Source organism: Lissotriton helveticus, chromosome 6, assembly GCF_964261635.1.
Source record: "Lissotriton helveticus chromosome 6, aLisHel1.1, whole genome shotgun sequence".
In the NCBI taxonomy this organism is placed as follows: Eukaryota; Metazoa; Chordata; class Amphibia; order Caudata; family Salamandridae; genus Lissotriton; species Lissotriton helveticus.
Genome location: NC_136067.1, coordinates 122134661 through 122206749, shown reverse-complemented (window position 1 = coordinate 122206749; position 72089 = coordinate 122134661).

Below are 72089 nucleotides of genomic sequence, written 5' to 3'. Positions count from 1 at the left end.
TTCCTGATTATGCCCAGCGTATCAAGCCTTTGTATGCTTTGATACAACCTACTTTTTCCAAATCATGCTGGCTGCCTGAGCACTCAGCTATCCTGCAGTCTTTGCAGGCTGATCTGCTCGCTTCTAAATTCTTACTGACTCGTGACAACCACACCAACCTGGTGATAAGAATCATCCCTGGGACGGTGGGTTTCACTTACCTGACTTTTAACGAAGGAGACACAGTACGTATTGCTTACAAGTCACACTTGTACACATCGGCTGAAATGCGATTTTCCACTGTGGAGAAAGTTTTGACGGCTGTACAGATGGCGATTCTTAAGGAACGTGCTCTGTCACAGGGAAAACGCATGTTGGTTGTTATCCCGTGTCCTGCTTTGGAGGCAGTTACGAAAACCAGTGTACCTAATTCAAAAGCTTTGCACCCTCGGTGGATACAATGGGCTGCTTCATTGACGTCCTCGGATGTCACATTTATTTTTGATGCCTCCTTACGGTCGCATGAGTACTTACAGTATGAATTTGTTCCTCCAGCTCCTTTAGCTATGCGGCCTTTGGAGGATTTCCATTGCATCATTTACACTGATGGCCCGCTGCAGGTTGCGCATGGCTCTAAACACGCCTACGTTTCCGCTTGCGCCATTGTGGTCGGTGCCATGGTGAACGATGAGTTCAAGTCCAGAGTCGTGCACACGCAGACTCTAGGGGACTGCACCGCACAATTGGCAGAGCTTTGTGCTCTGATGCTTGCATTGGAGTACGCAGATCCTAGTGTGACGACACTTATTATGAGTGATTCCTATTACTTTGTCCAGTCTTACAATGAAAACTTGTTCTTTTGGATTCAAAATGACTTCCATGATTCCAAGGGTAGCACGATAAAACATATAATGATCTGGGTCCGGATGGCTGAGCTTAAAGAGCAGTTGCCCGCTCGTGTTTGTAATTCACACTCTAGGTCATCAGCGCATGGGAGTACACGCTGTTGGGGCAGCGAAATCTGCAGTATCGACATATTTAGTTGCAGCAGTTACACGGTCCAAAAGTAAGATTGATGATGATATCTGGGCGGCAGTTGCTGCCACTGAGAAGGGAGGTAAATATCCTGCGGGGTTCCCTTCGAAGTACGCATACCACTTAAGTCCCGATAAGTTTCCTTATGTGAAAATTCCTGAAGTTGGGGAGAGGTTGATTCCCAACTCGGACCGCAGGAATACATTGATCACAGCGGCACATGAAGGTGTTGCGTCTGCGCACGCGGGCGTTTCGGCCACTGTATCTCAGTTACAACAGCGTTTCTGGTGGTGGGGACTGTACAAACAGACGCGCGATTATGTCCTTCAATGTGACATTTGCCAGCAGATTAAGCCTTCAACTGCTGCGCGTCCGCCACAGACACAGTTGTACATATCTAATAAGCCACTAGGATGTGTTTATTTAGATCACTGCGGTCCTTTTTCTTCTGATACTGCATATAAGTATATCTTAGTCTCAGTTGATTCATGCACACGCTTTGTCTGGGTCTGGCCCCACCGCAGCGCTGATTCACGGACTGTCATAAGAGATTTGCGCGTCTTTGTAGGGATTTTTGCCTGTGGTACCTTCCATTCGGATCAGGGTCCGGCTTTCGCCTCTAAGGCGTATAAGGATGCCATGATGTCGATGGGGGTCCAACTCAAGTTTTCGTCTCCATACAGACCTGAGGGTAATAGTGTAGTGGAACGAATGAACCGTGACTTAAAGCAACCATTGACAGCTCGAGTTATAGGCGCTGGCAGGAACTGGCTGGCCCACCTCAATGGCGTGCAGCGTGCTCTTAATATTCTCCCTAGAAGGTCTCTGGGTGGGCGGACCCCATACGAAATGTTCTTTGGTATCAAGATGTATGTACCGGACCTTGACGGTCTAGACTGGGTGGCTAGCACTACCTCCTTTGACGTAGATAAACATTGCAATGTTTTACAGAGTCTACAAAAGACAAGAGATGATCTTGCAAAGGAACATTTGCCCTCCACATCGGATGATGCGTTGCAGATCTCAGTAGTTGGCTGGCTACCCCAAGTTGGAGAACTGGTTCGGGAGAAGATCGAGAACAAGAAAGAATTTGGTCCCTCCTATCGAGCTCCGGTTCCTGTGCTTGGTGTGAAGGGCACAAGAACAGTCATTTTACCACTACTTCCAGGTCGTAAGGAAAACAGATTTATCTCAATTGACAATGTTAAGATACCCAGAGTGGCCGATTCTTCTTAGTATGACTCCGGCAGTCTCCTGTCCTTCGATTGTGAGAAATTCTGTTATGGCCACTGCTTCTAATCCTGAGCCAGAGGTGGCCATTGAGATGCCTACAATTTCCAGTCCTTTATTAAGTACTTTGCCTGGTACTAACGGTGATTGATTACACTTACCCAACTGACTTATCGATGCCTGATTTACAAACATGTTTGTCCACAGAATCCAGATTTTCATTTGACACTGTCTCGCACACTTCAGGAAAGCCCTCTCGTATTGCAGTATATACAAGTTTATTTAAAAACCATTTTTTATTCCTCCTTGGACATATGTTTGGCTAGTGCTTTTTTCAATTCATCTTTTTATGTCAATTGGTTTTGTGTTTTATTTTTTCCGGCTAGTCAATGGACACTATGGTGTCGATTCCGATCCGGTAAAAAGCGCTCCGAATTGCAGTTCGGAGCGTTTTTCCCCGTACGAATCGCACCCGTAGGCGTCCCCGTACGATTCAGCAAGTACGATCACAAAATAATGCGTCACTCCGTACGACTCGTAAAAAACACCGTACAAATCGAAAATCCATACGAATTGCAGTCGGCTGACGCACCACGCAGCGTCCGTACGTAAATTGACCGCGTCTTCCGACCCAGGAAGTACGATCCGTGTCGAACACACACCGTACGGCTCTTTTGCTACGAGAGCTCTAAACTACCGTAAACCCACACTCCGGCAAACCCGGCACCCGGTACACGACAAGCAAGACATGAACGCCATCGTCCGTGTCATCCCTATCCTGTACGCCCACCACCTCGTATTTAGAAACCGACGACGGCGCAGAAGGTGAGTACAACGAACTCCAACATACCTGTACGTGTTGCCACACGGGCACATCTCCATTGCACGACTGTCATGTCTGGGTACGTTGCACCACACACTCCCGCACATCACTAGTGTAATACGGATAGAGGCCGCAGCAACGTCATTGACCACGGGGTACGTTACGTCACCGCACATCACTAGTGTAATACGGAGACGTACCGCACCTACGTCATCGACCACGGGGTACGGAACGTCACCGCACATCACTAGTGTAATACGGAGACGTACCGCACCTACGTCATCGACCACGGGGTACGGAACGTCACCGCACATCACTAGTGTAATACGGAGACGTACCGCACCTACGTCATCCACTTCGGGGTACGGTACGTCACCGCACTCCACCAGTGTTATACGTGCCGCATGTACGTCATCCAGCTCGGGGTACGGTACGTCACCGCACAACACCAGTGTAATACGGAGACGTCCCGCACCTACGTCATCGACCACGGGGTACGGAACGTCACCGCACATCACTAGTGTAATACGGAGACGTACCGCACCTACGTCATCGACCACGGGGTACGGAACGTCACCGCACATCACTAGTGTAATACGGAGACATACCGCACCTACGTCATCGACCACGGGGTACGGAACGTCACCGCACAACACCAGTGTAATACGGAGACGTCCCGCACCTACGTCATCGACCAGGGGGTACGGAACGTCACCGCACATCACTAGTGTAATACGGAGATGTACGGCACCTACGTCATCGACCACTGGGTACGGAACGTCACCGCACATCACTAGTGTAACACGGAGACATACCGCACCTACGTCATCGACCACGGGGTACGGAACGTCACCGCACATCACTAGTGTAATACGGAGTCGTCCCGCACCTACGTCATCGACCACGGGGTACGGAACGTCACCGCACATCACTAGTGTAATACGGAGACGTACCGCACCTACGTCATCGACCACGGGGTACGGAACGTCACCGCACATCACTAGTGTAATACGGAGACGTACCGCACCTACGTCATCCACTTCGGGGTACGGTACGTCACCGCACTCCACCAGTGTTATACGTGCCGCATGTACGTCATCCAGCTCGGGGTACGGTACGTCACCGCACAACACCAGTGTAATACGTGCCGCATGTACGTCATCCAGCTCGGGGTACGGTACGTCACCGCGCAACACCAGTGCAATAGACGTGTGGGACATACGCCTGCTAAGTAATTGTATGTGTAAGTATCAGAGTGTGTGTCTGAGACCCCCCCTGCCCACCACTGCCCAGCATCAGAGTGCCCACCACTGCCCTGCATCAGAGTGTCCAGCATCAGAGTGCCCAGCATCAGAGTGCCCACCACTGCCCAGCATCAGAGTGCCCAGCATCAGAGTGCCCACCACTGCCCTGCATCAGAGTGCCCAGCATCAGAGTGCCCACCACTGCCCAGCATCAGAGTGCCCAGCATCAGAGTGCCCACCACTGCCCAGCATCAGAGTGCCCAGCATCAGAGTGCCCACCACTGCCCTGCATCAGAGTGCCCAGCATCAGAGTGCCCACCACTGCCCTGCATCAGAGTGCCCAGCATCAGAGTGCCCAGCATCAGAGTGCCCACCACTGCCCTGCATCAGAGTGCCCTGCATCAGAGTGCCCAGCATCAGAGTGCCCACCACTGCCCAGCATCAGAGTGCCCAGCATCAGAGTGCCCACCACTGCCCTGCATCAGAGTGCCCAGCATCAGAGTGCCCACCACTGCCCTGCATCAGAGTGCCCAGCATCAGAGTGCCCAGCATCAGAGTGCCCACCACTGCCCAGCATCAGAGTGCCCAGCATCAGAGTGCCCACCACTGCCCTGCATCAGAGTGCCCAGCATCAGAGTGCCCACCACTGCCCTGCATCAGAGTGCCCACCACTGCCCAGCATCAGAGTGCCCAGCATCAGAGTGCCCACCACTGCCCAGCATCAGAGTGCCCAGCATCAGAGTGCCCAGCATCAGAGTGCCCACCACTGCCCTGCATCAGAGTGCCCAGCATCAGAGTGCCCACCACTGCCCTGCATCAGAGTGCCCAGCATCAGAGTGCCCAGCATCAGAGTGCCCACCACTGCCCTGCATCAGAGTGCCCAGCATCAGAGTGCCCAGCATCAGAGTGCCCACCACTGCCCTGCATCAGAGTGCCCAGCATCAGAGTGCCTACCACTGCCCAGCATCAGAGTGCCCAGCATCAGAGTGCCCACCACTGCCCTGCATCAGAGTGCCCAGCATCAGAGTGCCCAGCATCAGAGTGCCCACCACTGCCCAGCATCAGAGTGCCCGGCATCAGAGTGCCCACCACTGCCCAGCATCAGAGTGCCCAGCATCAGAGTGCCCAGCATCAGAGTGCCCACCACTGCCCTGCATCAGAGTGCCCAGCATCAGAGTGCCCAGCATCAGAGTGCCCACCACTGCCCTGCATCAGAGTGCCCAGCATCAGAGTGCCCACCACTGCCCAGCATCAGAGTGCCCAGCATCAGAGTGCCCACCACTGCCCAGCATCAGAGTGCCCAGCATCAGAGTGCCCACCACTGCCCAGCATCAGAGTGCCCAGCATCAGAGTGCCCACCACGGCCCTGCATCAGAGTGCCCTGCATCAGAGTGCCCAGCATCAGAGTGCCCAGCATCAGAGTGCCCACCACTGCCCTGCATCAGAGTGCCCAGCATCAGAGTGCCCACCACTGCCCAGCATCAGAGTGCCCAGCATCAGAGTGCCCAGCATCAGAGTGCCCACCACTGCCCTGCATCAGAGTGCCCAGCATCAGAGTGCCCACCACTGCCCAGCTCGTACATCATAAACATACCATTGTCAACCTCATTACCCTCAGGAGATAGACACATTTTAGTAGACCTAAATGTGAACATCACACCAGCTCCCAGGCACCCAGCAGTCACAGACATCATCACACAAACTACAAATCTGAAAACCAAAAATTAGCTTTATTCAGCGGAATCACAAAAGAAAAGCAAATGAGAGTCCTCGCTCATTAAAGGCCAATGGCCAGTCCAATAGAGTCTCTGCAATAGTTTGTGCCTTCATGGGTGTCATCTCACCCAAACCTGCCTGCACATGGCGTTTAATCAGCTGTGCTGACCACGGGGGCACCATCTGTGGAATCCTCCGGCACCACATGGACAGGAGAGGGAAGGACAGGTGGAGTGGGTGCAGGTGTAGTGGATTCATCCACACTGGTTGGGGCATCGCCGAAAGTAGATTCAAAAACCTGGCTGCACACCTCAGCCAGGGCGGAAAAACTACCACCTGAACCCGGGGACACATTGGGGGTGGAGGTACAGGGCTGTGAGTCAGTCCTACTGGGTGTGTGGATGCGTGTGTGAGGTGTCTCCCCTCTCCCTGTGGGTGTGCCTACTTGCCCTTGAGACTGTGTGCGTGGAGTTTTGAGCTTCTTATGCTGTGTGTGTGCGCTGGGTGTGTCTGACCTGTGGCGTGTGCGTGTATGCTGTGTAGGTATGTGAGAGGCAGATGTGGATGGCTCTGAAGGAGGGGGGGGGGGGGACAGATGGTGCTGGGTGTAGAGAGGTGCCGTCAGTGTTGATTCAATGGCAGCCACACTCCGACGCAGATCAGACATGGCTGATGACATGCCCTCCATGAACGACACCACCTGTGTCATCAGTTGTGTATGTCCATGGAGGACAGACAGCATGGATGCCTGACCTACTGCAATCTGCCGGAGTAGGTCCACTGTCTCAGCACTGAGGGCAGCAGGGGACACAGGGGCAGGGGCTGCGGTGCCGGGAACAAAGGAGACACGGGGGCTAGCACGGACCCTAGGCACACCAAGGAGTGGGAGGTTGGAGATGGGACTGGAGGAGGGGAGGGCAGCCAAAGATGTATGAGTGACCATTGCTGCATATTCCCCCCCCCTCCTGAGAGTCTGTCTCGGATTCGTCGGCATGGTACGATGTGTCAGTCACATGTCATCCGGCCTGCAGACTCTCCTCACACTCTGTGCCACTGCCTGCCTCCGACACCTCAAAGCAGGTGGCACTGTCGGTGTGTCCCTCCGCCTGGTCCGTGCCTGTGTCCCCTCCAGATTCAGATGATGATGCTGTGAGCAAGGAGAAGAATGAAAACATATCAGTCACCTGTACACATCAGACATATCAGCTGCAAATCATTTGGCCTCATTCCTCAACATGGCATGCATCATGAGTCACATGACACTGAACTCTGCATAATGACAAGTCTACTTGTGGACAAATGTCAGAGACACAAGGCTCAATGTATGGTAGGAGACAAGGTACAGGCAAGGCAAATACTTGTATGAGAGACACAATCATGATCCACTGCCTGACAACAGGATAGCTGATGATGCATAACAGTTCATTAGCCAACCCAGCCACCCAAATCAAGACCTGGTCATGTTTGATTCGCTTAGACTCTGTCCAACATGACAAAAGTCCTGGCCGAACTGCCATGTGATGCCATCCTGGGACCTGAAACAAGTGTTCCATCACCTCACACTGCCATCACCGCTTTGTACATCCAAAGTCACATTGTGTGGCAGGCCATCAATACTATGTACAAAGAACATGCAACAGATGTAGAGAATATGCACACACGCACTGCCCAGTGTGAGTATGCAGAAGCCCAAAATATAGCACATGTACATTGTGCACCTGTAGCTAACACAAGATAATTTGAAAGTGTACCATGGACAAAGGCCACTGAGACAGACTGCTGCATAAAACACTTGTTGAGACTCAAGAACAGTGCCACAATATGAAGAAGGGCAGACATAGTGCACATGTGGTGCTACATTTAAGGTACGAACAGGTGTCACATACCCCCCTACAACATGATGATGTGCAAAGGAAGATGCAATCTGAGACACTGCACCATAGGAGTACATGTCAAAAACAAGCATTAGCCAAAGCAAACCTCTAATGTGTAGTAGGGCAAGGCATGTAAAGAAGCAGCTGCTGACAGAGGGACAATCACATTCCAATGCATGAACTGCCTGTCTGACCACACCACTCAAACTATGGGAGAGTGACCATGCCTTAGAGCTCTTCAGGTACCATTGCACACACACATGACTACAAACAGACATGTACATACCCCCTTCGTGGTGCTGTCCCTCCTGCAACTGCCTATGGAGGTCTGGGAACACCACTTCCAGGACCCGGAGCATGTTGGGGGTGAGGTGGCGGCTGCCGCCATGCCGGCGTGGAGCTTCCAGCTTCAGCTGGACTCGGGCGATGCGGCGGCTCCAGCACCAGCTGTCCTGCCACCTCTTCTTTATGTTTCGAAGCCTCCTGCGAGGTCCCCCCTCTCTCCGGACAGCCCTGGCGATGTCCACCCAGATTTCACCCTTCTCATAGGCAGATACCTGTCACAAATGTAAAGTAACAGTACATCAGTATACCTGGTGCATGTTCCCAAGACACCCATATGTGCACAAAATACATGATGACAACAGGGCATCGTATGCCACACACATTTGCATCATTGTCCAGGAGTATGTGGCCTGTGTGCAAACACAACTGCTTTGCATGACATTGACAATCTACAGATGACATGAGTGCTGCAAAACACTCTTTGAGCATGGCACTCACTGAACAATATATGCTATATCTGGGTGCAATGCAGCACGTGACATGCTGTCACACACCACACTACGACAAATAACTCTCTTCTAACAACACTGTGAACCCTGGCACTCACTCACAACAACATTGCATCTATCCCCTATTACTACACAGTGGCAATGATGTCACACACACAACAGGTGCACACTCCAAGGTATTGCACAAATCACTCACCTGATCCTCTGGTCTCCCATACAGCTTGCTGAAGTTTGGCAGGAGGGCATCCAACAGGGCCTTGTTCTCACCATCAGTGAATGCAGGTGCCCTCTCCATGTTCAGCTAATCAGGGTCCAGAGGATTCAGAGACAGCAGCTGTGGTTAGCACACCAATGTTGTGCAGGCAAGTGCCCCCCCACAGCCACATGCTGCCTTATATCTGTGCTGCAGAGGGTCTGTGAGTCCAAGGAGTAGTGTGTGATAGGCCACCATAATTTGCATCCTATGTTCCATCCAATCACATCACACCTAAGCCCATGACACACATATGCATGGTTTGAAAATAGAGCCAGAGCTGAACAACAACTTTCGCAACATTGTATACTTTTGCCCAACTGAATCTTCAAGGACACCTGTAGGAGTTGAAAAACACTCCGTATCCATGACAACCTGGTTGCATTTTGAACAGTACACTGTTCCCCTAGTTGTTGCCTATGCATTTTTTAAAATTCACACCCAAGTACGGTGACATTGCCATTGGCAATGCTACACATTGAATGGTGTAACGATGCGTACACAGGCACGTACCATTGGGGTACGCTTAGCTCGCGTGGAGCCTAAAGGCGATAGGGAAACGATGCGTACACAGGCACGTACCATTGGGGTACGCTTAGCTCGCGTAGAGCCTAAAGGCGATAGGGAAACGATGCGTACACAGGCACGTACCATTGGGGTACGCTTAGCTCGCGTAGAGCCTAAAGGCGACAGGGAAACAATGCGTACACACGCACGTACCATTGGGGTACGCTTAGCTCGCGTGGAGCCTAAAGGCGATAGGGAAACAATGCGTACACACGCACGTACCATTGGGGTACGCTTAGCTCGCGTAGAGCCTAAAGGCGATAGGGAAACGATGCGTACACAGGCACGTACCATTGGGGTACGCTTAGCTCGCGTGGAGCCTAAAGGCGATAGGGAAACGATGCGTACACAGGCACGTACCATTGGGGTACGCTTAGCTCGCGTAGAGCTTACAGGCGATAGGGAAACGATGCGTACACAGGCACGTACCATTGGGGTACGCTTAGCTCACGTAGAGCCTAAAGGCGACAGGGAAACAATGCGTACACACGCACGTACCATTGGGGTACGCTTAGCTTGCGTGGAGCCTAAAGGCGATAGGGAAACAATGCGTACACACGCACGTACCATTGGGGTACGCTTAGCTCGCGTAGAGCCTAAAGGCGATAGGGAAACGATGCGTACACAGGCACGTACCATTGGGGTACATTGTGTCAGACATGGTCAAGTGAACGATTGTGTAGGCTGCGTCCCTGTCCACCTTCATGTCACCATTGGGAGAGTCACACCAGGAAATCACACAGCAGGGATGTAGTCTACACTCATGTCAACCATGTGGATGCATACATCAGCATGGCACATATACATCAGTATGTGCCAGGTTTGGCAGACATTGAAGAAGCACAGGGATTGTGACCCTGTGCCTCAGTTGATGTGTGAATAGCTTGCACAACATGTCATCATTCATGATGCACATGTGCATCACATGCATTCAACAATTTCAACACGATTAACGTCTGCAACATGTAGCGAGGCACATGAACACTCGAATGGGCCACAATTCAGTACAGGGAACTGGCACATGATGACAGGAACATGCCCACTGTCACAGAGGTGTCATAGCCGCACAGCATGACCCTGTGTGACCACGTCACGTGTGTGCCATGTGCTACATTGTGCATGCTGTTAGCATATGCCATGAACAGGTCAGTAAAGTATTACTCACCTCAGAATATCCCCACATGTCATCCTGGACATGGCAATTTCCGTAATACCGTACACTTGTGTGTTGGTGTGTAAATACTCTGGCTCTGCAAGTATCCTTGGCGTTGTGTCTGCCCTGATGACGTTATCTGAGTAGTCATATGTCACCTCTGCGTCCACACGTCAGGTCCTCTGTTTGTTTCTCAACACCAACGCAGGTCCGGTCTAAGTTAAAGCTTACACATTTTGTACCCTAAATCATTGTACTAACACTTCAGAACATTTACCTTTTATTGTCATACTCAAGACCGTGCCAATAGGGATGTCACTTACAAAGCCTGTGAGGAATGAAAACGCCTCATGTTGGTGAGTGACCCTCACCGTCTGTGTCTCCACGGTTTCCATGTCAGGCACAACAACAAGAGCTGCTCCAATTGCGGGGACCTGACATATGAATCCAGGTGTGATATGTCCCACAAGCCACTCAGACTCCAGCAGTTGGCACAGCACCACAATAGCTCATGGTTGGGATGTAGGACCAGTGCATGTGTGTGGGTGTGGAGACATGTGAGCCCCTTATTAGTACATCATTCCCCAGGGCAAACTCGTCAGGTAAAAAAAAATAAGTCAGAGATGTGTAATTGCATTAACAAATAACCACGATGCAAGTGCAATGCTGCATGGGATTAGGGTGACGGCGACCACACGGCTCCATCAGAATAGCAGCCATCGTAGCCAGCACCACGACCTACGGTCCCAGCCCTGCATGTGACACAGGAGGAGTAAGTGCACTTCCTCATGTCCATGATGTCCCTCACCCCGCCCACTGACTCCGCATCTGCTTCTGGCCCACCGTACCCGTCAGGGGGCAGTTGCACCTCTGTTGATATGCCCCTGACGCCATCACTCGCTGAGTGACGGACGCAGGCGGTGCATACGTCCCAGAACCGCTGTGACAGACATGATCGGAATGTTCATCCTGGTCCCCGCTGGTTCAACTCACAACCTCACTGCCAGATCTCCGCCAGGTGTCAGCCGTGGCGCCATTCTGGGGTGGTGCTGGCCCCGATACCACACACTGTACGGCTCCGCCGTGGTAACTGTGTGGCAGAACACCGCTCTTAATGCTGCATGGGAATGTAAACATCAATGAGCTGGCCACACCTCATTACAATTGGTGCTAATGAGTATTGGGAGGGTCAAAAAGACCCACTGGCACGTGAGTGTCAGTCCCAAGACCACAGGACAGGTGGACTGGGGGATGCGAGTGTTGTGGACACCTAGCCAGACACAGGTGATGTCTCAACTCTAAAGATGTATTTGGATGATTGGGCAACGTTCAGTGTAGTGTTTATGTGGGCGGTTGGAACCATGGCCCTTCATCTCCCTGTTGCTGCGGTGAGGACCAACTTGTCACTCAGGTCCTTCAACCACACTAACGCTACGCTGAGCCTCTGCAGGCCTATCATGATGAGAGTACTGTATGTATATTGGCAAGCATGTACAGCCACGCAGCATGTTTGTCTGTACATAGGCACGTTGTCAGACCCCCACTGCCCTACCCGGACTGACCATGTTCCCTGTCCTACCACCCCATCCCAGGAAGCATCTGCATGCAGCCCTCAAAACCACAGAACACATTCCCGTTAGCTACGCTGTAGAGGGTATCCAAGAGGTACAGGCACTACGCAAAGATGTCATCATCCTCCCTGACTCTGGGAGTGATGTTTAGCTACTTGACATGCATCTTTGGCTGCTACCCACACTCTCTGTGGGATATGTTTGTGTAACAGCTGCCAGTGTATGCGTTGTAGGTATGGCCAAAACGTGGCCACGCCCTTGTCGGATGCCAATCTACAACACTGGTTTTGTTCCGGTGTGGCCTGGATAGCCACCACTCACTGGTCAGATCGATGCCACCCAGGGAGGCTAATTAGTCCTAAGCTATGTATGTATTGAAATGTGACACTTTGCTACTGCCTACTGTTCCTTACAGATATTGGTTTACAAAAGGTAAGTAACTAGTCCTTGAAAGTACTGTGCATCTGCTGTAGGAGCTTCTATGTTGTGTCCTTGCTGTGATGGCAGGGTGACTAATGTACACACACCATGCCACGTGTGTTAATGACCCGTTCACATGTGTGATGGCATCACAGACCATCAGTGACAAATGTAATTATCATGCTGTATGATGATGGTCATGTCATTGTCACTGAAAGTACACACCGCGACATGACTAAGGCTGAACAGTGCAAATGATTGCACATGTGGTGTGTGTGTGTATTGCAGTCTGCCCTCTGGGTGTGCAGACAACCTCCTACTGACATTGACATGACGTGTCTCACTGACATGATACATTGTCATGGTCACTAAGACCTTTACATCTGATCGTTTGTATGCATGTCACATCCATTCCACACACTACAGGTATTTTCCTTCACCACGGAGGAGTGTGTGGGAGCTGGCATCTGTGTGTATCCCACGCCACACTCCAAATTGTCTACATTATTTGAAGCAGTGTTGCTTGTGCCATGTACATTGTTATAGTCTTAGTCAGACAGTTGTAGACATTTCCTTAAAATTGTGTCTTGCAGGGCACCCCCTCTGGAAAGGCCGTTGCCTGACTTGGAAGCCATGAGGGAGCGCAACTGCATCCGTCGATATCGCTTCGGCCGACAGTTGATCAAGGGCCTGACGGGCAGGCTTGAGGCTCACCTACAACCACGCCACAGGTATCCAAGTGCACTGACACCCAAGGTAAAGGTGATGGCAGCCCTCCATTTCTTTGCCACAGGTACCTTCCAATTTACCATAGCTGATGTGGGAGGGATGTCTCAGACCATGTTTAGCCGGGTATTGGGTGATGTTTTGGGAGCAATGTTGCTCCACCTTGATGAATTCATAACATTCCCTACTCCAGAAGAGTTGACAGATGTCAAGGGGGAATTCTATGGCCTGGGCCGTATGCCACATGTAATTGGTGCAATTGATGGTACACATGTTACTCTTGTCCCACCACAGGCTCAGGAGCAAGCGTATCACAACAGGAAACACTACCATCTCGATAAATGCCCTGGTGGTGTGTCTTGCCAACATGATTATCTCACATGTTTGTGCACGTTATCCAGGATCGTGCCACGATGCTTTCATCATGAGGCGTAGCAGGGTACCACAGATGATGCTGCAGCTGCACAACCACCGGGCATGTCTAGTTGGTGAGTATACACTGTGAGCTCTGTATGTCAGTATGTCACAACTTCATGATCTGCATCATATGATTCACTCTTGTACATGATGTCAAATTGCAGGAGACGCTGGATATCCAAACATGCCGTGGCTAATGACTCCGCTACGCAACCCCAGGACAGCTGCAGACCAGCGTTACAACAATGCTCATGTGAAGACCAGGCAGGTGATCGAACGGACCTTTGGACTCCTGAAGAGCCGCTTCAGGTGCCTGGACAAGACAGGCGGAGCCCTCCAATACAGCCCACGCAAGGTGTGTGACATCTTCACCGTGTGCTGCATGCTACACAACATGGCAGTGGAGAAGGCTGTGCCACTCTACCTGGATCCTGATGAGCTGGAACATCCGCCCGTTGAGGATGAAGGCCTTGGCCAGGATGCCAGTGACGAGGAGGGTGAAGATGATATCCGCGGTCACCTCATCCGCAACTTCTTTTCATGATGGTGAGTCCTTTCATCTTTTAAGTAAAAGATGGACTATAGAGTAGCATGGGTAGCATGCTGTGTATGCAACAGACTGTAAGCAAGATCACTTGGATGTGTGTTGTGCTGTGTCACATGTTAAGTTGTAATGCTACACATACGTGCTATGTGTGCACTTGGAATGTACAGGTGTCATACTACATCTGGCTATTCAACAGACATTGACAAAATGACATTATACCGAACTTGACCCCTTGTGTGCCACTCTCATCCACAGCTCGCCCTGCCTGTTGTCCGTTGGGGTACATCGTGGTCATCCTGCTACTGCTCATTATGGTTGCAACGTCAGCCACATCAACGGAGCATGCTTGAACATGTGGAGAAGTCAATTTGGGTAAGGACTCATATGAGGCTGTTTAGCGTTGGTATGTGTAGAAATGTGTGGTACATGTTCATGTGCATGTGGTGTCATCTTGCATACATGCTACTCCATTATGTACCTCATGACATGTATGGCCACTCCCATGACAGGATAGTCACCCCTTCTGTCATCTGTTGTACTTTGATACTCTGGTGAATGCATCAATGTGTGTAGACATTGCCACAGCAACATTGCACATACCATGGCATGACATTGTGTCAGAGGTCACAACCACGGACTCTGTGGGGGATTGCAGCCTCACTGTGTGCATTAGAATGTGACTGGATCCTCACCTCCAGCTTGTGGGCCAGTCCAGTGTGATTACCATGAAACCATGTGGTGTTGGTGTTGCTCAGTGTATGTTCCACATCTTAAGACAACTGTCCTGTGAATCAGTTAACATGGATGCATTGCCCCTTGCAGCAGTATATCATGTCACTGTCATGTCGTTACCTCAGTGCAGGTTGAGAATACTGCTACGCCAGCCTTCACAGTGAGTAGCCGTGATGTTTAGATGCACATGATGCCATGTATGTTTAGCATGACAAAGTAAAAAGTGTGAAAGATGCCTATGTGAATTTCTGTGTAGCACCAGTGGAGTGCGGTCATTCACATGAATCTCTGGTCGCCGGCACCATTACTGTGCTATGGTAGGGTCTGATTATGTAGCTTGGATGGACATCACTTGCACTTAATATTTATTGTACATGCATATCATATTTAGCATTGTGATGCATACTTGACACACCAAAAGACTGGCTACAGAGTGCCTTCATTGCATGTCGATCATTAGCTTCCTCATCATATGTGATACTAACAGCTGTAGTGGATTTGCTCAAGTTAGCCTACAGGGCCCTTATGGCTAACCAATATCACATACAGACTTTAGAGTTAGCGGTAGTTGGATTTCCATATGTTTCCATTTGTTACTGAGGTCCACCTCATCTGTGCCTGGGAATGTGTTTATACTACATAGATCTTTTTGCATGGGTGCTCACTTGTGAGCGTTACACATGACTCTAATGGATGACAGACTGTCCCAGTTTTTATGTGTCTGTGTTACAGCATCGTATCCGATGTGATGGCATGATTAATCATCATTATTTGTCACCAGACAGTACACTTCACAGGTGTGACTGGTACAGTGTAGCTAATGAGGTTTTTGAAGTGTCTGTGACATGAGAATGTTGTCCTAATGCTTAATTGCCTCTGTTTCAGGTCTCCCTCCCAGCAGTTCCCATCCTCTCCTTCCCTCGCCTGATCACCCTTTTGTGTCTGTTGTTTGTACTCAGACCAATGGGCTATTTGGAGGTGGAACCCTTAGAGCATCACACCAGTCTGATGAAGAAAGGTACGGCCAGTCGTTGACAGCCTTGTAGGTATTCGTAAAGCGGCATTACAGGTGACATCATGATTAGTGTAAATTGGACTTATTGACAATGCACATGTATGATTGTGAAAGCTCCATGGGCTCACAATGTAGATTATCATGTTGTGCATGACGTCTGACTCCTACAGAATATAGTGCCTGCTTGTGGCTCAACACACATGTCCGTCTAATGTGCACATATACTATTTTGAACGTAGTTACCTCATGCTTGTTAGGTGTGTAACTGTATATTGACCACACGCATGGGGTGGGTGAAGGCTAGAATACTATGTTGTGTGTGAGGTACATGTCTTTGTTGGTGCAGTTTTCCTTTGAACATACTAGCTCTTGTATACACCTGCAGACGCTGTGTGTCTTGTGCCCCACTTGACCGTAAGGGCCCTGATCCACTGACTGTGATGTGTGGTGATTACTGTGCCATTTAGTTGTCAGTGATCCTGAGTGAGGCAGACACTCCTGCCTTCACATCCACATGTCACTTTGTGCATTGCGGGTGCCCTTGTGTTATGTGTTTGTTTAGCAATTAGTCACACCCCTCCTGCCGTCATGTATTCACTCATTGCTGCAGCTGCATACACAGCCAACATGCAGCACACACTATCCAGGAACACAGACACCTACAGGATGACCCTCCTTCCATCCATTAATAGAGCATGCTCCGGCCACCCTACACACAGACAACACCAGACATTCACCCTCGTGCTATTAAAATGCTTTGTACTCAGCCATAGCTGCTGCTATGCGTGTGTGTGCAACACATACTGGCACGACTATGCAGATTCACATGACATTGGGTCTACGTACCACCAGGTCATGTGGCGTGTCCAACACACACACACACCTTACATAGGCACAATATTGTACAGTGTTAGCTTGTCAACACCACTAGATCAGAAAACTGTTAGCTTACAGTCACGTGCCAGAACACAACATGCTCACACCACTTCAACATTGCTGTCACAGTCAGTCAAGTTGGCACATGGGACACACACCATGACCCTGTCTCTTGGGTGTGGTGTGATTTGGCCGTTCCGGGGTTGGTATTTGTCTGATGTGTGTCGTTTTTCTGTATGCGTTGCTCCCATTACAGTAGTATAGTACTTGTAGCTCCATAGGGGTAGGTCACCTAATCAGGTGTGCTTGTCTAGAGTGCTCCAGCCCATTGCCCACAGTCTGTCCTGCCACCGTAATCCTGTGCGGCATTAATCACATACACAGTAATGCATCATGCTGATGGTAGCTCACATACCTGAGGACACAGTTGTAGGTACTCCCTACATGGACTACTACTTTTGTGACACTGACATGTACTCCTCAAAGTGACTCTCCTGGGCCTGCCTGTGCTAGCAGTATTGGGATTCAATCCCCCCTCCAGCATTGACTGTCCCACACAGGTGTGTCTTACCATACATGTATGTAGTTTGTGGAAATTTCTGACCAATGTGTGTCCTCACTCAGATTCTAATCCAAGTGTGTGGATGACTGCTGTTTGTTGTATACCTTGCATTTATGACATTTGCTGACACATATACATGTATGCTGTTTCAAAGATTACTCACCAAATGCGTATGATGTTTACATTATTTATTGGGAGCTCTAGTGCATGAAACGTGAATAGGTGCTGTACAGAAAGGGGGGGAATCCAAAATTCACTGCTGGAGATGAGATGCCTTACTGTTTCAGTCAACAGAGTCCAGCCCACAGTGCCTGACATCATTGGGCAGACTGGGACCAGCAAGTCCATGTGGGAGAGTCTCATAGGGGATGCTGTTGCACCCAGGGGCTATATGCCAGGTCCAGTGTCCTGGGAGAAGTCCATGGCCCACAGGCCATCAACGTCTTCGGCGTGGACGACCCACCTTCCTTGGGGGACCCTCATGTGCAGGCATGGACGGTGCATGGGACGGTACGTCAGAGGGTTCCTCCTCCTCCCTCTCCTCCCTCCCTGTGGCTGGTGTTGCACTTTGCCGTGATGTTGCTGGCCTTGTGACACAGGGAGGGGGCTGCATGTTGGCAGCCATCTGACGTAGCACATGGACAATGTCCCTATGCACCATCAAGAGCTGAGCCTGGTGTGCCTCCACCCGTCCATAATGCAGGTCTTGCCTGGCTATTTGCTCTGCCTGCTGTTCTTTGAGCTGGTTGAGGGTCTCCGCAAGCTGGCTTACCTCACTGGTGTCCAGCCGGTATGCCTCAAGCATGTTACCGAGTTCAGCCATACCGGTCCCTGCAGCTGACTGCCCAGATTCTCGCCTCCGCCTTGCGCCACTCCCACCACCCTGACCCACATGAGCACGGCCTGCGCTTGTGGGCACATCCGATCGACGGGCCCCCCGAGTGCTGGGAGGGTGGAGGTTGTCACCATTCTCAGGGGCACCCGAAAAAAGGGTGTCCCTCATTTTCAGACTGGCTCGATTGTGAATCATGGGCAGGGCTCTGACCTGTCTGCTGGGATGTGGTGGGAATAGGTCCGGTGGTTGGCAGAGATGTAGCTGGTACAGTTGCTGCAGGAGTTTGGGATCTGGAGGAGCCAGGTTGGTTGGGGTCATCCACAGTGCGTTGAGGGACGGCGCTGGCGGTGGGGTCTGGGTCCTGCTGAGCCTGGGACTGGGATCCTTGGCCCCCCTAGCTGGGGGGGAGATCCGCACGTTGCCCTGTATGTGGGAGAGAGAGACACTGTTAAGGCAATATCAAGTGACATGTGGTTTGGTTATCCATTATCAGCATCACTGTTCCACAAGCTATACATTGTTGACATTGTACAGTTGTGTATTTAGTGGTAGTAAAAACAATAGTACGATGGGGTATATACATTCTTCCAATCTCTTGACAATGACTGACACAGCCATTGCTGTGTCTTGTGTTGCCGGCACCACACGTGTAAAGCATTTGTAAGTTTAACGCAACATCCTGGATACGGTGAAAATTCTTATGTGTGCGTCAAGCATGCACAGAGTTTAGATGCAGCATGTTGATGTAAGAGACAGAGCATCATTATTTAGCATGTCAGCTACTACTTTGGATGTCTTTTGCTGTTCCATGCTGGCCAAACAATGCCAACACCGCTGGACCTGCACACCCACTTGTAGATCATGGCTTTAGAACTTGGCACTTCTCTGAGACGCATCACCTTGTCAATACCCATGTCCATGTTGGTACTTATGTACATCCACAAAGGTAATGAGATGGGGCACACGCTTTTTTAGAGGGGCACAATGGACTGGAGCTTCTGTTATGTGCATGTAAGAGTTGTATGCATATTCATATGAGTACATGTTTTGTTGTGGTACATGGCAATTGGGACAGTGTTGCAATACAACGCCTGTCCCCCGGGGATGAGTTTCTGTAAGGGGTGTGTACAACAGGCCATGCTATTACTTTGTTTGAGAATTGCAAGCGTCCATTGTTCATGATTTGGCTGTCCCCTCATGTGGCATGCTGCCATTATGTTGGATTTGTGTTGGTGCACAGGATGTGTGACCTTGTCCTGATGTTTGTGTTAGCAATGAGCACAGGAGGGACTTGTGCTGCCTACACCTGTGCCCATTGTGTACTATAGAGCTTTCTGAGATGTGTGTCCTGACACAGTACAGTGTTGACAGCAAATGGTGGGTGTCTTACAGGCACATAGCAGATGTTTGCTGGTACTTGTGAGACATCCCTTAACATTCAGCTCTATGGAGTTTGTGAGGCCTGTGCAGTGCTTGTGTGCAACTGTGTGTGTGCCCCAGGGATGTGCGTTGAGGTGACCGAGGGACAAACACTGACTGATGGAGACAGAGGGAGAGGGAGACAGAGGGAGACAGAGGGAGAGGGAGACTGAGGGAGAGGGAGACAGAGGGAGAGGGAGACAGAGGGCGACAGAGGGAGAGGGAGACAGAGGGAGAGGGAGACAGAGGGCAACAGAGGGAGAGGGAGACAGAGGGAGAGGGAGACAGAGGGAGAGGGAGACAGAGGGCGACAGAGGGAGAGGGCGACAGAGGGAGAGGGAGACAGAGGGCGACAGAGGGAGAGGGAGACAGAGGGAGAGGGAGACAGAGGGCGACAGAGGGAGAGGGCGACAGAGGGAGAGGGAGACAGAGGGCGACAGAGGGAGAGAGAGACAGAGGGAGAGGGAGAGGGAGACAGAGGGCGACAGAGGGAGAGGGAGACAGAGGGAGAGGGAGACAGAGGGCGACAGAGGGAGAGGGCGACAGAGGGAGAGGGAGACAGAGGGCGACAGAGGGAGAGGGAGACAGAGGGAGAGGGTGACAGAGGGAGAGGGAGACAGAGGGAGAGGGAGACAGAGGGAGAGGGAGACAGAGGGCGACAGAGGGAGAGGGAGACAGAGGGAGAGGGCGACAGAGGGAGAGGGAGACAGAGGGAGAGGGAGACAGAGGGCGACAGAGGGAGAGGGCGACAGAGGGAGAGGGAGACAGAGGGCGACAGAGGGAGAGGGAGACAGAGGGAGAGGGAGACAGAGGGAGACAGAGACAGAGGGCGAGACAGGGATGGAGACAGGTAGATTGTGCTTGCTCTCTTGCTACTCTGCCTTTTTTTGTCACAAAATGATGCATCTCTGTAAGGTGTGTCAGCAATTAGTAAATATTTCGAAGCTGTGGTCTAGTATCTTGTGTGATCTTTACCTATCCCTGTGCATTGGTCATTATGCTTGTGTGTGTCCCTGGGACATATGGCATGAGAGCAGCCTCTTACCCTACACATAGCACCCTATGTGCCTCCCCCTTGCAACTACCACCATTTTGTTGTGTACTGTTTGGAGTCATGGCCACCCACTCCATGCTGCTGGGCACTGTTGTTAGTCTACCCATGTAACTTGTGTTTTTTGTACACTCACCAGACTCAATGGCTCCTTCTATTCCATGTACTCCCACCGCTGGCAGTAGGACCATGACCTTCTCCTCCCAGGGCTGGTATACAGGAGGTCTGCGGGGACCACCGCCTCCAGTGTGGTGTGCATTGGCGTAATCCTGTGCCATCTTTTTCTTCACCATCCTTCGCAGATCGTACCACCTGGACTGGCAATCATCCCTGGTGCGTCTGATGGGTGCAACAGCATTGACCCGGTCTACAATCCTCTCCCACAGGCGTGTTCTTTCTGCCAGGCTGGTCTGTCTGACCAATGCGCCAAACAGCTGCGGCTCGACTCTGATGACTTCATCAGTAAGTATCTCCATCTCCGTGTTAGTGAATTTTGGATTCTTGGGTGTGGTCATGGTGTGAGGTGTATGTGATTGAGGGTGTGATGGTGTGTATGGATGAGGGTGTGTGTTTGTGATTGTGAAGGAGGTGGTGTTGGTGTAGATGTGATAGGGTGTATGTGTGAAGGTATGTGGCTGCAATTGTTGGTGTGCTCTCTGTTTCCTCGCAAGAATGGGTATGTTGCAAAGGATGATGGGTTGTATGTGTGGTCCCTTTTATTGGTCAAATGGTGGGTGTGGCTTAATTTGAATTGTTGGGGTGGGTGTTATTTGGGGTGGGTGTTGGTGTTGTCCTCTGTTTGGCTGCTTGGCTGTGACCAGGACATTGATTGTCAAAGGTGTGTACACAGGAGACATGTTCAGTGTGGTAGTGCGACTCGTTAGCAAGGTCCTTGTGGTCGTTTTGGTGTTGGCGTTATGTGTGCTTGGGGTACTTGTGCGTGCGTTTGAGTAGTACGGGCCGTTGGCGGGTGGGGGTGTTCGCGTAGGCTCGGCCGAGGGGTGTGCGTGTCGTACTTGTGCGTGCGAGTGAGTAGTACGGGCCGTTGGCGGGTGGGGGTGTTCGCGTAGGCTTGGCCGAGGGGTGTGCGTGTCGTACTTGTGCGTGCGAGTGAGCAGTACGGGCAGTTGGCGGGTGGGGGTGTTCGCGTAGGCTTGTTGGGTGGGGGGTGCGTGTCGTACTTGTGCGTGCGAGTGAGTAGTACGGGCCGTTGGCGGGTGGGGGTGTTCGCGTAGGCTTGGCCGAGGGGTGTGCGTGTCGTACTTGTGCGTGCGAGTGAGCGGTACGGGCCGTTGGCGGGTGGGGGTGTTCGCGTAGGCTTGTTGGGGGGGGGTGTGCGTGTCGTACTTGTGCGTGCGAGTGAGTAGTAAGGGCCGTTGGCGGGTGGGGGTGTTCGCGTAGGCTTGGCCGAGGGGTGTGCGTGTCGTACTTGTGTGTGCGAGTGAGCGGTACGGGGCGTTGGCGGGTGGGGGTGTTCGCGTAGGCTTGTTGGGGGGGGTGTGCGTGTCGTACTTGTGCGTGCGAGTGAGTAGTACGGGCCGTTGGCGGGTGGGGGTGTTCGCGTAGGCTTGGCCGAGGGGTGTGCGTGTCGTACTTGTGCGTGCGAGTGAGCGGTACGGGCCGTTGGCGGGTGGGGGTGTTCGCGTAGGCTTGTTGGGGGGGGTGTGCGTGTCGTACTTGTGCGTGCGAGTGAGTAGTACGGGCCGTTGGCGGGTGGGGGTGTTCGCGTAGGCTTGGCCGAGGGGTGTGCGTGTCGTACTTGTGCGTGCGAGTGAACGGTACGGGCCGTTGGCGGGTGGGGGTGTTCGCGTAGGCTTGTTGGGGGGGGGTGTGCGTGTCGTACTTGTGCGTGCGAGTGAGTAGTACGGGCCGTTGGCGGGTGGGGGTGTTCGCGTAGGCTTGGCCGAGGGGTGTGCGTGTCGTACTTGTGCGTGCGAGTGAGCGGTACGGGCCGTTGGCGGGTGGGGGTGTTCGCATAGGCTTGTTGGGGGGGGTGCGTGTCGTACTTGTGCGTGCGAGTGAGTAGTACGGGCCGTTGGCGGGTGGGGGTGTTTGCGTAGGCTTGGCCGAGGGGTGTGCGTGTCGTACTTGTGCGTGCAAGTGAGCGGTACAGGCCGTTGGCGGGTGGGGGTGTTCGCGTAGGCTTGTTGGGGGGGTGTGCGTGTCGTACTTGTGCGTGCGAGTGAGTAGTACGGGCCGTTGGCGGGTGGGGGTGTTCGCGTAGGCTTGGCCGAGGGGTGTGCGTGTCGTACTAGTGCGTGCGAGTGAGCGGTACGGGCCGTTGGCGGGTGGGGGTGTTCGCGTAGGCTTGTTGGGGGGGGGTGCGTGTCGTACTTGTGCGTGCGAGTGAGTAGTACGGGCCGTTGGCGGGTGGGGGTGTTCGCGTAGGCTTGGCCGAGGGGTGTGTGTGTCGTACTTGTGCGTGCGAGTGAGCGGTACGGGCCGTTGGCGGGTGGGGATGTTCGCGTAGGCTTGTTGGGGGGGGGTGCGTGTCGTACTTGTGCGTGCGAGTGAGCGGTACGGGCCGTTGGCGGGTGGGGGTGTTCGCGTAGGCTTGGCCGAGGGTTGTGCGTGTCGTACTTGTGCGTGCGAGTGAGCGGTACGGGCCGTTGGCGGGTGGGGGTGTTCGTGTAGGCTTGTTGGGGGGGGTGTGCGTGTCGTACTTGTGCGTGCGAGTGAGCGGTACGGGCCGTTGGCGGGTGGGGGTGTTCGCGTAGGCTTGGCCGAGGGGTGTGCGTGTAGTATGTTTTGGTGGAGCTTGCAGTGAGGCGAATGTCCCCTACGAATCAATGTTGAAGCGTGAATACTTTGGCCCGTACGAATCTCGCTCAGGCATTTCGTTCCGAATCGGAATAGTGAGTTTGTACGGACTGATTACGAATCGTACGGTGGTCTGCCCGAGGCTTATTCGTACGGGTAAACGAATGTCATTCGTACGGATCGTAGCAAATCGTACGGAAATCAACGGTAACGGATCGGAATTCGCTGGTCGGACGGTAGTTTCCCATTCGTATGGAATCGGCTACGAATACGAATCGTACGCCGGATTATTTTACCGGATCGGAATCGACCCCTATGTCGAAGAGAAAACATGCATTCGACATCTCAATGGAACTTTGGCACCCCTTTCCTCCTCACATTCTGCACACAGACTGAAGAGAGACTTGGTTTTTGTTAATATCACTGCTTGGCCTGTCTTAGATGGGATTGTATGGGATGGTGTTAAATTTCAAATCCATGGCCTAACTGAGGTTATTAATGTCCCTAATGTGCTTAGAGTAAATATGGGGGATGTGGTGAAACAAAACATTCGTTCTGATGATTGGGATGTTCAGGCCGTGGAGGCATTGTTTTCTGATTTGAAATATTATGCTGCCTTTGATGCTGAAGATTTATATTTAGATTCTGCTAATTATGGGGATTTATTTTGCTTCCAACATTTTGGCAACCACTTCTTACACAAAACTAGTTCCAGAAGAAATACTGTAAATTATACACAGTGGGAGCATTGCCCGGCTCCTTTACAAGGCAGTTCAAGTTCAAGTACATTTTTGAAAAAGTACACTCATTTACCGACTTTAATCAGTCCAATCCTGCTTCATTTTATTTTAAAATGACAAAAAAATCCATGTCCAAGGTTAGACTTACTGATACTAAGTTATTGCATTCAAAGTCATTCCTCGACCAGTTAGCTGTTGGAGGCTACGAGTTGTGGAAGGAAACAATGGACCTTAAATCAATTTGGGGTTCTAAAAGTTGGCAGGTGCAAGGCACTGAGGCTTTGTACCGGGCATGCCTCATCCCAAATCATATGTTATTTTTGAACTCTACCATTTCTCAAACAACATGCTTTGGATTGACTTCTTCTAAAAAATTGAATACTCCCACCATCCCTGATTTAGAAGAATATTCAGGTTGGGGTAATTTTACGAAATTTTCCATTAGGGACATATCCAGTTTGGATCCTAATGGTTGGCTGTTGTGGCACAGAGGTACTGATTCGTGCCAACATTGTTTTCTGGGTTTAGCTGATGGCTTCAAACAAATCAGGACCGATCTCCGTTTTGAGAATGACCATTCTGCCACCACTTATTCCATAGGCAAAATATGTCAGAGTTGGCTCCATCATTCTTCCTTGGCATCAGTTAAACTGCATCTATCTAAACTAACGGGTGATGTGCATTTAAATGATTTTATAAAAGGCCCGGCTAGTGGTAGATCAAAACGATGGATATATGCGGTTTATAATGAAACCTGGAAAACATCACAGATTGAGGCGGCGACCCGCCTTAGGGCTAGTGATCAAGCTAACCTGGAGAAAGTGCTTGCAATTGTAGATAATAGCATTAACACGCTTTCTTCCCGCATTTACACATTGGATAATATTGTATCGTCTGTTGTTGATATTGTGCAAAATGAAGTGTCTGTGTTATACCATGGTCAAAATCAATTGCGTTCAATTATGCAGTTTGCATGGACCCTGCAGACACTTAAGGCCGGGAAAGTGCCTTGGAATTACATGAATGTCTCCTCCCTCTTTGCCCCTTTTAATTTGACTGACAAGCAGTGTTTGCTTTCAATGAGAGATGCATCTTTTTCCATGTTACACATTGAAAAGTTGGAGTCTTTGCCATTCTCTGTGGCAGAGGACACAGCTGCGACGTGGCTTATCCACGGTTTAATTACGTTACCGTTTGCTTTATTTAAATTTACAAATTGTAAAAAATATGTTGCCATTGGTAGATACTAACCAATGGGTAGTTCATACCTCCATGAAGCCTGGTCGCTCCCTTTCACATACAGATGTCTTAGAGAAGGGAGGGAGTTTTTTCTAAAAGGTAAAGAGTGCACAGAAACGCCTGATCACTCATTAATGTGTAGACATATTCAGTTGCACGGTTCTTGCAACCAAGAACAGCCTAATTTAGCCTGTGTTTTGAAGGGTACTCCAGTTCCCGCAATCGTCCCCACTTTCAAATTACTGGCAAACGGCAGCTATTTACTTTTAAATAATGAAGATTGTTGTGGGTTAATAAAAGGCATCGCTTATGTGGTAACAGTCACTGAACGTGTGATTTGCTGTAAAAATGTTTTGTATCCTCCTCCGCATGGGAACTTGGATGTTTTCATCTGGCCTCGAATTCCAACCTTGAAGTCAGAGTTCAATGGAATGAGTAGAATAAGAGCCCTATTGTCACAAAAAGAAGTTGCCCTGACTTCAGCTCGTGAAACATTTGTCCTTTACATAGCTAACACCCGCACGGAGGTGCAGGCTTTATTACCAAACATTGCATTTCAGTGAACTGACTCATACAATCTTTAACGCGTCCTCCACTTCGGTCCTCACACATTTTTTTAAAATAGTTAGCAGTGGTCTTGTGACTTCCTTTGAAAATATATTTGGAGTCATTCCTGCTTTCTTTCATTCAATCTTTTCAAGCTTGTTTGGTGGTTTTCCTGTTTTACTAGCGTTGGTCGCAGGCGTTCTGGTGATATTTTGTTTTATTAAAAATGGATGCCCGTCCTGTGTTTCAAGACGCTCAATCCCGCTTGGCACTATTTCGTTACAGGATGCTTGAATACCATGGCGCGCTGCCACTAGCCACCTTAAGTGCAGCGTATGGATTATCGTTTCGATTTTCCTATTTTACATGTGTCCAGCCTGTCTTTCACTGCCTGAGCTGCGATTTCGATTGGGCCCTGGATTTGTGTCTCTGCAAGATGGTTTCTCCTGACGTGGATTTTAATCATCTCATGAGTCCCTTAGTTGCTCACGAGTTGTTTTGTTCCGACGAAGGATTATGGCCTTGGCAGCGATGCATGGAGTACTGGGTCGATGGAATGTATTTGCAGCGGTGCAAGATTTCTTGGCACACAGCTTCATTGAGAACCCACCGAGTTGTCCTCTGATGGTGCTAGAGGCTCCGGTAATTGAAGAGCATGAATGTTCTTTCCCGCTATTAGATTGGATGGCTGAATTGTTTTCGGATGATAACAGTGACTTCCTTTTGGAGGCTGTTGCTGCTTATTTTGCATATTCAGTCCTGGGCTGAGACCAATCGAGGCCCTTGTTGACATTGTACTTTTTTCGAATTTATTTGGGAATTATGACTAAATGTTCATGTCCCAGACCTATTGACTTTGTCGACATTTAACTTTTTTTTAAAAAAAAATAAAAAATTTGGGGGGGAATTATGACTAAATTTTCATGTCCCAGACATATTGACTTTGCTCAAATTGTCAAGATGGTGAGATTTTGTTTTTTTGAGTGACGAAAATATTTTTTCTCACTTCCTCAAATTTGAACTGACTTTCGTTCTTGAACTCTGCACTTCAAAGATGAGCCCCTTATCTTATTTTGTCTTATCCGTGCTCGGATCATGGGGGGATGTCATATAGATACGCTTTGCCTATATGCTGTGTTAAGTTAGCATGAGCTTATTAGAAGTTTAAAGGCCATTTTTCCTTTCAGAAGCTTTTGCACACGACACATAAACTGTTGTTTTAGCTTTGAGCCTAGTAGAGCGCTTTGATTCACACGAGAATAATATGTTATTACTCTGATATCAGCTTTGCTTAGTGAACTGTGTCTGTACAGTGAGTGCTGAAGCCTTCAAGGATAACTCGACACAGTGGTTGTTGTGAGGTCTGATCTTCGCACCTTCCTAGACATAACATACATGCAGTGGCAGCCAAATTCTTGCTTTAGGCACGTTTTATATTGCTTCACGCAACGCACCCGGACACACTTGATGGTGCTTCGCATGCAGAGAGCTGGTGGAAGATGATGTGATCCCTTACCACTAGGATCTTGAGGTATGGGGCCGCCCTGCTAAAACCCAATGAGACCTTCTTAGATATAATATAATATGCTAATTAGGGAGGGTGAGAATTAGGTGTTGTTAAACCCGATTAATTTCAGCATTTTAGCATGTTGTCAACTTTCGCATTCTATGGACTAATAACTATGCTGATTACTTTGCTTCTTGTAATATGTTTGCTGGTATTATCTAAGATACTGCTTTTGAGAACCCTGCATTTGTAAATAAACATTTCAAATATGCTTGCATCCTCATTTACTCCCTGTTTTGAATTGAAATGATTGTATAACGAAAGAGGGTTCATGTGTTCCACGTTACCTGAGGTAATCTAAGTCCATGTTCTGGTTTGTCTAAGTATTGGGAGTTTGTAATGACCAATAAGACACTGTAGCTAGTCAGGTAAGGGGATTTTGGGCACTAAGGTGAGTTTTGGCACACCCTAACTTACTGAGGATCCAATGGGTACATGCATCAACATTTCAGTTTGCGATTCCTAAATTGGGAAAATTAAGGAATTGCAATTTAGAAATCGCAAACGGCAATGCATGAAAAAATCGCAACTTTTTTTGCGGTTCCTTATTTTTCCTTAATTGCGATTCACAATTTGCGAATCGCAATTAAGGAAAAGCTTCCCATTGATTCCTATGAGCCAAAAGGCCCATAGGAATGAATGGGAAGGCATTCACATTTTGTGATTTTCAATTTGCGAATTCGCAAAATGTGAATGCAATTTCAAGGGTGCAGGGGGGGTCCAAAGAACCCCTCCCTGCACCCCTGAAATTTAACTTTAAATGCAATTTACACACACACATGCCCCAAGGACGTGTGTGTGTGTAAATGAAAACTTTCAAATATGTAACTTGTGCATGTTTGAAATTTTTCGGTAAAATCTCAAATTGCGATTTCTTAAATGCAAACGCAATTTTAGAAATCGCAACATGGTTGTGATTCCTAAAATTGCGAAAAGCATGATGCATCCAAAATTTGAGAATTGCATTTGCAAACGGCCGAAAATTGCGATTCGCACCATTTGCGAATGCAATTCTCGATGATGCATGTGGGCCCAAGTCTCTATGCACAGTTCTGTAGGAGAACAGGATCCCTGCTACAATATAAAGTGCATAATAGTTTGCTCACTCCTCCCATCACAAGAACACAAGTTAGAATTAAGGATTGGGCTATAACCAAGTAAATGTAAATGTAAATGTATAGTATTTATATAGCGCACTTCTACCTGGAGGCCTCGTAGCAGTGTATTCATACCGCTGTTGAACCCATCCTGGCTTTCCTGTGAAATGTCCACTCCTGGGCACCCCCAAGGTGAAGCCAGGCATCCAAGCGCTGCTGGGGATGTTGTGGAGATTAAGCAAGCTATTGCCCAGAGTCACAGAGTGGGACCCATGATTAGACTAGGCACCGAGGCGAGAATTATCAGGTCCGGGGAAATTGAGTCCAAGCACCGCCGAGGCAGGAATTGAATCCTGGTCCCAGGCCAGACCTCTGCATCAGGGTCTGTCGCTCTAACCATTGAGCCACGCTTCTCCACAAGTGGAAAACAAAGTGCGAATCGAATTGTACCAGCTCTTAATCGAAACAATAGGCTCGTTTCAGAGCTGCTCATCGGTAAAGTCAAATACATGTGAAGCAGATAAAAATGCTGTTAAATAGCCATGTAGTTACGAACAGTTGATTTCCTGGACTCTACCAACTCCTGCTCGTTATTAAATAGGGAGTACAAAGCATTCTGCAGTTCCTTTTTTGCAACTGAGGCTGCTAATATGGGGTCCCGGAAAAAGTTTTCTCTATTTATACTGCGCAAGCTACTCAGCACACCGCTTAGCCATGGAATTTCTAAGCCTTTGTCACAATGTAAACAATCCTTGATAATCAAATGTGTCAAGGATGCAGCTTCGTTCTTCCACACTGATACCCACATAAGTGCTGGACGTGCCCGGATAAAATCAGTTATAAAATAATATTGAGCTCTTTGTGGCATATGTATTGGGGGGTAGAAATTGGGGTGCTCAGTAATTTTCTGCAAAACCTATTTTCTTCCTGTTGAATTACTGAGCAGTTGACCATTCCCCAAATCTCGGCGCTGTATGTAGCCACTGGGGTGCACTGAAGTTTATATATTTTCTGTATTGCTAAAAGAGCGCCTGTGGTCTTAGGACGAGGTAGACATAAAATTGAATCGGTGGCCTTTGAGAAATTGCTCCTGGCGTGAGCTATATGCTCACTCCAGGAGCCGTTCGCAGCAAAGGCCAATCTTAGATAGACAAAAGATCTTACCGAAGTCAATTTTTGGCCAACTATTGTGATCGGGTCTATATCACGCTTCCCCGGGCCACTGCTCATCAAAAATGATTTCTTAAAATTTACCTGCAAGTCTAATTTTTTCAAATAATTATTAAAATTTTGGACAAGAAGACGCAATGATTTTAGAGTACGGCCTATAAGAACCGCATCGTCTGCGTAAAGCAGCACAGGGATGGGCTCTTTATTAATATATGGAACATCTTGAGTAGCCGATTTCAGAGAGGTATTGAGCCCATTGATATATATGATGAAAAGCAGGGGGGCCAACACGCATCCTTGTCTGACCCCCCTGCCAATGTCAATGGGCCCCGAAATCTCTCCTCCCGACTTGGGCCTTGAGGTCTCTATGCAAATATGCAAAAAAATTAACCAATGTTTGTCCAGTCCGCCAGCCAAAAGGATTGCCCACAGCCTTGACCTATTCACTAGGTCAAAAGCTGTGCACAAATCCATAAAAGCCATGTAGATAGGGACCTCTCTGCAATAGCATATTTAACAATGATTAGGTTTAGGTTGAGGCATTGTTCCGTGGTTCCCACCTTGCCCCTATAGCCCAGCTGGCATGGGTCCAGGATGTTGTTTGCTTCTGTTCAATCCACGATTTTGTTATACAAGACTCTTCCTAGGATTTTGAGGGTATTATCTGTTAGGGAGATATGTCGATAGTTGCCTGGAAGAGATCTATCTCCCTTCTTGAAGATCGGGATTATTATACTTCTTGCCCATGTCTCGGGTATTTTTGAACAAAGTCAGATTATTAAAAATATTCAAAAGCAGCGGGGCCCAGAAAGCCGGGTTCCACTTGATTAGATCGATAGGGAGCCCGTCTGGGCCCGGCGCTTTATTGCCTAAACTCTGATTAATCGCTTCCACTACTTCTGAGATGCTTATTTCTATAGGTACTGGGTTACCTGGATTGAAGGTTGATTCACATGGGGATGGAGGGGAATAAATAGCTGAAAAATGATCAACCCATGCGTCGCCATAGAACGGACTTCCCTGACCACCGGCCAGAAGATTTTTCAAACTAGCAGCCTCGGACAATTTGTCCCATCGTTCCCTCAGGAGTTCATTCTTCCTACATCTAATAGCCTCCATATATTCCTTTCTGGCCTGTTTGACTCCTATTATACACCTCGGAGTGGTACCTAATGCCCTGCGTAAGTTTCTGTTTGCTTGGGAACAATCGTGGTTAAACCATCTAGGAATGGGTGCCGCCTTAGGGGATGGTTTGGAGAGGATGGTTTTAATCATCTGACAGATCTTCCCAAAGTCCTCGATTATCTGCACTGGCGGTGATTCTAATGAAAGGCAAGAAACAATGAGAGGCATATTGTCCTTTGCCAATTTCCTGAAAGTTTCAGATCTATCGGCCCCCTTCCAGCACAATCTTAAATTGTCAGTTGATACTGCTAAGTTTGTAGCCCCGCATTCGATCTGAAAGATCGGCCGTTTGGCTGTGTATATCATTATCTTAATGGGGTTGTGGTTTCCGAAGTCGGATGGTACGACTTCGGCAGAGACCAGCTGTTTTTCGATCAGAGGGCACACGAAAATGTAATCAATTGTAGATCTACACCCCCTTCCCCTATAAGTTGGGTGATTGGTCGTAGTTGACCCTACGACCAAGTCCATAACGTTGGACAAATTATGCGATTTAACCAACCTTACGAGTTCTCTGCCTCTACTTGCAGATTGTGCAAAATAGGCTGGTCCGTTGTTAGGTTCTATATCATTAATTTTAGCATTAAAATCACACCCCACTAATATACCCAAAAGGTCCCCGTTATTTGATTGATTATCCAAGTCTGAAATAAAATAAAAAAGCTTTATGAAACTCTTGTTTGGAACAGACTGAAAATCCTTATTATAAAAGTTTATCAAATAAAAATGAATCCTTCTTTTAAATAGTACAGCCTGGTAGTCTGAGCTATAAGTTGGGATTGCCTTAAAACTTCCCCCAGCAGCAACGTTAATCCCCATAAACAGTCCTCCCGATGGTCTTCCCATCCTAGGTGTTTGGCATAACATAGTAAACAGTGAAACCCCTCAATATATAGATCTTCAGTGGCCCAGGTTCCCTGAAACATGACAATGTCATATTCCCTTATCAAATTTACCCAATCTATGTTATCAAGTTTTGATCGGAGGCCTGCCACGTTCCAGCTCAATACACTCAGACTAGCCCCATTGCTGCTTTTTACTATGTTCAGCCTCCCTTGGGCACGGTTAGGTCTGATTAGTGTGCTTTGAATTGGCGTGTCACTAGCATCTACATTTGATGTCATGTCTAATGGGCAATCTTGCAGATTCAAACTAGAAAAGACGTGGTAATTATTCGATAAGGACATAACTATTTTGGTGCCTCTCTTTGGGGTTAAAGGTGGCTTATAAAAATAGCCCAAAGGGTGTGTACTGATGTTAGTCGGGGGTTAAATGTTTCTTTATTGACAGATAAAAGCTGGCGGACCTGCTGAGGCTTTCTAAAAGTTAGAACAATGCAGTCCCCATCTATGCATTTGTTTGACGGTCCAACCCACCCTACTCTCCTGGCCATGATTATATCCTCCCTTCTATGTGGGTCAAAATGTTTATTTTGTAGTTCAGACCAGGACTCCCTCTGTTCCTCTCTAAGCGCTGGGACACAAGTTAGAACAAGCACATATGGAGCGGAGGCGGGTGGGAGATGTAAAACATCCGCATTAATAGTGGGGCTAGACTCACTAAACGCTCTATTTACATCATTGCTGCCATTGGCAGGCCTTGAGCCCTGCTTAGATGACCTGCTTTGTTTATTGCCTCCCTTGTAAATATTCTTGCAAACGTTCCCTGTTATTGGCCCGCTGCTTCTGTTATTGTTGGTGTCACTTTTTGCTGAAGATGCCCTCGTTCCCGCGTTGTTCTACAGAAACACCTTGGAATGGCGCCGTAGAGTCAGCTGTGCTTCGGGAATGCGGGACCTTATCACAAATTGTTTGGCCACTTATTTGACCAATCAACACTGGTTGCAAAGCATCTTCCCCACCCCATCCCTGTTTATATTAGCTGCCACATTATTTGTCTTAGACATTTCGTTCCATAGTAAATCAAGTTTCTTTACAAAAATCCCCATTAGGTCATCTAGTCTAGATTCGAAACCTTCCATTAAAGTATCCAAAATTTCTATAATAAATACTTTTTAAATGTATTTAAGTTTTTTTCAATTAGAATTTTTTTTATTTAAAATATATAATTTATATATATATGTATATATATATTTATCAAAGCTCAAGGATGTTACCTGGAATCATGATTTTTACTTTATTTCAATGGACATTTGTTCTTTGAATACTTCAATCAATCACCATGATTGACTGCATGCTATACAATTTTATTTGTCAAGTAGGGACATCAAGTTCTATGAACATAGTAAAATGCTAGTTAAAATGATTGACCTGTGCTTAAACAACAATTTTTTCTTGTTTAATAATGAAGTGTACCAGCAGTTGTGTGGCGTGGCGATGGGTGCATGCTTCTCCCCCAGTTACGCGTGTTTACACGTGGGCTGGTGGGAGAAGCATGTCTTGGGTCACGCCTCCAACTTTGAAGGAAATGGAGACACAGGGATCATCAAATATTGGCGGTTTATAGATGATGTATTTTTAATTTGGAAAGGGACATTGGCCAGTGAAGAAGAATTTGTGAAAAACATCAACACAAATACACTCAATTTGGAATTTACAGCAACCATTAGCCAGCAACAGGTTGAATTTTTAGATGTGAAGGTATACATTTGTGAGACTGCTATTCAAACTAAACTCCACAGAAAGCACATGGCAGGCAATTCTATTCTACATGCCTCCAGTGCCCATCCCCACCATCTTATCAAGAGTATCCCCTAGGGGGAACATTTAAGAATTCGGCGCATTTGTAGTGATGACAATGTTTTGGAACAGTGCTTAAATTAATAATTTGATAGATTTTTTAAACGAGGTTACAGAGAGATTGATCTTAAAAATGCTCTTAAGAAAATGATTTTAACATTTGATGCTTCATGCAATGCCATTCAGTCTGAAAGTGAGCCAAACAGCAGTACTGTTGTTCCTTTGAAAGAAGATCAGACAGTTAGACTGATTACAACTTTCTGCAATCAAGAAAAAAAGATACGTAATATCCTAAAATCTAACTGGCCTATTTTAAAAACGGATATTACTTTGGCACCACTACTTAGTGAGGTTCCTTGTATTACTTTCCGAAGGGCGCCCTCGATGAGGGATTCCCTTGTTAAGACCAGTCCTGAGGTAGTGAAAGCAAGCAACTGGCTCTCCAATCGTACAGGTTTTTTTAATCAAAGGACATAAACAAAAGACACATGATCCTAACTTGTGTTAGACGACCTTCTACCTCTAAATAAGGCGTAAGCTTATATATAACACATTTTATAAAGAAACACTCCTTTTATAAAACCATAATTGTATTTCTACGTCCACAAAAATAAACATAAATATAAACGGTCGTATCAGTTTTGCATACAACAGATTATTCTCTCAATAGATTGGAGAGTGAAACCCCAATGTGTGTGTACAAATTACAACCAAGGGGCCCTGTTGCATTACGAAGTCAGTGCCTTTAATATTAACGTAACTCCAACCTTTCTCACACAAAATGCGTGAGGAACGGCATGTACGTAATAGATGTCAATAAAGCTCGAATGCCATTGAGGCCATGGTGAAGCCAAGGCGGCGGGTGGAGAATTAGTACTGGCCAGTGCCGAATTTCAATATAATAGTCTTAAGTCAAAACAGAAAACAAGGAAAAGGAGGGCTAGTATTGGCAAGTGCCAAATTACTAAATTAAATGTCCATAACACTATGCATTTTGCCATCCATATACCAGCCAGAATCTTCAAGCAAATAAGTGCCCATGTGACATGGAGACAGAGAAGGGGAGAAATCCGGTGAAGTGAGGTGATGATAAAGTGGGCCCCCTCTCTTGCTCCTGGAACAAAAACAAATACATAACATAATTAAAAACATGTAGCAAATGTCAAAATACACTAATCCCTATATTTGTCAAAAGACGCAAATCGAACGGTTAAAAAAAAATAAAACTATATATAAATATAGATTTATTTACTGTTATTCAAATGAGGAGGTACAGTTATTTAGAATAGAATTTTTTTAACATACAATCAAATATTGTAGACTAGCGTCCGTTAAGTGGTGGCACCACATAGGAGTCTTGCACCCCATGTGACACTAAAAAAAAGAGATCTGGTTGGTTAAAGATTCTGTCATCCTTAAGTTTGCTAGATCCCACCCTCTTTCTTCTAATTTTAGGTGTGGTTGGCAACAGCCATACCTTTTGAGGAGCTTTCAATTTTGGAGTTTAGTTTGGTGTTTTAGAGGCTTTACGTTCAAAATTTAAAATGACAACTGCTCAGGATCTGCAGGAGGTGGAAGAGATCCTTCAGGAGGAAGAAGAAGACACATGCCACAAAAGAAAGGAGAGTGTGGTATGGGAATTCTTTTCCATACCTGAAGGACAAAAGAAGGCAAATGCACATGTAGTCCTCTAAACACCTAAACACTACTCATTAACTTCTACAATTATCCAGGTAGTACCTGTGTAGTGCAGCAAACACATTGTGATTTCAAAACAAAGTATTTAATTGGTTTTTATGTAGAACGTGTTTGTTTTGTAATAGAATAGTATATTTCTATATAGGTATATTAATAATATTATTTTTTTTTTATTTCTTTACAGATGTTTCTCATCAACATTAAAAAAGACTTACCAAGACCAAAAAAACAGTAAAGAGGAAACAAGAAAAAAACAAATATATTTAAGGAAACGACAACAGCAACAATTAGTTGAACTACAACATGTGGGGAAAAAAGAAAAAATCTTGCAGTAAGAGAACACAACAATGTATTAAAAGGCTTTCTAGGACTAGAAACAGTTTGCACAATGTAAACAATAGAAAGATTGTCTCAAGAACAAAGAAGAATAAAATGAAAAAAGGAAGAATTAATGGCAAATCATGTTCTGAAAAAACAATCTATGGTAAAGGAAGAAATAATCAATTTAATGAAATAAGGAAAAGAATGTTTCTCAATAGAGCAGTACTAAATTTATTAAAAGATGGCAGGAAATATAAAAAAAAGTCAGCATTTTATAAAAAGAAGAAACAGATTGTAATTCAAAAGCCTTTTCAACAATAGTTTCAAAGTAAATTATTCATTTTAGTTTTAAATAGAATTCGATCATTAGATAAGCCAATATGGTTTATGAAGGACAAAAGTAAAAAAAGAGACTAATTAACAGAACTAACTTTTGTGATATTTTTTTGGGTGAATGGAAGCACACTTCAAGTTCAGAGCCTTTTTTAATGAAGAGAGCTATTTTCAAACCAATACATTAGTACACGCAGTTGATACCAGTGGTCGTGCTTATGAAGTGGAGAACGGTTGTGCAATTGAAAAAGAAAAGATGATTCCTAGAAATGTAGAAGAAGTGATAGCTGATGAAGTTCTAGGGAGACCTACTAAAGCCCCAGTGTATACTCGAGATTGTAGTAGTATTTGTAGTATACAACAGGAGTTTATTGATATTTTACTAAATTTCTTAAGAGCATACAGTAAAAAATGTGTTAAGCAAAAGATAAAAATGCTGCAAGGACTAAATCCTTGTAAAGTGAGAAGAAATACTGGTTTGCAAGGTCATTCTCTGACTTGTCTTTCTAGAAAAGTGTGTCAAAGTGTTTTTCATCATTTCAGAATGTTAGCCGTATATCACTCTCAAGTGTGGAAGTTAGTAAGAAGATTGTACTATGCAAAAAGTCCAGGAATAATTTTAAGTGATTTAAATAGTGCTCTTTTGCATGGGTCAGTATCAGATGTAAAAAATGTGTGATGGAATAGAGTTTCGTTACTTGGGTCCTGAACAAGAGTGTAGAGAAATTGAGACATTGATAGAAGTAGGTGTTAGAGAAGACGTGGAAGATAGTAGTACTGAGAAGTTTGAAGAAGAAATTAGGAAGTTTAAGGTAATTTGTTGTGAAAGACCAAATTATGTTTGTATTTGTTGTCGACGAACTCACTATAAAAATCAAACTAGAAATGTTCATCTATATTTGATTTGTGTAGTGATCAACGTATTTTTAAATATTGTTATACCAAATTGGAGGATAACAAAATGCCAGCTAGAGCTGTACATATTAACCTAGAGTTGGTAGGAATTCCTCCAGAGCTGGCAGATTTAAATACTGAGCCCAATCTGTGCACTCGTTTCATGCTATTGTTTGTATGGAGCCTAAAACAGCTAAGTTGCCTCCCACCGATTTACAAAGAGGATTTAAAGGAAGAGTTGTGTATTTACCTTTAGATTTAAAAAAAAATATTGAAACTATTGGTGTACAGAAAGAGGAAACTGAACCTGTAGTTATTCTAGTTAATGGTGTTCCTACGAAGAGTCGGAAAATATTGCAAGAATTACTAGGTATGAGCAAAGTGCAAAAGGCTACGTTATATCTCATAAAAAATAATGAGTACTACAAAAATATTTATGTGGAAGAACAAGAAATAATTTTAGGAGAAGATAGCGAAATTTCAAGCGGCCAAATTGAGAAAGTGGACATGTCCAAAAGTGAAGAAATTTATGAACATTATAGTGTACATCCTTTACATTCCAAAGAAGTGATGGTAAATACTATTGAATTATTCCAAATGAAGAAAGTGAAGGGGACTCCAATGAGTGTTTGGGAAAAAAGTTTGGAAGATTGTTATTTTCCACAGCTCTTCCCCACTGGAAAAAGTGGACGATATGACGAACGACCAGTACAGATTCCTGCATCAGAATATCGGCCAACAACATTGTACTCAGAAGATCTAAGATTTCGACAATGTATCCCATATATATCTCATCCTTTGTTTGAAAATGACTTTTCTGGTATTTCATATGCAGTCAACCACATACTAATAACAGGAGTTCATCTTCAAAATGTTTCTGCAAAGAAACTCATGAACAAACTACATCAGAGAGATGATCATTTAGAATCCCAATTGATTAATGTGATGGTGTGTCAACGTGGCACTAATGAGTATTGGTATCATCCTCATGGAGAACTCAAATGTATGTTAAGAAACTTAGGAACTCCTATTTTTTTTTACGCTTAGCTGTGCTGAATATGCATGGGATGATTTACTTTAATTTCTTCGAGAAGCAAATTCAAATATTAAAAACATTGAATTCAAGACACCAGAATAACTGTGTTCCTTGGATTCTGTAAATGTGTGCAGATATTTTAATCATAGGTTTTAAGCTATTATGTCTTTTATCTGCAATAAAAACAATCCTGCTCTTGGAGAAGTTATTGATTTCTTTTGGAGAAAGGAGTATAAAGCTAGAGGTGCTCCTCATATACATATGCTTTTATGGATCAAGGATGCACCCAAATTTGAAACTGATTCGGATGAGACGGTTTTATTTTTCACTGAAGGCTATGTTGCATGTGCTATACCAAAAACAAGAGAAGAAAACAGCTTAAGACAACAAGTTTTACAATTTCAAACTCATCGACTGTCGACGGAAATACAAGTCAGAGGAATCTGGAAGGGCAAAGAGGGATTTACTTATTCTGATCGCAAATACTACGCCACTTGAAAGTCAGACAAGTTGGGCCACCAAACACCCATTTCCAGATCTTAGAGCTGACCATCAAGAAACAGACCATCTGCACTCTCATTCATTTTTTTAACAATGATCTTGGGAGGAATTTAAAGGCTGTGGTGGATGCTTTAGTGGTGGGGATGGAGAGATTATATAAAGTGGAAAAAATTGCACACTGTGAATCTGTTAAGGGCGGGGATTTTAATTCCCACCCATGTAAGGTTAATGGGACCAGGGTTTGTGGTATAGAAGACGTTCATGGCAATCCCTTCTCTCACTTTTTACATAATGAGTACGGAGAGACTCTAAATAGTCTATTATTTCAGTGGAATCTCTCTATGCTAGGTGTGCTGAATGAGAGAGGGCAAGGGACAACCTTTAGAAGGGGCACGCAGGAATCCACTATCGAATTTGTTTTAGTGTCTGGCCAACTATTTCCGAAAGTGGCCCTTAAGAGCATCCAGTGTACATCCCATAGTGATTATGAAATGTGTTTTACCCATACCCAAAGAAAATAACCAGACTGTTGAGGATGTGAACCTGTCCAGGAAAAATGGCTACCAACTAAAATGGTCAGTGGTAATAAAATCAGATTTGGTCCCCGAAATTCTACTGCAGGTAAAGAAAGATATTATAGAATGCTTGAGAGAAATGGAATTGCCAGTAGACCTGGTCACTTAATTCATCACCCTTTTGGCAAAAATAAAAATGGCAATTACGCGGGTGAAGTCATCAAATTCCACAGCAAAAAATGGCTGGTTGGATTCAGCCTGCACCGAATGCCCTAAAAACTCTGAGAGTAAATGCCCTAAAAACTCTCCCTAGAGATTATTTCAAGATTCGCTCACTACGTAACGAGTGTAAATCAGCCAGGAGGGGGAGAGAGAAAGATTTTAGAGCACAGGCGTGGGAAGACCTTGAGCAAGCAGCCAGTTATGGCAGCAGCAAAGACTTCTGGGAAGTTGTAAACGCGACTTATTTAAAGACATTAGTGACCCCGCACTAGATGTACATGTAGACAAAGAGGCATGGGTGAGACATTTCGAAGGAATCTTTGGGCTACCAACACCTCCACCTATATTACTGCCCCCCCCCCCCCAGAAATTCCACCTCAGGAAGGATTAACCTTTACTGTATCTGAGGTTCGAAAGACACTAAAATCCTGTACCCCCGGTAGGCTCCGGGCCGGACGGCATACCAATTGACCTCTTTCAATACGATTATGATATGTGGGCCCCCTTATTCGCAAAGATCTTTAATAGCATTCTGATAGTAGGTCTGCGACCATTTTGGAACCAAAGTGTAATTGTTCAGATTTATAAAAAAGGGTATAGGGGGCTCCCCGAAGAATTACCGCCCGATATCCTTGCTTGATACCACCGCTAAACTAATGGGGCGGGTTCTACTGGCTAGATTGGAAGATTGGGCAGACTCGCATAACATAATCATGAAGGCACAGTATGGGTTCCGTAGAGGTATGGAGACAATTGATCAGAGCCTAAACCTCTCCCTAACTATGGGGAAATACTTGAAGCCTAGAACCGGGAATCTTTCATGGAATTGACATCAGCCGCCAACAGTGTGTCACATTCTAGGCTATGGTCCATGATGGAGGGTATGAGCAAAGACCAGCCGATCATCGGGTTTATCCACCAGCTATATGCCAATGCCACTACCTATGTAAGGTATGGTAGAAAGGGGGAGTGCACTCGTCATTTCAAAATTGAAAAGGGAGTTAGACGCCCCGTTTCTTTTTTCAATCTACACGAAGGGAGTCGAGTCCTCCCTGTCTGCTCTCTCATTGGGCGTGTCAAAATTCGATGAAACCCCCCTCCCGATTCTGGCATACGCTGATGACGCGGTACTAATGGCAAGAACTGGGTTGGCCTTACAAAAACTAATTAAAGCTTACTCCATCTTCATGGCTTCCCTTGACTTGAAAGTTAATGCAACAAAATCATTTATAATTGTTGCCGGAGAGGCTAGAGGTGAGAAACACCCCCACTTCCAGATGGATGGCAAAGAAATTAAGGTAGAGGACTCCTTCTCATATCTAAGAGTTCTCTTTTACAAGGATCACTCCTGGTCTAAATTAGTAAAAACAAGAGGCCAGGGTATGCAAAGAAGCCTCAATGCTGTTAAGAGATTTGCAAAAAAGTTGGGTGGAAGCCCATTGAACGTAGTTAAAAACATATATTTAGCCAAAATAAAATCAGATGTTACATATGGAGCAGGTGTCTGGGGATGGTTAACGATGGTCCATTACAGCAAATGGAAGACTCCTTTTTTAAAAATTGTGTGTCTTTACCTCAATCAGCCCCAAACCACATTTACATCTTGAACTGGGGCTTCCTTACTTGAGTAAAACCATAAGGATGGCCCCTGTCCTCTTGTAGTTGTCAATTTGGCAGAGAACCACGTTCAACCTGACACAAACCATTATAAGAGAAGGCTGTAATCTAGATCATTACAAAAGGATCGGGTGGCTAAATTATGTAGAAACAGTACTGAAAGCCATAGGGATGGCAAAACTTTTTCAGGACCCCTAAACTTGCAAAGAAGTCAAGAAGAAATGGTTAACGGAGTTATATTCCCAACGAGCAGAACAAGCCTGAGTCTTCTATTGCATATGACCAGGTTCCATCATTAACAGAAGAGGGTTTTCATTATTTAGCTTGCATAAACAATGCGCAACACAGATTCATATTATTGCGCTTCAGACTGAATGAGATCCCGTTATTCTTGGGATACCCACAAAATAAATATAGATCAGTAGATCTCGCACCCTGCCATTGAAATAACCATGCTGTCCAGTCTGACCTGCATATTTTACTATTTTGTAAAAACTACTCAGAGGAAAGGAAAATATTTATACTTCCAATCCTGAGGCACCATAAATTCAGGCAATGCCAGGGCCTCGTGGATTTTCTAAAGGCTTTACCAGACCCATTTGTATGTTTCTGTGTTGCTTCATTCATATGGGCCTGTTTTAGGAAGAGGAAAAAGGTGGGACCACATTTTGATAGTATTGTGTAATTTTTCTTCATGAATTGTTCTTTCCTTTTATATAAATGATTTTAAAGGTCCTATTTCTGATCACAGCAAACTTGTTAAATACTTATTTTAGCCAATGTAAATATGTGTTTAATATATTGAAATTATTTTATATGAGCTGTTGTGCTTTTATGGTCTGTTTAAAAAAGATCAAATAAAGCTGTGTGACTGACTGAAGTCATAGGAAAAGTTTTATACCAAATTTTGTTTTGAATTTCCACGTCCAGTAATATCCAAAAGAAGAGTCAACTAGAAAATCTCCACAAAACACTTACAATTTCAAAAGAAGTACACAATGAAAGTATATTAAGGATTGTAATCCAGTTATTTTGTCGATGTGGAATGCTAATATGGATATCCAGTATGTTACAGATAATTCCATTGCTGTTGCTTGGTATGTAACATCATACATAACAAAATCAGAAAAAATGGAGTTGAAAGAAATGTGGGAGAAATTTTCCAAGAGTAGACTATTAGTAAAAAAATTGCACAGCTTTAGTTTGAAGATGCTGTCCCATCGAGAAATTGGATGCTACGAATGTTCGGATTGGTTGTCCTCTGCAAGTTTATATTTAAAGTCAAGAGGAATCATTTGGGTTAGTCTAGGTCTTGCTGCAACCCTAAATCGAGCACCAAAATCTGTACAAGAAATCCAATATTTAGCATTACATGAACCAGAAAGCACAGATATTTTTAAAACAAACATGTTGGATACGTACATCCAAAAAGAAGTCTCCATCTTGAAAACATATGTCTCTATGAAGTACTGCAATATTGCAGCTTTAAGAGAAATATTACCGAGAACATAAATGAAGAAAAATATACAGTGATTGGTTCAGAAGGATGTTTGGTGAAACATAGGAAATGAAATCTGATTAATCACGGGAAACTGAGTTGCGATAACCTGATAAAAGGGAATTGTACTATTTAGAACTTCTGCAACTCTTCAAGCCTTGGCGTACTGAAATATTACTTCGAGATTTTCAGTGCTATGAATATCCTTTTAATGTATGTAAAGATAGCATTGAATGCACAGTTTTTACAAATGAACTCCAAGTGTTGAATGAAGAAATTGAACAGGAGCTAGTATTGCAGTTGAGATTGCTAGAGACAGGTCTCAAGATCCACTAGGACAACCAATTCTTGAAAATGAAGCAGCAATCGCCATGAGTGAAGTGGAAATAGCAAATGCATCAAGCTTAACATGATATTATGGACTTAGGAAACTTGTAAGAACAACAAAAAATGGAACAGAAAGAAATATATCAGCAAGTGACACAACAGATTGACCATGGTTTTCTTCATGAAAAAAAGAATGCACATGCACATTTTTTAAACCTATTCAAATGTATATCAGTGGTCAAGATGGTATGGGAAAAACTTTCTTAATTTTTTTGACAAGTGTTTTACAGAAAACCACTGAATCACATTTATCTTGTGTTGTAACCGCTCCAACTGGGTTAGCAGCAGACAACATTAAAGGAAATACATTACAATGCTAACTGTTAAACACGAAAAAAGGTTGGAATCACAAGCTTTCTGGAGAAGCTTGTTTGGAAGTTTCAAGAGTACTAAAGAAAATGAAACTTCTGATTATTGATGAGGTGAGCATTTAAGAATGCAGCACCTTTTTAAAACAGAATACGTTGTCTTATTTGAATGGAAAACAAGTGATACTTTTCGGTGATCTACTGCAACTTACTCCTGTAAAACACTTGTGCATGAAGACACCAGAAAGTCTTTGGGAAGTATTGGAAATGTGAACATTTGGTCATATTTTGAATACAAAGAACTTATTAAAAATATGCGACAGGCAAGTGATGAAGATTATGGAAGCATTCTTCAAGATATAAGAATTGGTGTATTGATGGAACATGGTAAAGAAGCTTTGCAAAGTCGGCTACTTACAAACTTGTTTCCAAATGAAAATGTTGCTCCGGAAATAATCCACAAAAAAATTGGAGAAAACAAATTTATAATCTGCCTAATGCCAACACTGCGAGAGTTTTCTACATTCAATGAAGAACTTTTAAAGCTGGAAAAACAACAAATAATAAAAATGGAAGCCATTGATAAAATAGAGCACGAAGGAATTACTATTATTTTGACAGAAAAATTAAAAACAAAATGGATTTATGGAAAAATCCATATCTAAGACTGCTGGCTTAGAAAATAATTTATATATATGTGAAAACTGTCGGGTAATTTTACGGTGTAATTTGGATGTGTAAAAAGGTTTCGTAAATGGAGCAATGAGATAAGTTGTTGATGTTGTTAATTATCATATAGAGATGGAATTGGATTTTTGAAGATTAAATTTGATCAGATTGAAGAGGTTAAACAGATTGGACGTTGTTCTGTTCATTGTTTGCTTGTTAAAGACGTAGAAAACAATTTCCTCTTTCTTTAGCATATGCGGTGACCATTAATAAATCTTAAGGTTTAAGTGTAGACAGTGCTTTGGTAAACATTGGAAGTACCGTGTTTAAAGAGGGAATGGCATATGTTGCATTGTCAACAACAAAACGGATTCAGGGAGGGTCCAAGGGATATAAGGTTTAAAGACCTGTACCTGGTTATTATCCCCAGCAACTTCTATATGTATAACACAGAAAACACAAAGGGTCTATCAGCTTAATTATATAGCTGGACTGTCAGTCCGAGTCACCAGGATCTCGGGGTGTATAAATCACATGAAGACAGCATAATTCAATATACGGTGAACACCATGTGTATAGGAAAAGCCAACACAGCGCAGATCATTCATACATGGCTGACAAATCCAGAACAATTAGTGAAGGGTTTCCATCAAATAGACTCAGTGATCAGTCCTATCATTTGGCCAAACCCAAGTGCATGTCAGTCTGGTCCCCTGATCATTGGGACAGCAAACACCGCACCATCTATTGCTGGTTAAGGATTTGGTCCACCAGCATACGCGAACCGTCAGTGATGGCTGATCCTTGATGGTCAAGTGAATAGCAGTGCAACAAAGAAATAGTGACTTTAAAATAGGATGGAGTGTCCTCCTACTAATAACTTTATTTTGCGGACGAACCACACCTCCTATAATAGGAGGTGTGGTTCGTCCGCAGAATAAAGTTATTAGTAGGAATTGGAAAAAACAAATCTATAATCTGCCTAATCCATTATCCTATAATGCCATTATCCTATAATAGGAGGTGTGGTTCGTCCGCAGAATAAAGTTATTAGTAGGAGGACACTCCATCCTATTTTAAAGTCACTATTTCTTTGTTGCACTGCTATTCACTTGACCATCAAGGATGAGCCATCACTGATGGTTCGCGTATGTTGGTGGACCAAATCCTTAACCAGCAATAGATGGTGCGGTGTTTGCTGTCCCAATGATCAGGGGACCAGACTGACATGCACTTGGGTTTGGTCAAATGATAGGACTGATCACTGAGTCTATTTGATGGAAACCCTTCACTAATTGTTCTGGATTTGTCAGCCATGTATGAATGATCTGCGCTGTGTTGGCTTTTGAAGGACTGGACTTTTTAATAGTACCAGCGGTGCCAGGGAACAACACCTATAACCTTCATGGGATACCTGTTTCGGCGCACAAACTACAGAGACACGGGACACTCCCTTCGGCGTCAAAGATTCAAGGTTTATTACTGCAGGGAACACAGAAGTCACGGCAAGTACAACACGTGCAACTTGGGGAGACTGCTTCAAATTGGTTCTGTGGATCGCTCCTTTTATACAGATTTTACCCATAGGACATCATGATACACAAAGTTTACAACCCGGTTCCCATAATTATCCCTCAGAGGGGTCGCTTTGGTCACTTTGATGCACATAAGGTCCGGAACATAAGTGCGGAAACATTTGGCGGTTCTCAACTGTAAAAACCCATCTTCCCAACATTAGTGAATTCCAATCGGCAGTAAAACAGATTGAAATAGGAACAAGGACAGGTGCAGAGGAAGATGGAGACAGTGAGGGAATCGAAAAGGGTGTAAAAGGGGAGGTATCGGGAAACACGAAATACAGGCATCAAAGGGACGTGCCTAATGAGATGCACGGCTGAGACAATAAACCGGCACGGCAAGATGGGCCTCGAGCGGGGCCATCTGCCTTACAGTATCATCCCCCTCATCATAAAGACATTTACAAAGAACATGTGTCTTCTACAAATATCTTGGAAGTCTCAGGGTCGTGAAGCGGATATCGTCCGTTCGCTGGCTACTTGAGGGCAAGAGACAAAATGGATGCCGTATCTAAGATGGAACCCGTGGGTACCAATAAAAACCCACATAACAAACGAACGGTTTGAGTTAGCTCAGCGAAACTGCGCATATTTACTGAACTTGTCATTTGCGGTTCATAGATACCAGACTCGACCATATTCGTGCGAGTCGAAAACATCACTAAAAATCGTCACGGAACCTCAGACGCTCCTTTTGCCCTCATGTAGGCAAGCACTAATCAGAATCATATTCGATATTCATCAGACCCTCGAGATGTTGCTGTAGCATAGCTCTATCCAGACGAGTCCCTTTGGTAACAGGTGGCTGTCTCATACACGTTGTAGCACAGAGGCCACATAAGGCAGGACCACACTGTACACAAAGGCAACACGTGAACAGGAACGCTACAACGACTCCAATGATCATCAGAATTTTCCAACCCCAAGTCGACATCAGGCCCCAAAACCATCCAAGTAGCGTCCAATCCCCTACACCCACGTGTATGGATTCAGAGATTTTATGCAACTTTGAGATGGCTTGATAAACAGTCGGAGCGTTATCAGGAATGAAAATACAGCAAGATGAATGGATCACCTTACAAACCCCACCTCGATCTGCCAAGATCACATCTAAAACCATCCGGTTTTGTAACGTCATAAGTCTATCCGCCTGAAGTTCTGTGGTGATATTACCAAGGGCACTGGCAGTAATATTAGCTGTCGATTCTACCACTCGAGTCAACTGTCTCAGGTTCCTACTATTAACCATAGGTCCCCAAAACGGGAGGAAACCCTTGAAAAACTCTCCTGCCTCTTGACCGGCAGTATCCTCTTCGCTAATTACACCTCTCACAACTCTAGTCTTGTGATAATTTGCATCTACAGTGAACGTCGGAGGCAACAAGTTGGCAATAAAACATGAGCCCATAAAGTCAGAGGGCAACCATGCATATGCACGATCATGACAAATAAAGTAGGTACCCTTGGCAGCCAGGAACACAGGGGAGGAAACCATTGGCAGAATGTAATTTTCAGTGCAAGCACTCTCTCCAAGTCGGGCTTTCGATCTACGGCCACGACCTATTAGGCAAAAATTACCAATGTGGGGTACAACCCATATCGGAGGTAAACTTTTAAGCTGTTTTTCATTAGTGAACACACTATATTCGCCTCTACTTAGGACCCTATAGGCTTGTACTTCTTCTTCAGGGATAAGCGAAGGATCATAGATATCGCTATCTAAATCCTCTATTGCTATCGACAAAGATTTTTGGTACGAAGTAGGACCAGAGTAGGGGGAACGTGGTTCTCGAATGGGGTGGAAACCCAGTGCGCTTCGAAACATTGTTTGAAATGCTCGAGCAGACCCTTGAGAGCTATATGGTAACACCAGATATGGAATTCCCTTATTCGTAGTATGCGGCATCAACCCACACACCCAACAATTAGTAGTGTTAACCACTAACTGATGCTGATGAAGGAGCTGAATAAAGGAATTATTGCGGAATTCTGCACGTCTAGCCTGCTCGTGTTCGGGTAGGATGTGAAAAGAATGAGGAGAAACAGTGGAGATGAATTTAAGGTCAGGGGTAGGAGTAGGTATGATAGAAGACAAGAAGTGAAACATTGTGTAATACACTGCACCTACCAAAAATGCAGAAATAGTCATAAACAGTACGAATATTTGGAATATGAAACATTTGGTACGACTGAGTTGCTGCAGCTTGAATCTTCTTGCTTGAGCTCTTTCCAAGTCCATCAGCTTCGAGAATGCCATTCCCTATGACCGTCCGCAACGTTTCTTGACGCACTTCGTTCTGTGTAGCAATAGTCAATTCCTAGGAGTTCCCAGGAATCGACGGTCTTTAACCTAGCGTCAAGACCTACTAACCAGGAGGAAGTACACGCGCGGCCCTACGGCCTTTATTTCACAAATATATATATATATATTTATGTATAAAAACAAATGTCTCTCAGCTGTGGAAACAAAAAGTGTAAGGAACGAAGCTCAATGAATATATACAAAATAATTACAATGGTATGAGTGTTCAAACTGATCATGGAAAACGGGATAATGCACTTGTCAAGGGACAGAACGGGGTTTTTTATTAGTCTTTAGTGCTGGATCTTAAAAAATACCGGGTTTTCCCAGGACGTGTTTGTTCGTTAAACAAAAGATCTGTAGAAGGGACAACGCCCTGTTGATCAGCTGAATGTTCTGCTCTTGAGTTTTCTGTTGACAAGTGTTCAATAATGCCTTTTTGCTGCACTGAGGATTCTCCGACAGGTTGTGCGTCGCTGAAAGGTACCAACGCCGGCAATCCTCCGGTTTCAGTTGATGCAATGCCTTTCCTCACCCACGAGTCTGCTGGCGATGGAATGGGGACTTTTTTGGTATGGGTGGCATGCACCCAATTTTTCCGCCCCTCAAGACGAACTGCAGTTCTCGTGGCAAGGAGGACTTGATAGGGTCCAGTGAACCTGGGATCCAAATTGTTCTTGCGCGAGAAGTTGCGCGTCACCACCCAATCTCCGGGCTGGAGTTGGTGGCCTGGACCCTCCGTCTGTGTTGGCAATGCTTCGTGAACCTGTTGGTGAATTAACCTCAGTTTAGCAGTCAAGTCATGAAGATAATCGATTAACATTGGATACTCAAGTTCACAAAAGGCACCCGGTCTAGGGACCCCCCAAACATTGGCAGGACGACCGAACACTATTTCATAGGGACTGAGCCCTACTCGGGAGTGTACAGTTGCCCTTGTTGACAGTAATGCTAAAGGTAAAGCGTCAGGCCACGAAAGACCTGTCGTAGCCTGAATCTTTGCTAGTTTTAGTTTAAGGGTGCCATTGTACCCTTCAACCAAACCGGCTGACTGAGGATGGTTGGCACTATGAAATTTTTGAACAATCCCTAATCCGCGACACACGCTCTTCATCACGCTCCCAACAAACTCACTTCCGTTGTCTGACCACACAATTCTAGGCATTCCGTAACGGGAAAAATATTCTTTGAGTAAAATTTTCGCCGTGGACAAAGCCGTATTATCCTTAAGAGGGTAGGCCTCAATCCACCTAGAAAATGCACACACCACAACCAGCACATACTTCAGATTATTACATCTCTCCATGTGGATAAAGTCTAACTGGATAACTTCGAAAGGGTACGCAGGAGGGGCAAAATGGCCAGGTGGAGTGGGAGTGCCCTTACCAGGATTGTGCATCAAACACACCATACAATTCTTAACCAAACGTTCAGCACATTTCGTAATACCATCATTCTTCCACACAGGAAACAGTAATTTACAGATGCCTTTCGCGCTAATATGTGCTAACCCGCGTGCCATAGTCACAACAGCCAGCACATACGCATCAGGCAACATCCATCTTTGCTGTTCCGACAAGTCAATCCAACAACCATTCGCATCCAACTTCCCCGTACTTTCTCTCCACTTGGTCTTTTCAGTCTCGGTGGCCTCATTCTGAATTGCTTTCACACTCTCGATAGTGTTTTCACACATACTTGATTCTGCAGGCCACCTAACCGAACTCGTCACATACATTCGAGTGCTAAGGTTCCGAGCAGTCTCTTTAGCAGTTTCATCCGCAAATGCATTACCACGACCAACATCATCCGTCACCTTACGATGCGCACTACATTTAACAATTGCCACTTGCTTAGGCAACGTAAGTGCATCCAAAAGATCATTCACAAGCTGGCCATGCTGAATCTTCGTACCATGCGATGTCAGAAAACCTCTCTCTCTCCATAACCGTCCAAAACTATGTGCAACGCCAAACGCATATTGGCTATCTGTAAACACATTCACCCGTTTATCTCTAGACAACACACATGCTCTCGTCAAGGCAATGAGCTCAGCAGCCTGAGCTGAATTCTGACTCAACCTTGCGCTCTCCACAATCGTTCTCAATGTAACTATAGCATACGCAGTCGTTACATCACCATTCGGTAATTTAAAACAGGAACCATCCACATACAAAGTACCGTCGGGATCTGTCAATGGAATATCTTTTAGGTCAATACGACCCTTGGTTTCCTCCTCAGTTCTGAGGTAGCAGTCATGTACTGCTTCACTGCTTGATTCTGTGTCGATCGGCAGCAATGTTGCTGGATTCAACACATTACATCGTTTTATCCGTATATGACTGGCCAGCAACGTCAACTCATACCCAGACAATCTTGCGCTCGTCAGATGTTGAGTTTTCGTTCGGTTCAATAGAGTGTCAACTGCATGCGGAACCATTACCGTAAGCATATTATCCATGACTAAACCTGCGGACTGTCGAATGGACGCCGCAGCTGCCGCTGTTGCCCTTAAGCAACTTGGCAAGGATCTTGCTACTGGGTCTAAAGTTGAAGAAAAGTAGGCACATGGGCGTTGCTTACCACCAAAAGGTTGTGTTAGAACACTCAACGCGCAACCATCCCTCTCGTGAACGTATAGTGTAAACGGTTTACTGTAGTCAGGAGTGCCCAACACAGGAGCCGAACACAACGCATCACGCAATTCAGAAAAACTTTTCTGACATTCTTCAGACCAAGGTACTGGGGATGAAACGTCTTTGCGTGTAAGGGCTATCAATGGTTTCGCCAACAATGAAAAATTTGGAATCCATTGTCTGCAATAGGACGTAATACCTAAAAAGGCACGAACATCTCTTTGGGTTTTTGGCACAGTCATTCGGGAAATCGCTGCAATTCTCTCTGGGGTCAATTTTCTCCCTTCTTTTGACAATAAGTGACCTAGATAGGTAACTTCTTGACAACAATACTGTAGCTTTGAAGGCGATACCTTGTGGTGTAAGTCATGTAGATAGTACAATAATGATACTGTAGCCGTTTTGCAAATAGCTTCTGTATCAGCTGCCACTAAAAGATCATCCACGTATTGAATCAAAGCTGCACCCGTTGGTAATACAAAGGCATCAAGCTGACCTTTAAGTGCTTGGCTGTAGATTGACGGACTCTCACAGTAGCCCTGTGGAGCGCGTTTTAGTCTAAAACTGCGACCACCTAATGAGAATCCGAATAGGTCTCTGCTTTCCTCTGCAATTGGGATGCTAAAGAAAGCATTCTTTAGATCGATCACTGTGAACCAGGAGGCAGATGCCGGAATCATTGTTAGTAAGGCCGTAATGTCGGGCACTACAGGAAATTGTGGAACCACTATTTTGTTTACTTCTCTTAAGTCTATTACGAAACGATACACAGGAGCTTTAGTTGGGTCAGTTCGTTTCAGAATTGGTAATACAGGGCTATTACATACATTTCCACGAGTTTCTTCAACAACACCCTTTCCAATGAGATCATGAACGATTGCTAACAGCGCTCGTTCGCCCTCAAGAGAAATACGATATTGAGGTAAACGCGGTAATCGCGCATTTGGTTTCAATTGAATCACATAGGGTGGAATGTCTAACAGGCCCACATCATTGGGACCTGTGGCCCATAAGGACGCAGGGAGGGAATTCAATTCCGGTGGGAATTTATCAACCGATAAATACATGGGAGAGATCACTCTCCTTCCCAATGTAAGCTCCACTCCTTCAGGGGAACAATACAATGTTGCATATAATCGTTTCAACAAATCCAGGCCCAAAAGATTTTCACCACAACCTGTAGATAGAATCAGTGGAGCCGTTAGCTTACGTGGTCCAATCATAAGAGGCAAAGGGTTAGAGATTGGGTTACTAACAGGGGCGCCAGAGAATCCAACGGAAACATTCGTTAAGCCAGACAAAGGTGCGCCAGGGAGTTTTGAATGCATGATGGAACTTTTCGTCGCACCAGTGTCTAACAGAAAAGGCTCAACTACACCCGATGTAGCTACTGCAACGTAAGGCCCACTCTGATCGACCGGAACTGACACTACTCCCTCTCTTTGTCTTAGGCTGTCCTAGTAATGGTCGTTTGCAACAGTGTCATGCTCTACATAATAATCATCCACATTATACTGTGCAGACCGGACTGATCCCGTATTTCGCTGGTCAAAGCAATTATTCACATCTGATTGATTTTGATAACGGTCATTCTGATTGGGGAATGTACCACGGCCTCTACCACGTGGAACCTGTTGCGGACCAACACCACGATTTCCTCGAGCTGACACACCATTTAAACGGTCTTTTAAAGCAAGACACTCATATTTTAGGTGTCCTTCTTTCCTACAATACGCACACTGATTATATCCTAGTGTAGATCTATAATCAAAGTTGTCAGAACGCTGCTGCATCCTATCAGTCTGTGCTCGCGGTCGATACTGTTGTTGTGAATCATTTTGATTCGATCGTGGAGGATATGCTTGCTGCAACAAAACCTTCGTTTTGAGCTCCTTAGTTTTCTTTTCTACACGATCACTTTCTTCCTTTTCCCTATTTTCGTAATACTGGGCCGTTGCTAATATTTGCGCAGGGGTTGAGACCGCCCACGCACTCTCTGAATTCTTTAATTTATTGCATAGCTCAGGCAACAAATTCGACACGAATTTATCAACGAATAAACGCTGACCTCCCTCAGCGCCCATGTCCTGACCGCTGTGGTCGATAAACGCTTCCTCAAACCTTGTAAAGAAATCTGAGACACTTTCGTCCCTCTTTTGCTTACAAGCTGATAACTTATCCCAATTCACCTTCATCGCGGGCATGAGAGTTTTCATGAGCGTAATAATTTTCTGCGGCAAGTCCAAGATTAATTGGTCAGGCTTAGCCCCACCAACTTGTAATGCATCAGCTGCTAGCAGTGCAGCCCAATCACCCCCTAATTCAACCGCATGGTTGGCTTGACGAATTTTGGCCCAAACTGGTTGTGGTACAACATTGCCAAACAACATATCGATGTCGGCAAGGTTCATAATCGAAGCTTCTACCAGCTGTGATAACTCTTTATAATAACCAGCCGGATTTTTACGCGGATCGGGCAAGGATTGCTTTACTTGTAAAACTTCCGATCGTTTCCATGGAAGAGGTATCCACACTCTTCGAAAATGCGGCAGAACCGGAGGGTTTGCACCGGGGTCACCAGGTATCCATAGCGGCGGAACCTCTCTCATAGGATACTGACCAGGAACCGCTTTCCAGTTCTCAGTGGTATCACCTAATGACACTCGAGAACGTGCTGTGGGTCTGAATGCTAATAAGCGTTCCACGGCACGTCGTACATCGTCTCCTACAATCATACCGTTTGAAAAGTGACTTTGAAGTTCAATCACGTCGGACGGTACATCATCTACATCATCATTGTACCATTCTTCTCTCAAAAAGTTACACATCTCCTCAAATACAAATCTCTGCGTAGGCTCATTAAACTGAGAAAACGTTTCAAAGACTATACGTGGAGTGTAATTGGCAGGATGTCTTATCCACCTACGTGCCATGGTTATCAATGACTCTTTCTCCCTACCACTAGGGATCTGACTCCGTCTCTGAGGAGTATCAGATGAATCCGACGGAAATAACGGACCAGAAAGAGGTGAATAAAGGGTAGCAACAGAATTAGGAACACGCTTACGAACAGATGGGGAAAGAAAAACAGGAGCAACAACACTAGAGGTAAAAGAAGGCATAGTAGGAACAGACAAGGTAGTCGGAGTAGCAGAAACAACAGTCTGAGTAGGTGCGGGTACAGGAGCAGTAGGAACGATGACAGATGGAGGAACAGACGTAGGGTTAACAGCGGGCTGGCCCGCAGCCGCTGGAGCAACAAGGGGTACAACATGAGGTACTACAGGAGCAACTACAGGAGCAGTAGCACCCTGTACATAAGGAGGTGGTGATTTCATCAAATATGATAACAAGGAATCCTCCTTTACATCTTCTTCTTTCTTTTCTAGATTATTCGGTAAGACTGGGTAACATTTATCTATTTTCATGTGATGCAATCTAGTAGCGATTTCCATATCTTTTTCTTCTTTGTCTTGCCTACATTCTTTTATAGCTTGCATTATCGGAACAAATTCTTGCTTTTTATCCTTTTTAAGTTGTTTGATTTCTTTCTGCTTGGCCTCTTTACGCCATATCCGAAAGGAATCAAACATAGCTGGCCTAGCTTTCTTTAAAAATAATTTAGCCTCAAGATTATCTAAAATCGAAAGTTCAAAAGTTCCGTGTGGTGGCCATCTAAGGTCACCGTCTTTCTTTGTATAGTGGATCCAGTAATCATTATAGATTATAGGACCCACACCGTGTCGACTATAAAGATCATGAATAGGAGTTCCAACTGGAGGTATCGGACATGAGTCCTCCAACCGGGAATCCATTGCGCAACATTTGAAAATACGAAACAAACCACTATGGCTAGGCATCGTGCACACTAACCTAGTATCAAACTTCAAGGATTACCGAAGCAATAAAACCTCGTGTAAGTCAAAACCCTCGGTTTTTGGCAATTGCAACTGTCAAATAATACTAAGAACCAATACTAAGAACCACAAATGCAATGGAACCATGCAATACAACAAAGCCGTAAGGCTATTACAAAGCTCGGAGAGCTAATCACAAAGCCTAAGGAGGCTATTACAAAGCTCAGTGAGCTATTACAACAAAAACCTTAAAGGTTAACACCAAAGCTTTCAAAAAGCTAAAACAACCACTAAGGACTGGGAGCGACCCACAAATACTTAACTCAAGACTTCAATGGCGTCACCAGGAAGGCCCGTCTATCGTCTCGCTTGTACATAAGGTCTACGCCGGGCGTCGAAAACAGGTCGACAGTCAGGGCATCGGTCCGTCGCAGCCGTCAGGAGGCGGGAATCTTCGCAGGGAAAAACTTCGGGCCACTTATTTCGACAACAGGATCGATGAAGCGGGGTGCACCTTCCCTCGGAGATTTCACACGAAGTTCCTCACGATCATCAGGCTTTGGACCGGACCGGTACCACTGAAGTCGCCCCACGTTGGGCGCCAACTGAAGGACTGGACTTTTTAATAGTACCAGCGGTGCCAGGGAACAACACCTATAACCTTCATGGGATACCTGTTTCGGCGCACAAACTACAGAGACACGGGACACTCCCTTCGGCGTCAAAGATTCAAGGTTTATTACTGCAGGGAACACAGAAGTCACGGCAAGTACAACACGTGCAACTTGGGGAGACTGCTTCAAATTGGTTCTGTGGATCGCTCCTTTTATACAGATTTTACCCATAGGACATCATGATACACAAAGTTTACAACCCGGTTCCCATAATTATCCCTCAGAGGGGTCGCTTTGGTCACTTTGATGCACATAAGGTCCGGAACATAAGTGCGGAAACATTTGGCGGTTCTCAACTGTAAAAACCCATCTTCCCAACATTAGTGAATTCCAATCGGCAGTAAAACAGATTGAAATAGGAACAAGGACAGGTGCAGAGGAAGATGGAGACAGTGAGGGAATCGAAAAGGGTGTAAAAGGGGAGGTATCGGGAAACACGAAATACAGGCATCAAAGGGACGTGCCTAATGAGATGCACGGCTGAGACAATAAACCGGCACGGCAAGATGGGCCTCGAGCGGGGCCATCTGCCTTACAGTATCATCCCCCTCATCATAAAGACATTTACAAAGAACATGTGTCTTCTACAAATATCTTGGAAGTCTCAGGGTCGTGAAGCGGATATCGTCCGTTCGCTGGCTACTTGAGGGCAAGAGACAAAATGGATGCCGTATCTAAGATGGAACCCGTGGGTACTAATAAAAACCCACATAACAAACGAACGGTTTGAGTTAGCTCAGCGAAACTGCGCATATTTACTGAACTTGTCATTTGCGGTTCATAGATACCAGACTCGACCATATTCGTGCGAGTCGAAAACATCACTAAAAATCGTCACGGAACCTCACTTTTCCTATACACATGGTGTTCACCGTATATTGAATTATGCTGTCTTCATGTGATTTATACACCCCGAGATCCTGGTGACTCGGACTGACAGTCCAGCTATATAATTAAGCTGATAGACCCTCTGTGTTTTCTGTGCTATACATATGTTGCATTGTCCCAAGTCAGAACTTTATCTGGATTGTATTTGATTGATTTTGATGAGAGAAAGATTAGTGCAAATGCAAATTGTGTAAGAGAGTATAATCCGTTAAGGAGACTGTATGCTCCCAACTTAGGTGAATATCCTGTATATAAAAAGTGTGTATTATGTCGACAACGAACATATGAGAAACTCTGTAGTGAAGTTGGAAAGAAGAAAAAAAATCAAGAGAATGTTGAGATTCCAAAGAAAAAGGACAGAGATTGTAGGATATCAGTTAGAAAATAGTTCAGGTATCAACTGCTATGCTAATGTAGTTGTGAACGTCGTATTTTTTCTAGAAAATTTCCAACACCAAATGATGGAGAATCGTGAAAAAAGGTTTTGTTCCTTGTTGCATTCTATTTTTGAAAAATTGAGAACTGATAAAACTAATTTCCAAAGTGTTTCTGGCATTCGAAATCTTCTGGATATATGTTCTGGTTCTTCACAATTTACACAGAATGTACAGCAAGAGGCTCAGGAATTTCTTATGTTTATGCTTGCAGCATTGAAAGATGAAGGAATACAAAATAAAAATCTATTTGGACTTTGTTACAGATGGGAACATGAATGTGAAAATTGCATATTTACTTCTACCACTAACATAGACGCTGGAAGATTCATATATTTGATAATACCAGACTGTAAAACAGTGGGGCATATTACCAAGCCTGGCGATATTAGATTCTCGCCACTTTTGGCTGCTAAGTGGCGATAATTATATCGCCCTATTAGCATGCTGTTGCTAACTGATGTTAGCGACAGCTTTGAGGCGATAGCGAGCGGTTTGGGGCCCGCTTTGCATGTCAGCGATATTTATCGCTAATGACATGCAAAGTGGGCATACCCAACCTGTTAGCGACTAAAAACAGTCGCTAACATCTCTATCGCCTATTATCAACGCAGGCGTAGCGATGGAAATATTCGCGCTAAGCACGAATATCTCCAAAAGCTAACGCCTGCTCAGACCAGTTCTTAGCCATTATATCCAATGGGAGGTGGATATTATGGCTAAGACCCTATTGGAGTTAATGCGTGAATATCACTGTATTCTCAGCGATATTCACGCATTTGGCCGCTATCGCCGGTGCTTGGCGATAAAAAAAACTCGCTAATCCCATTCGCTAGTTGTTGTTAATATGCCCCAGTGTCGTTTAACAAATTAGTTAAATCAGCTAATCAAAATATGGAGTGTAGTCACTGCAAATCAGAAATGTTATCAACACTATTTATTGAAAGATTTGGACAATATATCATTTTAATGATACAACGTTGTAAAGCAGATGGAAGAAAATTGGAAACTTAAACATTTTGTAGCAAGTCAACAAGCAATATCAGGAAGAACTTTCAAAGCAGTAGCAATTCAATTATTTTCCATGATGGACCTTCTACAACATCTGGACACTACACTTTCAAAGTGCAATAAATGATGGACACATTGTAATGATGCCCATTTGCTTTTCAAATATCGGTTGCCTAATGAATTACCAAATTCATATCTAATAAAATGTTGATGCCAAAGTTCTGAGAACATCATTCGGCCAACTGAAAGGATGTCAATATGAATTAATTAGATTATTTTGGATATTTTTAATACAAAGGATTTCAGAAACATCATTCAGCCTATTGGGAAGATGTCAATATAAATTAAGGAGTTTATTTTTGGTATTGTCACTGCAAATGATTTCAAGAACATCATTTAGACTATAGGGAAGATATCAAGAATTGTTGATTCAATTATCATTTCTGTTCTTTGATACTGTATTTAGAAAATCGTCTTAGACAGAAGCATTTCATATGTTTGATATTTGTATTATATGCAATGTTATTGAGGATGTTTATTTTAGGAAATGTGAACACATAGTTGAGTTAGTTGTAAATATTTTGAACACAGATTTGGTTTTTTTAACAATCTTCTTGATTGTACGGGAAACATGGCGGCCGCTTGCTAGAGCGGCGCGCTCGTCCTTGACGGAGGTTCCTGCTAACGTGCCCCAGAAGATGTTCTAACCATACCGGTCGCTACAGACGGGCGAGTGGTGAAATGGCAAGCTAGGACACTGCCAAAACATCGGTAAAAACATCGAGATCCTACCCGGTGGGAGGCGAGACGAAGACAGATCAGATCGGGTCCGGGCAAGTGGGAAAGAGTGAGAGTGAGCGGGCAGGCGGGGCTTCGGGGGCTCCGGGAGCGTTGTGATCGGCTGAGCTGCTCCGGGAAGCAGCGCGGCTCAAACCAGCGGCGGTTTTGAAATCCTAAAGCTACAGAGGGGGAATACAACACTGGACAGAGCCGCTGATGTACTTAAACATCGGGATCCTACCTGGCGGAAGGTGAGACGGATCGGAGACGGATCGGTGCAGGCTCGGGTCATGATGTGCAGTGCGGTGTTTAGCGCTGTGCAGTACCGATAGTTGAGAGGGGGCAGACGGGAGCCTGGGAGCCTCGGAGCTTTGTGCTAGAACAAGACCCGAGTCCGGTGGCGTGAGGCAGCCTGAGCTGCTGGAAACAAAAGTGCTTTATTAAAAATAAAGGCGGACAGAGCTGCCGATGTGCTGGGGGCAGGTTCTCCTCCCTGCACCCTACCGCTGGGGAGACGCAGCCGTGGAGCTCCGAAGAAGCAGAAGGGCAGCAGTGTACAGCGTTTCTGCAAATAGAGTGACAACAAGCATTTGGTGTGGTAAGGGGGGCCAGCAGGGGGGAAAAGTGTTGAGTGCTTTGAGGGGTGAGGCTCAGCCTATTGGCACTCGGGGCCCTACAGATATACAAGACTGTTACCCTTCGCAGAACCTCGCCCTTATACCCAGAGTCTTCAGATTTAAGGCACAATTTCAAGTTCCCAGCCAGGCACCTAGTGAGCCTTCATACATAAACACCGCCAGAACCCTGGGGAAGCGGAAGGCTAAGGGGAAAGGGAAAGGTAGCAACAAAGATAAAGACTTAGTTGCCCCTGCAGGTCCCAGGGACACAGGCCAAGCACAAGCAACCGAAAGAAGCCCAGAGGAACAGTCCCTCACGGAGTCAGAGCCAGAATCTCAGCTTGAGGTAGCAACCGATATATTACAACCCCCAGTCTCAAGGGGGCCGAGAAGGGGTAAGGGATATCAGCTACGTTATACTGGGCCGAAGGAGTTACCACATAAGGCGAGTCGGAGTAAAGAGGATTGTAGAACAAACGCTAGCAAAATCTCCCGAATCACACCTTCACTGAAGTTCTATTTCAAGGTCCTGCCCCAGGTCCTAAATATAAATCAAGACCCCCAAAAACCTGCTAGCACACAAATTGCACATCCATTAGTTAACGCTATTGAACCTCCAACTACTTTTACAACTATACTCAGCAACTTGGGGGGGACCGAAGAGGAAGTAACAAGGACAGAAGAGTCAGCTAGCGGTGTAAAGATGGGGGATCCAGTAGAGCGAGTTGCTAATGCAACACCCCCTCTAGGCCAGCAAGTCTCTACCTCAGCGGTAGGAAGTGAGACAAAAGAGTTGGGTCAATGCAGTGGGTGTTGTGAAGAAAATGATAGCGACGATACCCTTCAAGCTATACTTCTTAGCATGAGGGAAGAGATCAGAAATGGGTTTGAGGAGTCGAAAAAATGCTTCGAGGAATCGAGACAAACTCAATCAGAGATCCGCACAATGTGCGAAAACTTAGAGTCCAAGGTAGATGGTCTCTCATTAAGAACTGGAGGCTTAGAGGATTCTGTTGGTGAGCTTAAGGCAAAATTGGAGCGTGCTGAGGCGAAGATTCAGACACTACGACGGGAAAGCAATACAGTCAAAGAGAGGGTAGAGTCTCTCGAAAATTTCTCTAGAAGGAATAACTTGAGACTTCTAAAAATTCCGGAGGGGAAAGAAGGAGGAAACTTAAAGAACTTTGTAGCACCCATACTAAAAGACTCTCTCAATCTGGATGAACCCTTGTCTGAGATAGAAACAGATATCCAGAGGGTACACCGGGACCCATTCCGTCTCAAATCAGGCAGAGATAAACCAAGGAAGATCCTGGTGAATTTTCTAACATACTCACTGAAAGAAAAGATTCTGAACCTAGCCCTGAAAGCCAAGACCTTGAAAGCCTTAGACTTCTCTTTTGAAGTGTGGTCCGACCTGTCTAAAACCACACTAGACAGGCAATGGGAATTAGGTCAACGGATGGAGAAGTTCAGAAGTCTAGGAGCTACCGTGCAAATGAGATTCCCTGCCTTCCTAAGGATAATGCACAATAATAAAATGTATAATGTTAAATCTCCTCTCGAAGCTGATGAGCTACTAGTCACTATTAGTGAGCACGCAAACCCCCCAGACCGCGTGTAAAAAAAAAAAAAAGCCTAGTAAAAAAAAAAAATGGAGGAATCTGTAAAAGTTTCTCCTTTAAAAATAAAATAAAAAAGGGAGTTAGAAAAGAGAAAAAAAAAAAAGGGGGGGGAAGAAATCACGAACGTTTGGGTGAGGAAGTAATATAAAAAAAAATAAAAAAAAGGTGAAATAAAGGATAGATGAGGGAAAAAAATAAATAAATAAATAAAACTAATAATTAAAGAGGAAAAGATAAAATAACAAACAAATTTTTCACTAAAACGTAAGAATTCAAAATAGTATTGGGTGATATATAAATAAACGGTTATTAACACGGGAATTTCACTATAGACCTTAATCCCCTGTAAACTCACTGTCAGAAGTCCTGAGTTACATTAGGCTGCAAAGGGGCCTATTTATAATTCCTATATTCCCGCCCAAACTCACCTTGGCAACTCGAGGATCAGCATAAGCAACAATAAGTAATAATATAACTACTAGATAAGAGATTAAAAGCACAATTCCACTAATCACTAATCGCCACTGCTTATATATAAAGCGTAATGACCGATAAGAGTGATATTAGGGCATGGAACGGGAACACGTCAGAGACGACAAGCTGGCAATACATCATGCCAGAGTAAGTTGGGGGGGGGGATTCCAGGGGTGGGAAAGGGAAGGCAAAAAATAAAAGTCCTTATAAACCGAATTTGATAATCACGAAGAAAATGGATCCAATGTTGTTTCAAAGCTGCTGTTTGGTCAAAACAGAAACAGATATACCCAACGACAGGCAGTCTTGCAAAAAAGGTATCAGAGCTGAGGGTTGGAAAACTATGTTAAAGAGCCTAAAAATTAATGTCAGATATTAAATTCTTATCCTGGAACGTAAATGGTCTGCGAGTAAGGGCGAGGAGGCATAGAATCTTACAGTATTTACGAGACTCACCCGCGCAGATCATTGCGATCCAGGAAACACATCTAAACAAACAAGAGATCACAGATATACTTAAAAAACTTAAATGGGTTGATAAATTTGTAAGCACGGACCAAAACGCTAGTATCCGTGGTACTGCCATTATTTTTAAAAAAGCAGCAAGGGCCCAGATCATGGACTGGAAAACAGATGCGAGTGGCAGATGGCTGATAGTCAATGCCCAACTACACTCGAAGGGTTTTACCATTACTAGCTATTATGGACCTAATCAGGACGATCCTTCTTATCTGAATATTCTGCAGAATCATCTGATTACCCGTCCTGACCCCATAATATGGGTGGGCGATTTCAATCTTGTCCTAGATCCAAAATTAGACAAATCTCCCACTTCCAGGGCCGTAGCACACAGTAACATGAGGGATACACTTCTTAGATGTATGTCGAATCTTGGCTTAAACGACCTATGGAGACAAAGAGCTGGTAAAACCATGGGAGTCTTTTTTCACAATTACAAATATAGACATAAATCACGAATTGATTATGCCCTATTCAGCATCTCTCTCAAAGATCAGGTTAAAAACATAACATACCTGCCACTGCATCTCTCAGATCATTCTGCTATTCTTTTTTCGGTAAAACTAGAGCAGAAAGCCACTCATCCATCTTGGTCCTTTGACCGAACAATTTTACTGGAGGAAGAGGAGAAAGATTATCTAATACATGATACTGCCTCCTTCTTAGAGCAAAATTTAGGCTCTGCCTCTTTGGTTATGGTATGGGAGGCCTGGAAAGCTTTTATAAGGGGCTGCATTACGGGTAGGGCCTCTTACAGGAGAAAGAAATATGGGGAGGCAATTTTACATATAGAGCAAGAACTGACCCGCTTGGAGTCATCAGATCAGGTCCCCTCAGATAATCAAGAGGAGAAAACAGAATTAAAAGCTAAGTTAGATACATTATTGCAAGAAAGGCTAAATAAAAGATGGCAGGCAAGTAAACTTGCGCATTTTGAATATGGCGAATCTGCTGGAAAATTGTTGGCCTGGAAAATAAAAGCCGACCAGTCCAGAAACTTCATTAAAGAAGTGAGGGTCGTTGGGGAAGCCACTAGTAGGTTAACAGATACGGACATCGGTGAAGCTTTTAGTGAGTTCTTCCGGAATATCTATACAGAGGAACTCAATGCTAATTCAGACAAAAGGAATGAATGGCTGGACAATATAACTCTTCCTGAATTGAATAGCGCCCAAATTGAAAATATAGATAAAGAAATAACGGAACTAGAAGTTGTTAATAATATCAAACAACTAACACAGGGCAAGGCAGCGGGACCGGACGGTCTCCCAGGAGAATTATATAGGGTACTCAATCCCACTCTTATTCCAGCCCTTATGAATCTTTTCAACGACATACTGATTAGAGGGGAGCCACCACCAAGCTCTTGGGGGGAAGCGAATATAGCCTTAATATTAAAAACAGGCAAGGACCCAGCCGAATGTGGATCATATCGCCCAATCTCGCTTCTCAATAACGATTATAAAATTTTCACGTCAATTTTGGCAGCGAGATTGGGAAGCGAGATTGGATCAATTATCCACCCTGCCCAAAAGGGGTTCATTAGAGGCCGGCAATTGGCCGACCTAACTTACGATCTGGTGGGAGCCGCGGATATCGCCTCAACATTCGGCCTACCCCTGGCTATCATGACTCTTGACGCCACAAAAGCGTTCGATAGGGTAAATTGGGCATATTTAAATATAATAATGAAAAAATTCCATCTTGGTCCCAAATTTTGTAGGGCTATAGGCTTAATATATAATAACCCCAGAGCATCCCTACTAATAAATGGTTCACGAACAACTCCTTTTAAAATTAGCCGAGGAACAAGGCAAGGTTGTCCTCTATCCCCCCTTCTTTTTAATTTATACGTAGAACCGTTTGCACAGTCTATCAGGGAGGATACTAATATTCCACACTTCACTTTTTCGGGCTGGGATAAGAAGGTCGGACTCTATGCCGATGATATACTCATTTAAACAACCGATCCCGCATTGGCATTCCCTATAATTATAAAGAAAGCGGAGGAGTTTGGAAAATTCTCGGGATATGAAATAAATGCAGGGAAAACGGAAATTATGGTTTGGAACATTCATAATCTTCAACTCCCGGTAAAATCCTCAATGAGGTATTTGGGAGTTACAATAACTAAAGACTTAGAACATCTGGCTCAAAACAACTTAGCCCGGATTTCCCGCGAATCCCAATCCTTGATGAAAGCTTGGTCCTTTCTCCCGCTTACCATCTACGGGAGAACCAGCTTGATAAAAATGAGTATTCTCCCGAAATTTACATTCATTTTCAACTCCATCCCGCTAATTTTCGACACCAAACAGCTTGCAAAATGTCAGCAAAACATTAACTCATTTATTTGGGGATATAAATCCAGCAGACTGGCCTGGAAAAAACTGAGAAGGAGAAGAGAAAAAGGGGGGCTCGCATTGCCAGACCTGGAATACTACGCCTGGGCTTTTCATTTGACCCATTCCAGGATGCTACTTAAGATCCCCTGGGCAAATGGGTTTATGTGTAAAGCAATGTTATTGGGTTCGGACCTTCCAGTGAACGGTTTTCTTTTCAAGTTTGGCCACCAGAAGTTCTTTAAAAAAATTAGGCTAAAGTCACTACTGGGCACTATAAAAGAATGGTCTCAAATTAAATCCAAGGCTGGGATAGGATATTTATCTAAACATGCCCCGATTTGGGACTTACCTGGGCTATCATCACAAGAAGCCAATGCAGTTAAAAGAGTCGTACTAGATGCAGGTATAACACAGTGGGGGGAACTGCTGGTAGAAGGATCAATTATGGAATGGGATACTTTCAAGCTTAGGGTAACATCATCACTCTCCTGGATTGTATATTTACAATTGGTCAGCTGGCTTCGGACTCAAATAAAGAAGAAAGCAATGATGGGAGAATATAGTCCTCTAGAAAACACCCTAGTGGAGAGACCTATGGGAAGAAAGGAAGTCGCACTCTTCTACTGGCACATCATAGAGGATGGAGAGCGTGACCTCAACTTCCCGGAAATACTCTGGGGTGCAGAGGGAGAACTACATATGGAGGACATATGGGAGGAATCTTTTACCCTCCTCTATAAAATTATCAAGCCAGCATGGTTGAGGCGTAACCAATTTTTCACGCTTCACCGAGCGTATTACTCTCCCAAACGGCTTTCGAAATTCCAACCCGGGAAGTGTTGTAGCAAATGCTCCTTTCCAGCAGCCTCAGATCTTCATATGTTTTGTGAGTGCCCGAACATTGCCACCTTTTGGCAAGAAGTCAGGACAACACTTGAATCTATCCTCAGATCATCTATCCCGTTCACATGGTCTTTAATCATCTTCGGCCTAAATAACAACATCAAGGGATTAGAGAGAGACTTCTTATTCTATGCCATCCTACTAGCAAGAAGAGAAATCTGCAAAAACTGGGTTAACACAAATCCTCCAACGCACGTAGAGTGGCTGTCTTCACTATATGCAGCATCGAAGGTCGACCTATCCAGAACATGTAGCCCCCGATCTTTGAAATTTTGGGACCTTTTGATAAATTGGAGAAGGGACAGTTAGTCAACCCGGGGTGTTTTTTTTTTTTTTCCTTTCCCCGGGTCCGATGATTAGGCCTAAAATCTCCTTGTCCAAAGGGAGGCACCCCAGGCCGTACAGTCACTGGACAACTGGCCAAACCGGCCCGAAGGGAGAGTGTCCGTCCAAGCTTTGTCGGAGACATCGGGCCTGACTCTCTGGGTACCGGGAGCTTAGTACTAGGCCTCTCGGTGCTACAGGGGGGATCGGGTCTCGTGTTTTGCGGCTAGGAGCACATTTGGATCGACCATATGGCTAATGAGGACTTAAAAAAAAATAAAAAAATCTTATTGATTGTATTTTCATGCCCGCTGTTACATGATGAGCAACATTGAAATCACTGTCTATGGTGAAATTCAATGGATTCTGAGAACAGCAAAAAAGGCAAACTGAATATGTTATATAATGGTAAAATTATATTGTGCACATTAAACTACAATATTATATGTTATAACTGCATTTTGTCTTCTCTTTTACAGACCACAATTCTAAAGTTTGAGAGTTTTTAAAATTTAGATTATAAAAAACAACTGCAAAAATTGTTTCAAAGACTTTCATATCTACTATCGAAAAGGTAATATTAAGCAACCCAAACACTATCCATGTACTACTACATTCACCTCTGCACTATCCATATAGCCTTCTAACCACCTAGACACTTCTCATTTGCTCCTTCAATTACCCAGGTAGATCCCATGTAGTCCAGTAATCACCCTGTCACTTCCCATGCACTCTTCCAGTCACCCAGCCACTACCATGTACTAATCCAATCACTCTGCCAATACCCAAGCAGTTATAAATTCAATCATGCACTCTCCTTGCAGTATCCTAATCTTTCAGTCAGTAGCCATGTACTCATGCAATGATCCAGGCACTAACAGATGCACTGCTGCAATACCCTATGCACTACCCATACATTCGTCTAACCACTTACATACTTCTTATTTGCTCCTTCAATTCCCCTGATAGTACCCATGCAGTCCAGCAATCACCTAGTCACTCCCTGTGTACTCCTCCAGTTACCCAGCCTTACCATGTACTAATCCAAACACTCTACCAATACCCAAGCTCCTATAAATTCACCACACACTCTCCTTGCAGTACTCTAATCATCAATCACTTAAGTAATGTTTTCTTTTTTAACCAGTAGAGGTGGTTCCGTAAGAACTGTTTTTTTTACTTTTTTTACTTTTTTTTTGCGTGTTTGTTATTTTAAAAACAACAGACAAAATTAAAGAGCAGGAAATTATCTCTCCAACAAAAACAAAAGCACAATATAAAAAGAAAAATTAACATTTATGTGCTTTTAGAGCAGCAGAGATTAGGTCCACACACTGCTCTGCAATACAGAGTTTGGTGTCGCACTTAATGCAACTAACTGCTGCATTAAAAAATTCAGGAAGAATGTGGGGCCATGGAGCAGCTGGAAGCTGATGGAGAATTTCTATCTTGTTCGGCAGCAGCATTCAACTCTCTTCTCCTCTCCAATCTTTTTTTCTGTGCTGACACGAAGTCGCGTAGGGTGCGCGCACCCGCAGAATATCGTATACATGATTATACACTATAAATAAAAATTTCTATAGACTTTTAATAAATATATTTGGAAAACTGTTCAGTCTAATATCATCTTCAAACTTTCAATAGTAATTTTTTCAAGTTTAAAAATACGCCGAAGTCGCGAGCCCGGCACAACCCCGGAAATACGTGCGGGAGGGGTCGCTCACACTAAGCGCATACGCCGCGCATACAGCAAATGTACTTTTGTACAGATTATATTGAAAATAATAGTTTAAAAATACTTTTGTAAATAAATTTAGTCAAACACTTAAAGCAAAACTTTTATTAACAATTCATTTAAAGATATTTCATACTTTACAAATTACGCCGAAGTCGCAACCCCGTGCGACATTTCAAAATGGCTATGAGAATGTGCACAGCCATCGTGTAGTGTGCGTGTAGGGTGCGCGACTTCTGTATAATAATTAAAAAAGAATGAATAAAGTTTGCCTAACTATAAAATATTGTCAACTTTTTAATATATATAAATGCATATATGTAGTCAATAGAAAAACCAAAGGATTGAGGCACATTATACTTAGAAATTTTCATTTAAAAAACCTTTGAAATTCAGCGACGTTATAGTTAGAAATTAGTATTTAAAAACCTTTACATTTCACTGAAAAAAACATAGCTTTCAGGGACGTTACAGTTAGAAATTAGCATTGAAAAAACCTTAGAAATTCACTGAAAAAACCACAGGTTTCAGGGACGTTATAGTTAGTTGGACATTTCACTCGAACAAAACCACAGAAATTCGGCAGTTATAGTTAGTTTGGCTAACTATAACTCACGCACCCGCAATGCACTGCTGATGACATCACATATTACATTACGCATAAGATCTTATTGTGTAAGTACAAGAGTGCGAGCGAAATGGTTGTCTTGTTACAGCTATTCCTGACAGATCTGGGAGTGTTGTGTTCTGGGGTGTCTAATCATTAGTTTCTCTGTGAGTGAGACTATAGCTGGTCGGTCTTGGGCTTGTGGGTACTAAGGTGGTAGGGTGACCCAGCTCTGCTTCGTGCAGTGAAGCAGAGTTTTTTTCCTCCTTCGCGTTCACCAACGTCAAGTTGGCGAGTGTGAGTGAGGAAAATCAACCTCCCGGCGAAATTTTTCCTCATTTGCGATCGTCAACATCAAGTTGGCGTGCGCAAGCGTGGAAAATAAACATCCCGGTGAGTGTTCTCAACGATGAGAAATTGCTTATTCGCATTCAGAAGGCGGGCTGCAGAAAAGAGTAAGAAGGTACCGCTGGCGCTGTGCAAGGTGCCGTTCATAATGATTGCACAGTGCAGACAAGCATCCACACTGTGGATTCACCGCGAACGTCATTTTTCTATCGAGCTCTGCCCTTTGCGGTGCTCCGCATAGTGCAGCAGAACTTTTTGGGACTTTGCGTAGCTCCGCGTAGCGCTAGTCGGCAACTCCGCCTAGGGTTAATGCACACCAGTACCTGCACGGCATGGACTGCAGCAGTTCATGGCATGCAGGTACTTATTTTAATGTTCCTATTGCAGTAAATATTTTAGAGACCCCACAATGGGAATGCCAAAAACAGCCGACCAGACAGGAGAAAACTTCATATCTGGTGGGCGGTTTAAACATGGGTTTGGCGGTGCAGGAGCGGGGCTGACCTCCTGCACTGCCAAATTCATAATAAGGCCCTAAGTATGATCTTAGTTGATCGTCATCTGCAGGGTATGCATTTTTCCATAGCATGCAATACTTTTTGAAGGAAAAATACATTTCTCCAGGATACTCTTTAGTCAGAAAATTAAATTTTCAAATTTTCAAAGGCATACCGTTATCTTAAAGTAATTTAAAACTTGGGGCAATCTACAATCATGCATTACCAGTGTGCTAGATAAATAAGTCATCTAGAAAGGCAATGAGTACTTCAAAATCACCAAACAATAAAAGCATACGTTTTTGGAATACTGATGCCAACCAAAACAGCATTGTGATATATCTAAATGCGCCCCAGGGCTCTTGAAAATACTTCAATGTGTCTACAATCTTCTAATTCAAAGTGATGGCTGTTGTAAAGTACCCTTTTTAGATGGTCATCCCCCCACTTTTTGCTACTAGATGCTCTGGCAATTGATCTAAAAGTGTGCTGGGCTCTGCCAACTAGGCCACAGCACCAGTGCTCTTACCCTCAAACTGTGAATGTGAATTGATGCATCCACTTGGCAAGTACTTTTACATCCCTGTTAAGCCCTAGTATATTGTACCAGTGATATCCAGCGCAGGAATTTAAAAGGGACACAGGGCTGCAGCACTTATTGTGCCACCCTGAGTGACCCGAGTAAAACGAAAGGTTGCAGGTCTGCCATGTCAGTTCTACACAAGCAGCATGCCTGACTGCATTTAATGTATGTCAGTCACCCCTAAGGTAGGCCTCCTATAACCCAGCAGGCAGGGTGCGTTATGTTATATGTGTGGGAATATATGTGTAAGTATATATTGCCCTGTGGTAGCATTCTAAACGTAATTCTACCGCAAGTGACCGACCCTCCATAGGTTAACATGGGAAGGACATGGGCAGGACACTGGACATCCCCAGATGTTCAGCTCTATTATAGAACAGTCAATTTCCTTCATCATTGGTATCAAACACCGTGGTTTTTAACCCCCCAATGTTAGTGTCGATATTTAACCAGCATATACCTAAGTGGCACTTTAGACAGTGGCCACCAAGTTAAACCAGTGTTCTCGTGCCTTGGTGTGCTTTTTTGTGGGTTAGCCACGAAGACAAGGATCTGACTTCATGCTGTGGAGTGTGTGCCACTCTCAGAGTTTAGAATCAAAGACCTGTGTGTGCAGGAGGTGACACCTCCGCCCACACAGGATAGCTGGTGAACGGAATAATTAAGGTAGTAAGCCTCAAAGGCTTCACCAGTGCTGCTGACCACACCTCGAGTGTGTTGCAGCTGAAGTCTACAGTCAAGGATTATTTTGGCTATCTTGAGTTTAGTCTAAAAAGTATGTTCTGACTGGTTTAGTGATATTCACCCACCTCATGTGGTCACTACTGTGACTGATTAGCCGGAGGACTATATCCCATTGGCTACTAGCAGTTACACCTAATAACACCCACTAAATCCAGGAATTAAGGGGCACCCTGGACACCAGAAATTTAGATTTGATGCAATACAAAGAAGAAACCAGTTTCCTCAACAAGGCAGGGCTCCACAAAGAGAGGTGCTAAGCTCTGCACCTGTGGCAGCCACCGGCATTGCTGGATTTTGACTAGAACAAGGCAATAGCCTGGATTCAAAAGGAAGGTGAGCCCCTCTGCAAACTCCAGACTTCACAAGAACTCCCATGGGCTAGAGGAACTAGTCTCCTGCTGTCGGCAGGCACAAACCACTAATTCCACGACTTTGAAGAACTCTCCACTGAGCCATCCGGCATTGACAGTCAAATGTCAATGGGAAGATGGCTTTTGGTATCTGTAGTCCCGGCCCTCAGCAAGGTTCAGCTTTCTACAATGTTCCTTTGGCCCTCTGGAAGAAGATTTCCTCAACCTCAGTGCTTGCAGGTATCAAGGCTTGTTGCTGGTCAGTCCGAATACTACCTGCTTTATTTGACACTTCAAGAGAAGGGGTACACCTGCATGAATGACCAACCACTCCTATGGCTCCTCCATTATGAAGATTCTGCATTTGTTTTCACCCTCTCTTGGTACACCAGCCAGCACCAGTGCTGTGCATCCTGTTCAGCACCACGGATAGCCAGAAGCACCCCTGCAGCCGAGTCCTCCAAGCATGGTAGATACGTTCTACCTGGAGACTCATGGTCCAAGGCCAGATCCTTGCTTATTTTCCAAAGGGTTTTGCTCAACTTGCCCCTCAAGTACCTTCTAGCTAACATAGCCATTTAAAGCCCAGACACCTGATTAACAGCTCCATTTGACAACTAAAGTGAACCTCTGCAGCCTGCCTCCTTGAGCCAGGTAAATAGCGCACGTGAACTGGTCTAGGAACACACAATACCTTAACACTGAGTGGGTTTCATTGCACTCACTCTCTAGGTAACCAATTGCATATATGTGTTTTTTCCAGTGACTGCAGCGTCAATGTTTGACACTGACAAGTACTAATTAATTAAATGCTTGAAAATCGATAGCTCTGGCTATCCTTTAAGTATTGACTACATTTTGGCATCTAAAAATATATAATAATCAGCTCTATTTTTATAAATCGGTGTCAGATTTCTCTTGAGTCGTGTCAATTACTTATCGTCCATGTTGGTGATGTGAAATGCTTAACACATGTTCCTCTAAATAGCCTGTCTGCACTTTGCCACTCTATCAGGACTGAGAGAAAGTGTACAAGAGAGTACCTGGGGTCCATCTTTGTGCATTATGCTAGTATTACAAAGTATGGCATCCCTGCCATACCACATAATACTTTCACCTTGCAACAATGACGTGCAGTTTTTAAATCCAAGGGGATAAAAATGCAGCTCCTTACACCTGCGCTAACAAGTCCTGAATTTTGGGTAGATATGGCAAATGAAAATGATTTATTTACTAAGAGATCATAAATCTTGAAATTTTCTTCACAAAGTTTTTAGATGTCCCTGTTTTGGTGCCATTGTCCTAGTGGTGGTTTTCTGATGGATTGAGTCCCTGGTGGAGTGGAGACTGGCAATTACCATTGATTTATGTAATACACAAATATGTTGTGTTTGCTTCCAAAATATATGTAGGCAAAGTGGTATGAATTTGTCTTACATATTGCATAGCACACACACAACACCCATAACCACCACAACAACATAATTGTTTTTTTTTGTGTCAATGCAGGTGGGTTAATTTTACCTTGGTAAGTTATGACACTCAGTATAATTATGCTCCATTCACTGTAAAAATGAACAAGCCATTTGCGGTAAACATTTATCACAAATGCATCGGATGAACGGAATGCGTGCACTTGTTCTTTATGGCGCTTTTGTTTCAATGTGCACTAGCCCCCAAAATTGACACAAGAATGCATTTTGCGCTAAAATATAGCACAAAGTAGCAGATTTGCATTTTGCATAACTGTACTTAATTTTGCATTATTTTGCTAAAATGTCACATAATTTCATACAACTTTATTCCAGAGGCCTAGCCTTCTCCATTTTGTTCTGCTTTGTATGAGCCTACAGGCCTAGTGCAATATAAAACTTAATTAGCACATGCACATTTTGTGGCAACGCTTTCTTGTGCCAGGAGCACGCCTCATCACTGTCAAACAGCAGGGTGGACAAAAGCCAGAATCTAATTAGGAGCTGAGTCAAAGAAATATAATATATCTTCAAGTGCCAGGAGCGGAGATATGACAAAATGAATATTAAATCTGCACTTGTGACTATTATTATTATAAGGTTGGTTCATCAACCTAATCTTCATCCCTAACCAGGACACAATTATATACTTTAATGCAGATTTTGTGTATAAATTGCCAAACAGTGACGTACTCTGTCAAAGCTTGCTTCCATTATAAGACTTGCAACAATCAATGATGGGTCCCTTTTGCAACAGGCTACATTTGTGCAGATGCTTAACTGAGATACATTGTAGTCCCACCTAGTACAGCATACACATTTACAACCATGCATGTGCATACAATTCACGTGAAACTAGCCCTGATCATCTTATAACCCTGCACAACAGCAGACGTTGCTGATGAAAGGTAAGCATTGGCGACTGTTAGACCTGACATCCTTGATG